Source organism: Barbus barbus, assembly GCF_936440315.1.
Source record: "Barbus barbus genome assembly, chromosome: 28".
Lineage (NCBI taxonomy): Eukaryota > Metazoa > Chordata > Actinopteri > Cypriniformes > Cyprinidae > Barbus > Barbus barbus.
In genome coordinates, this window is record NC_136756.1 from 8,342,956 (window position 1) to 8,415,044 (window position 72,089).

Genomic DNA, 72,089 nt, shown 5'->3' on the forward strand with positions numbered 1-72,089 from the left:
AACAAATGAAAGTCATGTGGGTTTGGAACAACATGAGGGTGTCACTTTAAAAAGTGCTATTAATTAGGTATTTACCTTCAAATGCAAAAAATACCAAAATAATGTGAAACAAGTCCCTTTCCAAAGCAAAACTGGTTCTGTACTACACTTCAGTATGTAGCTATTGATATTAGATATTAACCAGAATAGTCTCGGTCTTATTGAATATATGAGATAATGATTTCCAGAGATGGTATTAAGCTGGTATTTTCTGTATTCTTATTTGATTATTGCAGTTACCACGTGTTGTTGATTGAGAATATTTTAATACATTTCACAAATATATATTCAGCTATGCTCAGGCATTAAGCTTTGCCATAAATGTGTGTATAACACACACACACACACACACACACACTTATAACAATAACAGTATATAATTTAAAATGCTTGTTGAAGCTCTAAAACTGACAAAAATGTAAGTTGCATATTATTTACATATGATTTTATCTTCTTCTGCAGGATCATCCCAAGCACACAAATTTAGAGAAGCGCTTCATGGAAGAATTACTTTTTTTTAAAAAAGGGATGTTCTTCAGACTACTGTGCAAATCTTTGAGGTTGGTGAGATTTTTTTTTTAATATGTTTTTTAACAAGGCTAAATGTATTTGATAAAAAAAGCGTAATATAGTTTTCAGATGCACTCCTGTTCAAAAGTGTGGGATTTTCGAAAGAAATTCATACTTTTATTTAGCCAGGCTGCTTTAAATTGGTCAAAAGTGACCGTAAGCATATTTATAAAGTTAGAAATTATTCTGTTTTCAAATAAATGCAGAGCATGACAGTTTATTCAAAAATTATAAGCAGCACAACTGTTTTCAACATTGGTAATAATAGTAATGTTTCTTGAGCATGATTTCTGAAGGATCATGTGACACTGAAGATGAGTAATGATGCTGAAAATTCAGCTTTGCATCAGAAATAACTTGCATTTTAAAAATAGAAAACACTTATTTTAAATGCTAATAATATTTAGAACGTCTAGAACGGCCTCATATCAAGGAAAATTTTAAAAACTTTGCATAGGAAGAATATGAAACATCACCAAGCAACAATTTTCATTCAGTCTTAAAACTCTTTATTTATTCTTTTAATCGAAGTTACAACGTTGTCCATACTTGTTAGATATTCACAATGAGCTCTCGAGAGGAACTACAGCACTGCTGAATGACTCGGAGATGTTTGATGTTTTTCCACAAGGGGTTTGTTAAAAACGAAACCTCAAACAATTCCTCAAAAACACGTCTCCCCTCACTCTCATATTGGCACAGCACTGACAGTAAAGTGGAGGACTGGTAAAAAAAAAAAAAAAAATGCAAGGGTCTAAATAAACCTGCCGTGATCTTTCTCTTTGAGCCTCGGCATCTAAATGCAATCCAGATCCCACCGGTGACCCAAAGGCAAGATGATGAGAGAATGATGGCTCCCTGAAACCTAAAAATCACAGTATTAATATTCTCCACAGTTCTGAGCAGACGGGAAAAGCTGCGGTCTCAAAGTAACTTCCCACTCTTCTCACTGCAAGCCTAATATCAAGAACCGTAATATCGTCAGCCGAAGCTGCTTTCTGGATTTTAAACACGTGCCGTATAGAACACAGCAAATAAACTCGCCTCGTCAATCGATTTCAGTCCGACCTTCACTGCAGCAAATGTTCCTCAAGAAAGCAAGGCAGTCACGCTCGGTCTTGTGGAGAAAAGAAGGCAAAAACCAAGGCAAAACAGGACTGACTACAAACATCTGCACCAATGTAATGACTAGCATTGAAATGTTCAAAAGGAATGTCTTCAAAAACACTAAGAAAAGGTTCAGTCTCAAAAGCATATTTGCATGTCACAGGAATGTCACCACAGCACTTATTCAACCATGAAGTTTCCCAGGATTCCTGCACGAACAGCAATTTTAGGTGGCCGCTTTTGGGCCGTCTGCCTGCATACTCAAAATCAATTGTTTGATAAAACAAGAGCTTGAAATGGAATGAAATTAACAACAGAAAAATATCAATACGGTATGAAATATCAGAGTTGAAACACCCCCGGTCACATGATCATCACTCTTTTGGTCCGTGATTTAGGTCTTCGATGAAATACACCAGAGATTTAAATCTACGCGGGGCAAATTAATTCAGTCCGACTCTGATGAGGGAGGGGGAGATGTTGAGCGGCGTTACATGAGCTCCACGTAATTTGCCGGGAACATGCCGAAGTGGCCATCCGGACTGTATCCTCGCCACCAGCCTTCATCAATCATCTCGATGCCGGTGATGATGTCATCTGGGTCAAACGAGATCTCTGTGTCATCAGCTGAGAAGACACACGTAAAGCAGATCAGATCACATTTTAAATGAGTACAATGACATTCTAAAAGCCATCTAAAAGGCCAAAGTCTATTTCTGTTTTGACACTAAAACTTAGCGGAATTAGAAAAATCAGGTTGTGCGCTTACAGTAGGTGCATATTATTCTGATGATCGCATTTGTGTTATGCAGACTGTATGCAAACCAAAGTTTACGTGCACAAAAAGTAGGCCTTCACATGTTATCAGAAATTTCCTTCTTCCCACTTCTGTAATTATGTAATTATGAGTATGTAACTTTCAAGTGCTTTGTTGTCAGAAAGAATGGGAATCGTGGAGGTCAGCTCATTCATTAGTTCATTTTTGCCTGTTTCTGGGGAAATCCCAGGCAAAAGATATTTAGTCAATATCCAACAGGTCCAATTCACTGATAACTATATAAACATCTAGTTTTCAATATATACAATTTGCACCAAAATATAATTTACATATGTAAATATACATGACTGTGATGATGACACAAGAAAGCAATGTAGATGTCAGGCAGCCTTAAAGGGATAGTTCACCCAAAAATGTAAATTCTGTTATTAATTACTCACCCTCATGTCGTTCCAAAGCTGCAAGAGCTTCGTTCATCTTCGGAACACAAATTAAGATATTTCTAATGAAATCTGAGAGCTCTTTGACCCTCCGTAGACAGCAATGATCGAGGCACAGAAATGTTGAATAAATGATGTAATTACTGTTTTCTTTGTGCACAAAAAGTATTCTCATAGCTTCATAAAATTACGACTGAACCACTGATGGATTATTTTACCAATGTCATTACTATGTTTCTGTGCCTTGATCGTGTAAGGATCCTTGCTGTCTATGCAGGGTCAGAAAGCTCTCGGATTTCATCCCAAATACCTTAATTTGTGTTCTGAAGATGAATGAAGGTCTTACAGGTTTGGAACGACATGACGGTGAGTAATTAATGACAGAATTTACGTTTCCGGGTGAACTCTTAATTAAAATTAACCCATGATTTACTCACCCTCAAGCCATCCTAGGTGTATATTACTTTCTTCTTTCAAACGAATACAATCAGAGTTATATAAAAAAATGTTCTGGCTCTTTCAAGCTTTATAACAGCCGTGAATGTGTGTCGAGATTTTGTAGCCCAAAAAAGTGCATAAATCCATCATAAGTGCTCCACAGGGATAATAAAGCCTTCAGAAGCAAACTGATGCATTTGTGTAACATCCATATTTAAAACTTTATAAACTGTAATCTCTAGCTTCCGCTAACTGTCGTAACATGCGTTCACAAGAGAGGGGCGAACAGCCATTCACTGCCATTATAAATATTTTCAGATTTTGTCCACATTTTTAATATAGCTCAGATTGTATTGGTCTGAAAGAAGAAAGTCATACATCTGGGATGACTTGAGGGTGGGGTGATTTTCATTTTTGGGTTTCATTTAATTTCAAAATGAGTCCCAGTTTTTAAATACGACTTGAGAGGCCATTCATGTCCAATTTCTGACTAGAAAACTATTTATATTTACAATAATTCAAATAAATGAGCTGAACAAACAATATTTGCAGTGATTAGTTAAGAAAAACCTGCAGTCTTGCAATGAACTCTCAATGTACCAAGAATTTGACCTTTTCACATATTAATCTGGGGCAGTTGTAGTCTAATGGTAGTTCATGGGTTCAGTTCTCAATACCGACAGGAAATGTAGGTGGGGGAGTGAATGAAGAGCACTATCTTCCACCTTCAATACCCATGACTGAAGTAGCAGAAAAAATTGCTGCCCACTGCTCCAGATGTGTTCACCATTCACTCACTGGTGTGTGTGTGTGTGTGCACTTAAATGTAAAGAACAAATTCCAAATATGGGTTACCATACTTAGCTGCACGTCGCGTCACTTATACAAAACTTATTTTGTTTACGTATGTGATGCAAACATGTTAACCAATAACATTAATGCAGCATCCAAATCCAAGAAGAGCTGGAATATGCATCTTTTTGAGTGATTAAACAAACACACACTGGCCTAAATCTGATTTTCTTAAAAGCATGACTGAGAATTCATGCCATGTACAAATGCAGATGGCAAAGCAGAAGAGAACTGAGTGAAAGGAATGTGCATCTCTATGCATATTCAGAATGCATCGTTTATCATGTATAATCAATACACACCAGCTTGGTAGTCATACAGAGCCCTGGCGCAGACACCGCGATCATCTGTCGTCTCATACGTGTTCTGCTCCTCCGCCTGACAGACATTCACAAAACATTCAAGAAACGGCACATTCGAAAGGACAGCATGAAATAAAAAAAATGGATGTCATATGAAAATGTTGTGGCTTTTGGTTCATATATATTAGTTTGAGCTCATCTGGCACATGCTGAAATAAGTTCCAAAAAAAATATAAAAAATCTTTCACTTCTTGAAAAACAGACGAACAATAACAACGACTCAAACTGCAGAACACAGAATACTGTCCAATCAAAAGCTCTTTAGAGATGACTTTGGCTATAACTGCTGTCATTATTCAGAACTAGTTAGTTCTGGTTGTGAGTGTCATACCTGTGCTGGATCCTCATAGATGGCGTCTTGTTCCACTACTGTCTCATATTGTGGCTGCTTTTGTTCTACGGGCATTTCATAATTATCAGCGACTGCTTGTACATCTGTGACATGAAAGACAACAAGACGAGAGAAATCATTTGCTATGGGTCCTGTAGTAGCACACATTCCCCACAAGGTGGTGCTGACAATCAGTTGATTGATTGATGATGATAATATTATGAATGAGATGGGATAAAACAGCACAGAAACAAATGACAGGAGCTGATAATGTGTGTGTGTGTGAATCCCACCTTCATACTCTGGCTCGGTTTCTGGCTCTGGTTCCACAGACTGAGATTTGGGTTGTTCCTCAAAACAGGGCTCTACTCAAAACACACACACACACACACACACACACATGCGTAGAAACACACGGACACACACATGCATGGTAACAAGATTTGTATTCGGACAAACCGCAGGTGGGTAGAGTCAGAATTTGAAAGCTGCGTGACAAAAAAATATCACGCTATGTGTGATTTTATATGATAGTAACTGTCACAATATAGTTATATTTGCTGGGAATTCCACCCAAAAATATCAAATAATCAATTAAGAATATTTTTTATAATAGACCGCACGAAATACTTGACAATTTTTTTACAAAAGATCATGTCATTTGATTATTTTACTTTCGATTTGGAACTTGATTGATGAAAAACAAAAGACCAGATTATTAGTATTGTGTAAATCCACCATCAGTGCAAATGCTTCAAATTATTTATCAAAATAGCAATACATTATAAATCTAAATGGATGAGCTACATTTAAAGCCAAGTTGAATTAGAAATGTGATAGCATATAGAAATGTTCTGTGGCATATAAATTACTGTCCAAAAGTTTTGGGTTAGTTTTTTCCCCCCTGAAAGAAATCAATACTTTTACTGATCAAAGATGCATTAAATTGATCAAAAGTGACAGTAAAGACTTTTAAATTATGAAAAATGTTCAAATTAATGCTGTTCTTTTAACCTTTCTATTTATCAAAGCATTGATAAATTCAGCGCAACTGTTTTCAACTATTAGAATAACAGTAATATTTCTTAAGCATCAAATCAGCATATTAGAATGATTTCTGTAGGATCATGTGACACTGAAGACTGAAAATTCAGCTTTACATAACATGAAAATACATTACAACAGAAAACAGCCATTTTAAATTCATATAGAAAACATATATTTTAAATTGTAATTCAATTGTAGAATTACTGTTTTTATTGTATTTTTGATAAATGCAGGCTTGATCATCATAAGAGACTTAAAGGGTTACTCCACCCCAAAATGAAAATTGTCATTAATCACTTACACCCCCATGTCGTTCCAAACCCGTAAAAGCTTTGTTCGTCTTCAGAACACAATTTAAGATATTTTGGATGAATACCGGGAGGCTTGTGACTGTCCCATTGACTGCCAAGTAAATAACACTTTCAAGACCCAGAAAAGTATGAGAGACATCGTCAAAATAGTCAACAATTCGTCTCCTCTGCGTCAGCGTAGCGCCATTTTGGAGAATATCCGCTGGAAGCAAACTGCATACGCTGTTCTGTATCAGCTGCGCCACACGGATACGTCTTCTATGGATACGTCTTCTACGTGTGGCAATGGCGCTACGCTGACGCAGAGGAGAAGAATTGTTGAATAAAGTTATTTTCATTTTCTTTGCGTACAAAAGTGTTCTCGTCGCTTCATAAAGTTCAGATTGAACCACTGATGTCAGATGGATTATTTTGACAATGTCTTTCATACTTTTCTGGGTCTTGACAGTGTTAACTACTTGGAAGTCAATGGGACAGTCACAAGCCTCCCTGTTTTCATCCAAAATATCTTAAAATTGTGTTCTGAAGACGAACGTAAGTGATTAATGACAAAATTTTCATTTTGGGGTGGAGTAACCCTTTAAGAGAAAAATCTTAATCTAAAATCCCAAACTTTTGAACAGTAGTGTACCATCATAATGCTCGGGCCTTATTTTGAGCTGATTAATTCATTAAAGAGACAGTTCACCAAAAAATTCTGTTATCATTTACTCACCCTCATGTCGTCACAAACCAGTATGACTTTCTTTCTTCAATGTAACACAAAGGGAGAAATTCTAAAGAAACTTCCAGCCATTGAATGAAGACTGGGGCTTTTAAGCACCAAAATAACAAAAAAAAAAAAGCACAATAAAAACATCATCATAACAATGGTCTATAAGTAGCGATGCCAATCTCATGAACAAATGATTCTTTCAGCTGAAAGATTTGTTCATATATACATATAATTCAGCTCACTCATTCAAAAACAAGCTATCAACAGCTCACTGGAGACTAGAAATGTGATCTTAATCTTAATAATGCCAATCGGTTCCTCACACTTCAGAAAACTTTAAATTCAGTGCATAAGGATGAACTATTTGAAGTGTTTTTGAAGCTGGAATTCCTCAGTCCCACATTAAACTGAAAAGAGTGGCCTGGATAGTTTTCAAAAATTCACCTTTTGCGTTCCACAGATTTTTTTCATTTTTAGGTGGACTGCTCCTTTAAGTGCACAAAGCAAACATACAGTGTTCACACTCCCACACAGCAAACAGCATTCTGGAAATCCCGTTTATTTTGAGGTGTACGGCAGAATTTGACAGCAAGCATGAGGAACGTGTGAGTGGTTAGATGTTAGTTGAGATACATGAACACACCACACAAAGAATAGAGAGTGAAAGTGTGTGTGAGCATGGAGATGGACAACACACCAAACCTTTCCAAGTGAGCGATAAGGAAAGAATGATAAGGTGCGTGTTTGTGTACCTCTGGCTCGTAAAGGTGAGGCCTGACGCACGGGAGAGCGAAATGGCTCTGGGTCACATGACTGCTTGGACAGAAAAGGGCTGTTCAACCGCCCTGAGACACACAGAACAGAGAAGGACAAAGAGAGAAACCCAAGCTGACAGATGGCTGACGGAGTTATACACAGCAGAACAGACCACAAACATCGTTTTAGACAGAAGAACTGCAGGCTGTTTAATTTCAGACGGACGAACAGGGTTGAAATGCTCGGAGAACAATGGGAGAATGGGAAATACCACAAAACATTGAACAATCAGGAGTTAGTTACTGCATGCACAGGAAAACACCTTCTAATTCACAGACAAGGCATTCTTTAAATGTGTTTGAACACATTCACTACATGAAACGTGACCCACATAGCAAAAGGGGAAGCTAAATATAGCATGCAAATAATGTGGCATTAAATAAAACACTTCCTACAGTGTAAATTGTGCTTGTAGAGATCTCATCAGGACATCAGCATACTGCTAATTTGCACATTTGGGATCTGTATTTGTTATTTATTATCCTGATAATATATAAACCTTGATATTTATAACCACTAAATTATACTGGCAAATCATCTACATTTTCAAGTGTATACTCTATTGTTTTTATATTTGTAGAGATTTACACACTACTGTTTATATACTGTTATTCAAATAGTGTCCAAAATTTTGGGGTCAGTTTATTTATTTTTAAGATATTAAATATTTTATTCAGCAAGGATGCATTAAATTGATCAAATGTGACAGTGAAGTAATGGCTGCTAAAAATTAAGCTTTGCATCATAATAATAAATTCTATTTAAAATTGTAATATAATATTTCAATAACATTCCTAATTTGTAATAATATTTCAATGTATTTCAATAATATTTTACTATATTTCTTATCAAATAAATGCAGCTTTGGTGAACATAACATACTTAATCTTACAGACCCCAATAAATATATATATATATATATATATATATATATATATGTGTGTGTGTGTTACTATATAAAGAAACACTGATGTACTTTTATGAATCCACATAACTTATATTTATATAAATGCACTAATATCTATCTATCTATGAAGAGTTTATTTGCAAAAACAGATAACTAAAAATGATAGATAACTTTAAATTTTTCAAAAATAATGTTTTTTATGTTATCATGTTTTTATTGTGTTAGCTGTATTTTTTTGTTATTTTTTTAACCTAATCAAAATCACCCAACTGCAGTTTGATTAATTGGACCTAAAAACAGGGTTATCCGTTTTTGCAAATTAACTCTTCATAAATAAATATACATAAAACTATTATAAAATAGTACAGTATATAATAGTAAATAATTATATTTCTTAATATATTTGACTATGAATTTAAATTTACATTAAATATTATAAACATAAAATTAAAAAAAGACATATATTGTTGTTTTTCTGTTTTGACTCGTATAGTGTGTGTATGTGTGGGACACAGTATGTATAGATGAACGGTACCTGGTGTAGGACTGGACTGAGTATTGTCTGTGTTAGCAGGTTTGATGCCCATCTCTCTCTGTTTGAACATTTCTCTGGGATTAACGGAGCGCTGGGAGACAAGAGCTGCGGCTTCCTGTTACAAATATACACACACAGTAGCCATTACTACATCAAGTATCATGACTGATAACACTGATGGCAGTACAAGGAGTCTTTTCAGAATATAAGAGCTAGAGATACAAAGTAAGTGGTTATACTGAAAGAGGAAAAATAAAAGGCTGAATGTCAAATTGCATATCTGTCCTACTGTATGCATGTTTAAAATACTGACAAAAGTGCCTGGATGATGTAATGGATGTTAGCATTTTTTAGGCTAATACTGTACATAACATGTTCAATGGTTGCGACAGTTATCTGATATGCTGTATCTATATGTAACTTGATAACATTTTGCCAAGTACTACTACTTCATACTCAAAAGTACATACACCAAGGGAGTATATACTATGAACACTATTGATAAATCAGCATTCGTGACTGAAACCATTGCATTTATAAACTGGGTTTAAGTCAGTCAGAGAGAGAGAGAGAGAGAAAGCACAAGCCTGTTCAAGGCATAATGATAAAACAGACATTCATTTGAGCCACAGTTGAGAGAAGGGGAAGAGAGAGAAAAAAAAACTGAGTCAGCAGTAGAGGACACAGCCACACTGTATAAAGAAAACAGTTAGAAGGTTATAAGAAAGTTGAAAGAGCCCCGTTGTCCAAGGCCAAAAGAGACGTCTGATGCTTCCTCTCACTCACGTTGGCTTTTTCCACCGACTCTCCGCGTTTAAAGGGTTTCTGTACTGGCTGCTTCCTCTCCTCCTCCTCCTCCTCCTGATGGACATCAGCACATTTTGACTCTCACACACTTCGTTCAATTACAAAACCTAGTTAGCTGCATTTAAAGGTATAATATTTATTTTATTTTGGCCAAATTCTAGAGCAGAAGTGAAAGCTCAGAAAAATCCACCCAAGATCGCAGACGAGAGGCATGCTGAATATATAAATGTTAGTGCTGTCAAACAATTAATCGCTTCCAAAATAAAAGTTGTGTTTACATAATATATGTATGTGTGCTGTGTATATTTATTATGTATATATAAATACACACACATGCATGTATATATTTAAAAAAATGTTATGTTTATATATTAAATACATTTATTTATTTATAAATTATGTGAATATAAAATGTAAATACATGTAAATATTTTCAAAGTATATGCATGCATTTGTGTATATTTATATATACATAATAAATATACACAGAACACACACAAATTATGCAAACAAAAACGTATTTTGGATGTGATTAATCGCGATTAAAGGTGGGTTATGTCATTTTTCAAAAACGCTTTAGAAAACTGACTCGGGGGCGAGTACCAAAGCAAATTTGTAGCCAATCAGCAGTAATGTCTAGTCATGATGTGGAGAAGAGAGCGTTCAGTGCACAGGACGGACATTAGCCGAGCGACAGAAAGATAGAGATGGCGGATAAAATACAAAAGAGGAAAACGCCTGCGGAACGATAAGGCAAGAAGTAGCACCCGTGTAAATATCGGATCAGCTTTCCATCACTGGACAGAACTCAAGGAGCGGAAGGCCTGCGATCAGACACTGAGGTTGCTTTGTTTCTTCTGGATAGGTGAGTAACACCGTGTCTACACCGGACACGCCGTACCGCCGTACCGTACACTGGACACGATAAAGCGGCCGTTGAAAATAATTAGAAATTTGTGTCAGTACGCCATAAACAGAACGCGGCAGCAGTTCTCTGTCGGGGATTTGTTGCACCGCACAGCATCCAGTGTAGACAGCATCACTGATTATAATGACTTCTATAGTATTTTGTCACGGCGTTCGCGTCCGGTGTAGACACGGTGTAACATTGGTTTTGCTTTGTTTCACAGAACTAATCGTTGCCTGGGTTGAGATGAGAGCTGTGTATCAAAGCCTGATGAGATGCTAAGCCACAGAGTGGCTATCAAGCTAGGTTGGTAATCACAACCAAGGTAGGTTGGTAATTAACAACTGAATAAATCTTGGATTTAATCAGTTGTGGCCCTTGCAGATCGGACCCTGAGACCTGTGTGAACTGTATATGTGTGGCAGTGTGCCCTGTGCATATGCCCTAAATACAAAACCACAGATTGTCTTCATTTCACTTCTTTGTGTCACAGCATCTCGCTGGGCTGTCAAGAATTTATTTTGGAAATGTGGTTTAAAGATTATCTATGTGCAGATAGAAGTGTTACGATGATAATTAAAGAACAGTACAGACAACCACACTATGCTAGAAAAAGGGAAGTATTTGTTGTCACTGTACACACATTAGCATTGGCTATTGTGTTTATGCCAATGTAGATATATTAAGTGGCTACAAGTGCACCAGACTGTTTGTGAGAGTGATAAAGAAACATGGAGTAATCTGAAAATATAAATAGAGGTGAGCAAGAAACCTACAAATTTTCCTTTGTTCTCAAAATAATCATTATCTGCCATTAATATCTCAAAAAACAAAAATGCTTTACAGTCTCTTCCTGTCTAAATGGGTGATTTGTAGCCCAATAAACTGTAAAATGGATGAGATTTTATTTTAATGCTTAAGTGTTTTCAAAGGGTTTTAATTTGACCGGTAATTTTCTTGATATTTTACAAAATTTACATGCAAAAAAGAAGAAAAAATTGTTAAACATATTGTGGCTTCTCTACAGGAACTATTTCAGAACATGTCCAGAGCGGTGATATGTGGATTTAAATAACCGCACAGGTGTGTGTGTGTGTGTGTGTGTCGCTCACCCATTGCTGTTTCTGCTGGCCTCGATTTTCTGCCTCCTGCTGCTGCTGGTACTTCCTATAACACAAACACATGAGGTTTAAAATTAACACTCAGCAGGCGCTATCCAGTTGGCAGATGACCTTACATCAAATTGCAACATGGTTTAAATCTAATTTTAAAAATGACAGTTTGACCGTTGGTGATTTCATTGATAATCCACCCAAAAATGAAACATTTTTCATTTACTCATGTCATTCTGCTGAACACAAAAGAAGATATTTCAAAAAATGATGGTAACCAAACAGTTTCAGGCCAATGCAATTCAGTTTTTTGTCAATGGAAGGAACCAAAACTGTTTCCAAAAATCAAAAAGTCTTCCACAGAACAAAGAAAGTCATACAGGTTTGGACCAACAGAATTTTCATTTCTGGTTGGACTATCCATCCCTTCAAGGACACTCAAATGCACAAGATGTTTATTTGTTCAAATGTTTCTGACCTTTGACCATCTATCTGTGACGCCCTGTCTTTTGCTCTCTTTTCCCGTAACTCTGCCTCCTTGACCTCTCTGTCCTTCATCTCTTTTTCTAGCCACTGCCTCTCTTCTGCCACCCTTCTCTTCTCCTCCTGAAGACGCTTCTCCTCATCTTTCTGCAAAGAGACAAAAGCATTAAGCAAAACAAGACAGACTCAATCAATCATGACAACTCAAAAGTTTAGACATGGTAATGTATATGACAACGTTAATGTATTTGGCCTTGGTGCACTAGATCTACTAAATGCTGCTGCTGCAGAGCAAGTATGGACTTGACATTGCCAATAAATACTCAGACATGCTGCTGAAAGCACATAAGATATACTGCTACTGCTGCACAAATATGCATACATAAATCCAGTAGCAGATCTAGACAGGTGATGGTGGGGGAGGTGGAGGGTTTCAGAGTAACTCAAATAGATGCTGCAGGACCAGATTTCAGCAAATACTGAACCAGACTATTTAAATGTTGAGCAAGCAATCTAATGGGCTGCAGAATCTGCAGAGACCAATCTACTTGTACCATGTACTAAATTACGTGATTGCCATGTGAATGAGCCTGTGCAATCTAGAGTTTCATGACTGAACTAGATACCTGTATATGATTAACAATTTATCTTCTTGACATAGTATCTGTAAATTAATCTTGATTCTCTAGAATCTATAAATAAATATAATTAAACAGAATGTTAAAACAATGGTTCTCAATCAGAGGGCCTGAGCAAACTAAATTAAGGGCCTCAAGATAACCATTTAAATTAGGACACATCCACCCCCCCCAACAACTTTTTAATCTTTGAAGAAACAGGATTCACATGATCTTGAAAAAACCTGGATGAATGAGGTAGCCTAATTATAAAAAGTGTGATTTCTTTAAATTAACACCCTTATAACTACATAAGCATTTAACATTTTTTTTTTTTATGGATATAAATTTTTAGATATGCCAAGCTTGAACATATTTTAATGGGTAGAACTCGTGAGTAAATATATTTTAAGTTCTTATCCTTAATCAGAATCAAAATCTAGAAACCAGAAAGCTGAACATTGTTGTGGATCATGGGGAATCACGGAGCTAAAAGGTTTGAGAACTTCATTGAAATGCTCATTTTGTCTTAGGAAACTGCACACCATTTTGCAAATAGAAACTTTGATGCATGTATGCTGTATTACCTCTGCTTGGGCCCAGAAAGTGTCTTTGTTGGTTTTCTTGATTTCAGACATGGCATTAGTCTTCTGGTAAACAGATCCCTATATGGAAAAACAACGAGTGGTAAATTATGACTAAGCCCAGAAAGAATATTTAGACTTTGCATTTTCTGTGCTAACTTTAGCGGAAATGTTCTGTGGAATCAAACAGAACATGTTAAAATACGAAAAAAAAAAAAAAAGAGCTGAGAGTATGACACTCTTATAGCTAAAAGCATAAGCAAATTAGCCAGAATATTTAATAAACACCCATGCAAGGGGGTGGGGGATCTCCCACAGCTTTCTCTGGAGTCCTGCGGGTGCAGATTCCATGTGGGCTTGATTATACTCAAAACAAGACTTAGAAACAACTAACATACCCAGGGCTCGCAAAATTTCTAAATCCCTGGTAGCCCTTCGGGCAGGTACTCTTCAGATTTTGGTAGCCCGAAAATTTATTAAACTAGCCCAAATAAAATAAAGACCATAAATATCAATCAAAATATTTTCAATACACAAATATCAACGAATATCAAGGAAAGAGTTTTATTTTACTATTTACAAGGTATTTGCAGAATTCTTAAAAATCTATTTAAGGCAATTTGAAAAATTATTTCTTATACCATTTAGCATTTAAAACTGTCTAAGGCCTTAAAAACTCTTCAATTTAGTTGTATCAAATTTAAGGACCCGTGGGAGCAATGTTCCCTCAAATTATTTTCTTGCTGAGCAAAACTTTTCTCTATTGGGCGGACATTTCGGTCACCTGAGCAAAAGCATTCTTTATACCAGACCTGTACAGCACGCATTAACTTTTAACTTTAATGTGCTATTTATATTCGATTTGACCCTTGATGTAACTAAATGATGTATATTTTAGGTTACCTGAGAAAACATTTTACTGTACAATACACTGCAGTTCAAAAGTTTGGATCAATAAAGTTTTTTAAAGAAGTTTCTTTTGCTCATCAAGGCTGTATCTATTTGATGAAAAATACTGAATATTACTTCACAAAATAATATAATATTATTGCAATTTAAAATAAACTTTCTATTTTAATACACTTTAAAATGTAATTAATTCCTGTGAAGCAAAACAGTATTTTCAGAGTCACATGATCCTTTAGAAATCATTCTAATATGTTGATTTTGTACTGCTTTTTAATTTTTTTATATACTGTATTTTTTTGGGACCTGTGATATAAAAAAAAAAAAAGTTAAAAAGAACAGTGTTTAGTCAAAATAGAGATTTTGTGTTACAATATAAACTATTCAAAAGCCAGAATTGTACTCTATAGCGGTTTGCCCGAGCATTGCTATTCTTTCCTTTTTACTGCGGCATTCAATCAAATGGCTTCCCAACTCATTTTTGTGTGCGCGAGGCACATTATTTCTTCTGCGCGGCCGCGGTGGAAGAAGAGTGCGGTTAAATGGAACATTGCGTGGGAGCCCTGTATTTAAGGTAGCCCGTCGGGCAGGGCAGTGATACAGTTTGGTAGCCCGACTGGAAAACACAATAGCCCCGGGACGTCGGGCTAGCGATTTTGCGAGCCCTGATACCAATATATGAAAATACATCAAAATGTATTGTTGTTCAATTTATGCATTCACAGTGTACTATAGATAAATGACTCAATTGCAGTTTGTGGGTACATTTGGAGCTCAGCAGAGAAATGATTCCAAACCACCATAACAGTTTCCACATTCTGAGCATTCTGGCTCGTTCCCCGTGAAATTCCTGACGCAGCACTCTGAAAGAGTGTTTGAGATAAACAACCAGCATTATTGGCACTGACCCTGGCACCGCTGTGCCATCATAAGACCTGTCTGATGCCTTCTGCTGCTGATCACAAACTAAACTTAAAGTTTTTTTCAGAACCAATGTAAAAGCCAAACTGGATGATTATTACATCTTCTGAAGAAAACATGCATGCATGAGACCATGTGCAGTAATAGCGATTAGTGATAACTATTTTGTACCAAAAACTGCTTTAATAAATGTACTGTTACATGACTATTTCCTCTCTGACCCTTGGTATTAAACATGCTGTTTTTGCTACTGTACCTTTAAGATTTCTTTATGTAAATGACCTCTGTTATGATTATCTAACCACTGCGTGAGAATTAGGGTACATGAACATAATACATTTTGTATTCAAAGAGCAATTAACATCCTGTTGTCCAAGATGAATGCACACTACCTTTCAAAATTTGAATTTAACTTGTTTTGAGGATTTTAAAATGTTCTTATGCTCACCAAAACGAGTTATTTGACCAAAAAATAGTCAAAACAGTAATATTGTGAAATATGATTTCAATTGAAAAGTACTGTTTTCTATTTTAAAATATATCAAATGTCATTTATTTCTGTGATGCAAAGCTGAATTTTCAGCATCATGACTCCAGGGTCACATGATCCTTCAGAAATCATCCTAATATGCCGATTTGTTGCTCAAGATATGTTTCTTATTACTATCAATGTTAAAAACAGTTGTGCTACATGATCTTTTTCTGGAAATTGAAATTTATTCTGACATTATAAATGTCCTGGTAACACTTTACAATAAGGTGTCATTCATTATCATTATTTAACGTATTAATTAACATGAATGAACACACAGTATACAGCATTTATTAATCTGTGTTGATGTTAGTTAATAAAAATACAGCCGTTTATTGATTGTTCATGTTAGTTCACAGTGCATTGACTAATGTTAACAAGCACAACTTATTTTAATAATGCATTAAGAATAAATGCTGTAGAAGTATTGTTCATTCTTAGTTCACATGAACTAATATTGTTAACTAATGAACCTTATTGTTACCAATGTCCCACTTTTGATCAATTTAATGCATCCCTGCTGACTAAAAAACAGATCAAAACAAAACAAAATTTACAGACCCCAAACTTTTAAATGGAAATGTATGTTTGATCAAGGACACTGGACACTACTTTGTTGCAGTATGGGCAAGGTATGTGTGTGTGAACTGACCACAGGTCCCTGCGGCCCGCTGTCTCTGAAGCGATTGGACTCTTTGTGAAAGCTGTAGTTGGCTCCCGAGGCTTTGGCCACTTTCTGTATGATGGCTTCAGGCTCCGCGTCCTCCTCCGCCCGTGCGTTTATCGTCACGTGAGCCCCCTGCAGAAACAGCGCTGTCAGTTTTTTTTAGTCACACACATATTCACATTCTCAAAACTCAATTTAAACATGCGTACGAAACCACGAGACGGAAGCGTCAAGATTCACAGGTTTCAAGCGAAACATGCCCACGCACACACTTTCGTCAGTTTATTTAATTGCAACCTTCGGCTGTGTGTAAGCTCTTACTGAAAACAGCTAGCTTAGAAGGACTACAAAACAAACAAACACCTTGTAATGAGAAGAGGAGGCCTCCATCCATTTCCCTGTTTACACCAATGCGTCTGATACAAGCAAGTGATTGGCTCAAATAAACAGGAATCTTGATTAAAATATCTTTTCTCTTTCATCGTCTCTCAAATAACAACTTCAAGCACTTTAATGTCCAAGGGGTTGATTTTTATCTAATTCAGCATGATAAGGAAATTTCATTTCTAAATGCATCGTAAGTGTTCAATATTTTTGACCTCATACATTTTTTTTTTTTAAATCAAACTGTCGTAACTGGATGTTTTAGTGAAAACAACAGACTTCTCTCTAGTGGTCATATAGTGGTCTTCTCCAATCATTTAGTCCACTTAAAAGGTTGAGGCTTGTTGCCAAAATGCCACTAAAATTTATAAAAATGCAATGTAATATAAAAGGGCAAATAAAAAAAAAGGTTCAATAAACAGTAGGTTTGCCCAATATACCTAAGATTTGATATCTCAATATATCTTTTAAAATTGTAAGGGGGGGGGTACAATGCTGTTTCATGCATTCAGAATTGTTTACACTGTTAAAGAGTTGGATTGTCATGCTAAGCATGGACAAAGTTTCAAAAAACAATTTGGATGTATAACAGTATTTCTGTGCCAAAAATCTTATTTCCAGGTTCGTACAAGTTTCAGAGAGTTTTTTTTTCAATCGTGGCTCTTCATGATGTAAACGAGGGTGGAACTCCTTATATGGGCATTTCGCGCCCGCATCGACCAGAGCGAGAGTACGCCCATCAACGCACTTCATCCGGAAGCGCTGCACAGGACTCGCTCGGGAATAATGTCTCTAAAGAAGTGAGTTTTTGGTTGTGAGGGAAAAATAACCTTGTTCAGCTTTGTTCAAGGCCCAGTTCGACGCTGGATTCGCACAATGTTTGATACTGAAAGATTTATAGCGGTCCCAGCTATAAAAGATTCCAGTCATGATTCAGAACTGCAGACGGTAAGAGAAACAGCATCAAATATCTGTGCTTCGTTGGCAATCGGCCCTCAAGTGCTCGTCACTCTTTAGCTCTGCCCATGGCGTGCCTCCAGGAGCTCTGCTTTTTTCGGAGAGAATTGTAAAGCTGTATCTTTCTTTTATAAATATGATAAAACTAAAGACTTTTTGGAGATATGAAGGATGCAGTACTACTCTATAGGTTCTCAAGATTAATATGAGATTGGGTGAAACGGTGTGTGTTATGTCCCCTTTAACAATATTTTTGCCGTTTTCTGATTTAAGACATGTTCTGTCATGCCTTTTTGGGGAGTAATTCTTCTTCCACACCCATGTCGCTTGCCGTTGACATTTTGATAATGACAAGTTACGCATTGTACTACTCGAGAGACATAAAGGTGGAGTGAAACCGGCGATCGGTGTGGTCTTTGGCACATTAATCTTAATTTTCAACAATATTCAATAATCGTCAGGGCCGGCAGACTCTCAGTTAGTGCACCAACGTATAGCGCAACTGTGCTGGTGGTGACCTGAGTTCGATTCCCATCTTGAGGTCCTTTGCCGATCCCACTCCTCTCTCTCCGCCCAATACTTCCCAGTCATTTCTCTACTAAACCAATAAAGCATAAAAGCCCATAAAATCTAACTTTAAAAAAAGCTATATTTGATATGAATGATATTCTGTAATTTTACAGTGATTATCATGATAATATGGTTAATATTTGATGTATCTCCCAGCTCCTAATAAACAGGAAGTTATTAATTTACATTTTAGACAAAATACTGTCAGTGTTATCTGTATTTTGCCAACAGTTCCAACCGAAGCCACAGCAGAACACAGAAGTAGTTTTAAACAAAAAGGTTAGGTGAATTATTCAATGGTTCATTTGTGAAAAGTTACTTGCTTCATTTCTGAATAATCAGCTGTCTGTTTCATATTTAAAAAATGAATGCAAGTTTTTTCCCATATTTTATATTTCTACATTACCAATTTTAATTTGAAAAAAATGAATTTCATAACATTACTATTGAAAATGTAATCGCAGTGTAAATGCCTCTGAGCTGCATTAAACAAGTCTGTCTCTAGTGCAAAGATGGATTTTGTTGATAATGATTTCATTTAATTGATAGCAGCCCTATAGTGTATTATTCTGATTGATTCACTTTAAGAATTTAACATAAAAGATGCATACATTTAATTAAAAGTTAAAAACGGCATTATAAAGGTAAAAAGCTCCTAGAAATCAATTTAAGTTGGTAAATATCACCCCTTAAATGGAAAGTTAATTTCTGCTTTAAATTTGGACAGCCATAATTCTTTTTCAGACACAGTGAGAGCTTGTGGTCGGATGTTGTCACGCTCTGCATAACTACCAACAAAGCTAAACCAAATGTGTCTGGATATAGCCCATGAGGTCATATCCTGTTGTGAGCTTCTAGCCGCGCTGTGAGTCATAGTCAGAGTTCACAGACTAAATCCCACAAGCAAACACACTGTTGACAACACTCAAACACTGAAAAAAACAACAAAATAGTACAGTTACCTTAAGGAAGTTGGCTATGGAGCTCACATGGTTCGCACACTGGCCTTTTCTGGCATCTTTAACACCCTCACCGGTCTGGAAAAAAGAAATGTCAGTAAACTTGAACAAAACATGGCTGCAAACATGCATGTTAAGGGTGGCTAATGACCAGAATATTGTAATATTTATTTTATATTATGGTAATGGAATACATCACAATATAGTTATATAACAGTAAAAAAATATTTATATATCAAATAACCATTTTGAGGTAATCGTGTGAATAAATAAAATATACCATCATGCTGTTTAGTCCTGATGAATTTTTTATATCGGATTTAGTGAACAGGAGCTAATCTGATTGATATTTGACATCTGACAGAGGCACTTTACTAGGGCAATATGGTCAGTAAATCCTAAGGGCACCTCTGTGGTTCTATACAGTCAAGAAGCAAAATCAATGTGATCAGTTACAGAGGGAACGAAAAACCCACCCAGTTGATGAGGACGTATTTGGGAAGGCCGGAGTTGGGGTCTTCAACACGGCAGAAAGCGTACATCACCTTCCCGCTGTTCAGCTCCTCGACCAACTCCTCCAGACCACCATCTGAAGACACACACACAGAAAACAAAAAAATCATGATGCTATCGTACTACAATCACTAATGAACTCAAGAAGCATTTTGTTAGGTAAATGAAGTAATACAGTAATAGCATACTACCATTCAAAGCTTTGACATTTTTGTTGTTGATCCAAAACAATATGGTTTTAGTTGAATACATATATACACATACATACTAGGGGTGTAACGGTACACGTATTCGTACAGTTTTGGTACGGGTCTTTCGGTTTGGTAAGCATGTTTACCGAACGAATACAGTATTGATTTTTTTGTTTTTTTTCCAGAAAATTCAAATAATAAATGGTGTTTTGACAGTCTTTGATGTGGCATGACAGATCGCTGTATAAATGCCTTGGAGAGCCGCTTCTGGGACGGTTCAGAAAGTTCTGGTATAAACCCAACACAAGCATTGACTCTGGTTCCCATGTCTGAGCCGTGACGCGCCACAAACTTGTGCAGAGCGCAGTGCGAGTGAACGCCATCATTCCTTCCTCTGTACTACTAGCTTTAACGTGAATAAACATGACTGAACATCTCCTGCCTCGTGTAATCGCTCAATCAGTGTTTCAACCGCGGAAAGACGTCAATAAAACAGCGTGGAAATAAATGTCACGTAGCATTTCATTTACCTCAGCAAGATCATCAGTGTGCACAGCTTGTTAGTTCACTAGAGAAATGAAGTCTAAAGAGGAGCAAATATTACACCATATAGGCCTACTTATTATTTAATGCATGTTTAAATTAATCTGTTATGAAACATGCTATGACAGCCCGTGTGTAATTGAATATATTTTAACATATAGCCTAGAAATTTAATTTAAAAACTGCATTATGTGCAATTTACATGTTTGCATACTGTTTTTTTTTTTTAATTGAGAGTTGATCATCCATTTAATAATAAATAGCAATTAAATTTAAGTTTGGGTTATGTTGTTAGGCCTAATTGTAACCTTATAATGTAAAAGGGCTCCCTATAGTTTAAACCATAAGCCGAGGTAGATTTTTATCACTAAGAAAATTTAAACTATAACTGAATGTATTTAAAGAAAGAGCAACTTGTTCAGTAAACCACTGTTTATTTTTTAGTTTAGTTGTCCCCCCTGCTGTACAGAAATCATACTGAGCCTTGACGTTAAAACCGGTGTACGTACCGAACCTTCATATTTGTGTACCGACACACACACACACACACACACACACACACACACACACACACACACACACACTAAAAGCTTAGTCCAAACAGACTGGGGAATGCAAACATCATATTGCAGATTTTGCATGCATTATGAAATGAAACCAGTTAAAACCAGTCCCTTTTAATTAGGCCAGGGTTATTTAAATATTAACAGAAAATACTCTTGCAGTACTACAAATAAATATTTCATGTCAAAGGGCTTACAAGAAAAGTTTGGGAATCCCAATTTTTTACTTAATATTATATTAGAAGTATATTAATCTATAAAAAAAAGATACTATGATTAATAAATATGTTTTATTATTCATTGGAGTCTTTTATTATTTCACTGTTGCAGTGATGTGTTATTAACACAGAGGCTGTGCATTAGTGATTTTAGCACATAACATTCTTTTACCAAGGTTAAAATCAATGTTATTCTCAGTTTGCCACCTCCATTTTCTTCACACATGTAAGAAGAACTTTGAATGAATCCTTTCCTTGACAATCTGCCGATTCAGTGGACCGTTCATTTAATTAATACAAAGAACACACTGTACTGCAAAACACTCACAGCAAGCTGAAGATGGACAGACTCTGACACTGTTTGCTTTAAACACTTTCTCACACGCTACATACCACATGATACTAATATAAACAACTGTAATTCACTAAATGAGTCTCCACATGATGGAGAAAACCCACCTCCTTTCTCTGCCAGCCTGATGTCATTGGTGTTTCCCTCATAGGTAAAGAGAGCCCTGCAGAGACATCAAATGCATTACATAAGCGTTAAACAGCCAGGTCACTGAAGGCTGAGGGCAACACGGCTCTGGCATTCAAATTAAAGTCAACATGAAACACCGTTCACAAGCAATTTTACTTCCCTAATCTGATGCATTTTCAAGTAAATCAGCATTTTGAAAAAAAAAAAAAAAATAGGGTGCGTCTTCTTATCCATCAAGAACTGATTGGATCTGTCATGTCAGCCAGAAAGACATTTTCTGAGGTGGAGCAAGTTATTACATTACAACACATACATTTGAATTCATATTTTTGGCACAAGCTTTTATCTGAAGTGACTTACAGTGCATTGAAGGTATATGTTTTTATCAGTTCTTGCATTACCAGGAAATCAAACCAGTTTGGCGTCCTAAATCATATGATTTTAGTTTGTATTTCGGTTCCAATATCAAATTTCCCAAATCTGAAAGGGAAGGTTCACCAAACAAGTTATTTTCTGTCATCATTATTCACCCTCATGTCGTTCCAAACGTGTATAAGATTCTTTCTTCAACAGAACATAAAAGAAGATATTTTAAAGAACGTTGGTAATCAAGCAATATTGGAGCCCATTGACCTCATGGACAAAATGTCTCTCTCAAAATATCTTATTTTATCTTCCACATAAGAAAGAAACTCATACAGTTTTGGGGGGGGGAAAAAAATTTCCGTTAAATTTTTTTGTTAAAAATCCATTTAACTTAAGGCCTAAAAAGTAGAAATTCTGTAAAACAGCACCATCAAAGTTAATTGGGCCAAATGTTGACCAGGGTTACTAAATAAAAATCAAATCCGAAAAAAATATTTGTTACTAGAAATAAAATACAAAAAACAGCAACTTAAAACTCATTTTATGTCAGCTGCCAATGCAACATCTCATTTTTATTTATTTTATCTTGCTCTAAAACATAAAACTATATTTAAAAACTAAAAACTATACACATACTAAAAACAAAAATAAACTAAGAAAAATTATTAAATAAAAATCACTACAATTTTAGCTAAAAGTAAAATAAAAAATATATATAAAAAACTAATTCAAAATATTAATATAATAGTATACTGATTATACTAAAATACACCGTTTTTGACTCTGACATCAGCACGATGCAAACTGAAAAGCATCACAGCAAAAAAACTAAACTCAAACTAATATGAAGTAGATACTGAGGTGACACTCTGTGTGTGAACTCAGTTCTGATTCTCTCTAAACAAAGACACTTGTGCAGCAAGGAAGCTGTGCCAACTTCCTCTTCCTCAAGTCAACAGAAGTCTGAAATAGAAAGTGCTTTAATGAGGAATAAGAACTGCAGCGGTCTTATTTCTAGAAGATCTCTCAGGTCAGATCATCCTGTGACATTCATGCTCTGTTGTGGTTTGATATGGAAATGAAAGTCACAATTGTTAAGACAAAGCTGCTTCTTTAATAGATGTTAGGTCAAGCCTGTTCCTTCCGGACATTTATGATGACTCATCAAAACTGTTGATTTTGTAACATTTCATCTGTCAAAATACCCTCTTTACATACACCTTGCGGAATCTGCAAATTGGTAATTATTTTATCAAAATAAGAGGGATCATACAAAATGCATGTTATTGTTTATTTAGTACTGACCTGAATAAGAGATTTCACATAAAAGATGTTTACATATAGTCCACAAGAGCAAATAATAGTTGAATTTATAAAAATGACCCCGTTCAAAAGTTTACATCCCCTTGATTCTTAATACTGTGTTACCTGAACGAGCCAAAGCTGTGTTTTTTTTTTGTTTAGTGATAGTTGTTCATGAGTCCCTTTGTCCTGAACAGTTAAACTGCCTGCTGTTCTTCAGAAAAATCCTTCAGGTCCCACAAATTCTTTGGTTTTCCAACATTTGAACCCTTTCCAACAATGACTATGATTTTGAGATTCATCTTTTCACGCTGAGGATGACTGAGGGACTCACTCGCAACTATTACAGAAGCTTCAAACGCTCACAGATGCTCCAGAAGGAAAAAACATGCATTAAGAGCCGAATGCATTAAGAACGAAGATGAGTACATTTTTCTTGTTTTGCCTAAATATCATATTTTTTTCATTTAGTACTGCCCTTCAGAAGCTACAGTAGATACTTGTTTTCCAGAAGACAAATTAAGTTAAATTTTTGAGAGGAAGTAAGACTTCTTTTTACTGGCACATCAGCACAATATGGTGTGGTCCATGTTTAAGCAGCCAAAACAAGTACAAAATATACCAAATTACAGCATAAATCTAAAGTGACAAAAAGTGGCCATTTTTGAATGGTAATGTACATGCTATTCTCGAGTGTCTGTATTTGTGCGATTTTTCTCAAATGATGTCAGATCTCTGGGTAGGATGATAAGTGTAATTAATGTAGGTCATTTATAATCACTCTTCATTTCCGTAGCGTTCATGACCCAACTCAAACAGCCTTCCCTCAAGAGCATGCAACGAATCTCATCCTCATTTCCACTCCCACTGAAACTCACTTCCACTTCAAGGTGCAGAGCTACAGGACTGGTGTCAACCTGTCAAACATTAACATCATTTCTGAATGACGAGACAGAGGAAGTCTCTTACCGGTCTCTATACAATTGGCATTGACACTTTTGAGGTAACATTCTGACCACAAAGTGCACTTATTTTTGATTGCAAGACAATGAGATTGCATGTCAATTGAGTCACAAATAGTAGGCAGGGTTTGTCAACCCAGCAGCCATATATGGACAAAAACTACAGGAAAATAAGGAGGTAGGAGTGATTCAACATGAGCACACTTCTCAAACCCCATGTTCTCCAGAAGTTGGGATGCTTGTGATCTCATACATGCAAGCCTGCAAAGCAAAGCAACACTGCACTGAGGTCAAAGCATGTGTATAGTTTAATATAAACGTTCATCGTTGTCCAGAGAGCAACAGTGTATTACTGGGAGGAAATCATTTGTGGAAGATTCATTGTTTTTGTGCATGAGCTGTGAATGGATGAGGGCACGCGGATAAAGTGCAGTGATCTCGCTAACATCATAAACGGTCACTGCATTGATTCAAATGAGGATTTATGTTGTGATAAACCACAAGCAGGGCGACTAAAATGCCAAAGAAGCCGCTAACATGCTAAACATTAGGATGTCAGTGAGTGTAACAGAGACACAACCCTCTAGTCAATACTCACCAGTTAGTCTGTGACTTCTCATCCACCACCTCCTTATAGGCCGCGGTAAGAGCTGGGCCGTTTTTGCTCAGGTTCACAGCCATGATGGGGAAATCTGTGGGTTTTTGACCGTCCGGGGACAGACGCTGCAGAGGACTCCGGGGGTAGATGGGGATCTCTCGGCTCTACGCAGACAGGAAGCGCTCAGCGCCACATCACGTAGCTCACACTCCTCCCTGGAGCGACGTTACGAACGCTACTATGGCGACGGCGCAGCTCATGAATATTAATTACGCAAAGCTGACGCTAGTGTGTCAGCCGGCGAATGAGGACTCGGCTTATGAATATTAATGAGGTTAAGCGACTTCTGAAGCATTCGTCGTAGTAGAATTTTATAAAGCAAGCGGCAGCGACATCTTCTGGACATGAGAGTCGCACATGGACGTGATCACTTTACCTCTTTTCTGAAAAATAATTCTCTGAATGTGTGTAGTAAACGTAAACTTACAATTTAAACAACTTTACCCTTCAAATAACAAAGGTTTTAACAAAAACAGATTGTTTTATCAATTGAAAAACATCACATTTCTGCCTTTATTTCTTAAGACAATGGATTTGTCAGAATTAGAAAGATACATAATTATAATTAAAAAATGCAGCAGCATTTTTCTGCCCTTTTTTCAGGATTCTTTGATGGGAAAAGACCATTTTTCAAAAGACAAAACTTTGGAATTATTATTATGTATATTAAAATAATAATAATATTTAAAGATCACAACTATTTTCAACAATATCAGTGTTGGAATTTTTAAAAATATAAATTTTTGGAGATTTCTTTATTAATGTATATATGTATTTATTTATTTGTTTGCCCCAAAATTGTGAATGGTAGTATTTTACGCTTTAAAATATTGAGCACAACTGTATTTAACACTAACAATATTAAGAAATGTTTCTTGAGCATAAATTTGATTTCTGAAGGATTGTGTGACAATGAGTAATGATATTAAAATTTCATCATTGCATCACAGGAATAAATCATATGTTTACATTTATTGGGGAAAATAATCATGATTTTTTTTTTTTTTTACACTGAACAAAATTTTAAATGTCTCAGAACAGGATTCATATTTTATGAAAAATAAATCTTTTGATCTTGGGGTAAAATATGACTGTGTGTGAGAGATTCCTCCATTAGATAATAAAATGTAATTATTATGCGAATTAAGTCAGTGCAGTAGATTCTGTTGTCTAACAATAAATCCAAGAGAACGTATTAGACAAAAGGAGCTTTATTCACTAAAGTTGACACCTTGGAGGTTAGACTCAGCTTGTACTGAGTCTGAGGAGAGAGCTGGTTAGATGAAAGGGTTTTCTAGCACAAACAGTTAGCAGGAGAGGTCATTATGGCTCTGTGTACGTGTGTATGTGATACACTAAGTAGTACAGTACCAATCAACGGTTAAAACACAAAGTAAACAGTACAGTACAGTTGCTTATACATTGATGGTTAAGGCTAAGGTTTCATTGAGGGTCTTGAGGGAGGTGAGAAAATGGAAAAAAGATCCCTGATATCTTGCAAATAGCTGCGGAAAAAAGGTTGTAGCCTACCAGAGTGCAAAGCATGCTATACCGCCTTAGCACAATCTCAAAAAGTGTTGAAACTCGTAATTCCAGGCTGACTGCATTTGAGCTGATGACTGGAAGACGACAAATAAATAGCAAATAAATAAATAAATTAAACATTTTACTTCCAGATGCACAACCAGTGAGCCACATTTAGTTACGAAAAATTTGCTGATACAAAGACCATATCGTCGGTCTTTAAATCAAAGTTAGGAGAAGTTGGCATACAATTTTACATTCAATTCAATTTAAAAAAAAAAGAAAGAAAAATTCTATTATCATTTACACACCATCATGTTTTCCAAATCCAACCGCTGACTTTTTTCGGTAAAACACAAAAGGAGAAATTTTGAAGTATGTTCACGCTGCACTCTTCCACACTATGAAAGTGAATGGTGACCACAGCTGTCAAGCACAGTTTTCCAATAATCTCAGTTCGGAATAAACTTTTATGGCACTTTTTATTCAGAGATTGAAAGTTCATGGTTCCCATCCGCTTTCATTGCATGGAAAACAGGAGCGTTAACAACATACGTTAAAATTTCCCCTTTACTGTTTTACAGAATAAAGTGATCAATTCTGTTTGGAAAAGTGAGTAAATGATTGCAGAATTCACATTTGGGGGTAAACTATCCTTTTAAAACCATATCCAAAGCTATACCGGACACAAAATATCGATTCCCGTGGTGAAAGTACACTAAATATAATTCTGGCAATATTTAGCCCTTTTCAGGGAGTCTTGAGCCATGGGCTTGTGAAGAGCAGCACCAGGAGGTGAGAGTGAGGAGGTGTTCACACGTCCAACCCCCCCGAGCTCCAGTTCAGACGAGTGAAGAAATATTTTTTCATTCTGCTCCGTGTAAACATCTTGATCATCCACCTCTAAATAGGCAGCCACGAGTTAATGAGTGCGTTTACAAAAATTAATTTACAGTAAAAGAACTGGAGTCCAGCACCTGCGCTGGTCAAACATCAAACGTACCATCTACTCTGTCAAAAGTTAGTAATATTAGTGACTACAGGAACAAGAGTATCTAAAGATTATTAAGGATTACACTCTTGAAGACAGATTTGAAGAATAGATAAATGCTAAACAGCCGAAAAATATTGCATTCATACGCTAAGCCCACTGCTTGCAAATCTGAAAGGGGCATAATCACATTTGGCAGAAATGGTAGCATTTGTTTGTTTTTCCCACACAGTCCCACCGTTCAGTATTTTTGCTCCCTCTTTTTTCTGCAAGCAAATTGGGTGAATTTTTAAGACGAGTATAAAAATCTGCCTTGATTCCTAAAGCAACTTCACAATACTTATCAAAACAAATACTTGCACATCTGCCATATCATGCACATGCGGCTGAGGTGAATTAAATTCAGTGGCCATTCACATAAGACGGGGTTTTGCATTAAAAACAGATTGACGGAGCTTTCCGTGTACACTTGTTGGACAATGCGTTTATCCATATGTACAGTAAATATGGTTAACGTGACCCCAGAGCAATCTGAGTGGTCCATTCTTTTAAAATCAACACTGCGCATCAAACCATAAACAAAATAGTGTTTGAACAAAACGGCCGTCTAGTGCATGTTTACACAGAGCAACATTAAAAATACAGCGCGAATGGAAAGCAAGAGCATGTCCTGTGTGAACGGCCAGCTTAATTCTGAAAACAAAGAATATGTCAAAAGGAGATATGATTAGAACCAAATAAAAATTAAAACATTTTTGTCTAATAAATAAAAATAACACTGTGTCCTAATGAGATGCAATGCAACAAAATTAAAAATTAGTTTTTCATTTTGCTTTTTGTCCGAATCAACAGTGATGGCGCCAAGCGATGAGCGACAGTTGAATTTATTAATTTACAAAATATATATTTTTCGATTTCTGCTACCTTGTGGCTGACAATGATTAGACCTATCTCAGGAGCGTACGTGTTTTGTACAATATTAAAAGTTTCATTTGTGTTATTTTGGTATTTTGGTAAAAACACAAGAACGTTCAAACAAGTGTATTTCACAACAAAATTGCCTCAGTCACCGATGCATTTTAAATAACTGTTAATTTTAATGAAATGACATTTATTCGTTGCACAGCGAGAGAGCAGTGAGCTTTCAGAGAGAGCTCCGCCCACACACTCATCTGATTGGCTGTGATTTGCGATTGATTTTGTCACATCTTGCTTGTCTGTGTGTCCGAAATCGCCCCCTATACCCTTAAAAGTTCACTATTTGTAGTGGTGTACAAAACCAAAGTGGACATTATTGAGCTCACTCATTCAATCCCACGATGCACTGCTATAACTAGTGTACAACCGATGTACACTCAACAGCTAGAAAACATGTGAGGGTCGAGCCAAATTAATTCCCGCGTGTACTCAGTGTCCAAATTTGCTCCTGAAAGTGGACTGTATTAGTGAAGTAACGTAGGGAATAGTTAGTGAATGAGGGTATAAGGGCCGATTGTCGCTGAAATCTCATTGCATTGTTAGGACACGGTGTTATGTTTCGGGGTTTTTTATAGCACAAAGATATAGACTCGCGTGATTATTTTTATGACCTCCATTTGTTCAAAAATCAAATCACATTTTCTCATTAGGGACACAACCTTTTCCTAATCACATTCGTAGTGTTTTATGGGATAACACTGAAACGGCAGGTAGTTGGATGGTAGAGCCTACAATAAGGTCTTTCTGAAGCTTGATTTTTTTTACATTCTATCGCAAACTGTTAAAAATGAAAGTGCACAGACAACTACGGTTTCCACAGGGACTCCGATGGGACGGTGCGATGGTTCATTGGCCACCGTTCCATCTTCAGCCCAACGTTTCCTCATTCAGTGATGACGAGTAAGAACGCCAACAGTAACACTGAGAAAATCACAATGACAGTAATAAGAGAACTAACAGTAGTACAAGTCTAACTTCCTGGGTTGTGGTTTCCCGAGGTTTGTCCGGTTTTACAGTTTTCCTGGTGTTTTCCAGGCTAAGCCGTTGTGATGGCGGATCTGGGAGAACGGCACATGACAGCAGATTCAGGACATAGCGGCCAACGTGTACCAGCGGCTCTCACCTCCTCACCTCCGCCTTCTGCTTCCCTTTCAAGGGTCTGGTGTTTAGACGTCCCCTCCCCTCAACATTCACTTCTTTTGACTCCTCTTGTTCAAAGTAAAAACAGGTTTCTCTGTCCGTTTGATTTTGTAGTGTTTTAGTGGCAGGCACTCTCACATGGCGTACTTTTGCGTCCATTCTCTCGCTAGTCTGTTGTACCTACGAGTAAAAAAAAGAATACACTCTTATGATGTAATTCAAGCTACATTTCTATTTTATTTAGTTTTATTCATCAGAGGGCAGGAATGCTTTACATACAGTGGATTTAATGTGATGCAAAATATCCATGTTTCACATCATTAATGAGTGCTTCAATAACATAATTATGTACGTGTTACATCATTGAGTGCTTATGTTAACAAACTAATGTATCAGTATTGAATCCGTATCAAATATGAATCAGACTTCCCCATTTGCGTGAGGCTCTGGAGGTAACAATGTTTGGTTTCTTGCACAGACCAATTATTTTGCTTCATAAGACCACAATATATCCTCAGGAGGCATGGGTATTAATTCTGTGTTGCCTGATGCTTTTTTTTTTTTTACTCTCAAAGTGACAGTAGCTGTTGACTTGCATTTTTGCTAAACATTTTTCAGGATTCTTTGATGAACTGAAAGTTCAAAAGAACAGCATTTATTTCAAATAGAAATCTTTCGGAACATTATACAAGCGTTTACTGTCATTTATGATCAATTTAATGCATCCTTGCTGAATTAAAGTATTAATTTCATATATATTAAAAGATAAAAAAAATTACTTACCCAAACTTATAAATATAAGAAAAAATCCCCTATATATTGGATGGCCTTGGGGTGAGTAAATTATCAGCAAATTATCATTTTTGGTGAAACCGTCTCTTTAACCATGTTAGTAACTTGCGACAATAGTCGGCTAATGATGCTTTTTTGTCTGGAACATTTACCCGCCTCTAAACATGACGCTGAACAAAGCAAACTAATTTCACTTTATTGTACATGTCAGTCAGACGGTCTCCTATAGAGCTGAGACTTTACAGCGTCAGTCAAAGATCTGAATTACACGAGACTAACATGCTCCAAACAAGCCAAGATGAGGAAGAGCATATTATTAATGGGTGTAATATGGAGAGGAGTTTGGGTTGCAATGTCAGAACTAACCTGGCAGATTAATGCAGAATTTAACTCTCACTTGTGCATGTATTGGCTATTTTAAAACAGCTCTGAATGTGGCTCATCAAATCAGAGTGAACACTGCAGTATAACTGTTCTTTTGTAGGGAAGCACCGAAATGAAACTATTAACAACTCAGTTAACACTGAACACTTACATTATACCAACAAAGCACAATTTAACTTAAAATGAATAACTTGGTAAAATAATATTTTTTATAAAAATGAACAATTCATTTTTTTTTTAAATGTGCATGTAAGAGTCACTCACTTTTCTCTGTCTGCTTTATATGTATGTGCGATCTCAGGTACCAGCGGGTCATCTGGGTTTGGGTCACATAACAGGGAGCAGATGGACAACAAGACTTAAAAAGAAAGGGAACACATTAAAAACATATAATACCAAAACATCCTGATCGTCTCTACTGCTAGAATGAGGAGCTTCTCTCACATTGCCCTGTGTTTGTTTGTCATATACCACAAACAGATTCCCGTGGAGAGATCCAAACTAGGTCCCTGCTTAGAACAAAAAGTAATCACTGCAGTCTGACAACATCACCCAGCGCTCAGAAACACCAAGGCTATACAGTACTCAACACAAACAAGTGCTCCAGCAACATGAGAACATTATAATACCTCAATAATAACCATCATCTGTTGGTTTGAACATGTACTGAAGGTTCCACTGGCCAATGCAATTAACCTGTACACCAACAGCATGTTATAATTTGGTAATATAATTAAGTTATGTTTAAAGTCTAAATATTTAACAATAAAATAACATTTCACGGATGTAGTAATATATTAGTTAGTTACTACATTAACTAATGTTAACAAATGACACGTTACGTGAAATTTTATTACAATTTAAAATACATTTCTATTTTAATATATTTTAAAATGTTATTTATTCCTGATGCAAAGCTGAATTTTCAGCATCATTACTCCAGTGCCACATGATCCTGTTTAAAACAGTTGTGCTGCTTAATATTTTTGTAGAAACCATGATACATTTTTTTCAGGATTAATTGATGGATGTAAAGTTCAAAACAGCACTTATTTGAAACAGAAAGATACAGAAGTGTTGATTATTGGAACCAAAGTTCAGCGAGAGAAACTGACCCCTAAACTAAATATACCAGGACTGAATCCAAGCCAAGCGGCTATAAATATAGGAGTTGTCTTTGATTCAGATTTTAATTTTAAAGCTCATGTACGTAATATAACCAAAACGGCATTTTATCATCTGAAGAATATTGCGAAAGTAAGACCATTTCTCTCTCTGACCAATACAGAAAAATAATGCTTGCATTTATAACTAGCAGGCTTGACTATTGTAATGCCCTTCTTTCAGGTCTATCAAAGAATACAATTAATCAAATACAACTAATACAAAATACTGCTGCTAGAATATTGACAAAGACTAAAAAGAGAGACCACATTACATCTGTATTAAAGGGGTCATATGATGCGATTTCAAGTTTTCCTTTCTCTTTGGAATGTTACAAGCTGTTTTGCATATATAAGATCCCTGAAGTTCAAAGACTAAAGTCTCAAAACCAAAGAGATATTCTTTATAAAAGTTAAGACTCTGCCACACCCCCCTAAAACGGCTCGATCAAACATGCCCACACATGTCTATGTCATGATGTGGAAATATTTGCATAATGCTGCCCAAATGTTCACGCAAAGAAAGAAGATGTGGTTCCAGTAACCGCAGTAGTGTTGATGCAGCTATGTCAGGGAGACACTCTCTGTGTTTCTATGCGAAAGCAAAAGCACTTTATTTGGCCTTCTGAAAGTAGATGCAACAGAACAGCAACGCATTTTATGGACGACCGTTTTGTGAACCTAGGAGAGGAGGTAATTCTGACTTTGCTCTGACAATCTGACACTTTAACTGTGAGTATGTTTTGTTATTAGTTTAAGTATTTGCTATTGACTGTTCAAATGCGGAGTTTTGCACGTCGTGTATGCGTGTGTGTGTGAGAGCGAGAGAGTGTGAGTGTGAGTGTGTTTTTGTTTTTATATTCCGGTGGGGATTTAAACCTGAATACACACAGACTCATGGGGACTTGTGTCACGGTGGGGATCTAAATTGAGGTCCCCATGGGTAAACAAGCTTATAAATCACACAGAATAAAGTTTTTTGAAAATCTAAAAATGCAAAAAGTCTCCTGTGAGGGCTACGTTTAGGTGTAGGGTTAGTGTAGGGCATTAGAATATACGTTATGTACAGTAGAAAAAACATTACGGCTATGGAAGTCCCCACAAGGATAGTGAAACAAGTGTGTGTGTGTGTGTGTGTGTTCGCGTGTGTGAGAGAGGGAGACACAGTCACACAACCGCGGCTTGTGTACTACAAATACATACGAGCATCACTGTGTCTGTCACACGACTCTGTTCCCCTCTCGAGCTTGAACTGATGATAAAACTAAGGACATTATTTACTCTCTTTACATTTATTTTGAAAGCTAAAGCTCGCGATTATGTAAAGGGACATTACATTTCTGACTCGTGCTTGTGGTGTTTGGCCAATTGCAATGCACTGGGTCAGTTGGCCAATCAGAGCAGATTGTGCTTGTTGGAAGGAGGGACTTTGTAGAAAACGATGCGTTTAAGAGAGGCAGGGCATAGAGGAACTACAATAATGTACAGTATTTGAAAAATAATGTGTTTTTTTAACATTAAAGCATGTCAACATATTCTATCACACTAAATACACAAAATAATGATCTTTAAAAAAAGCATCATATAACCCCTTTAAAGTCATTACACCGGTTACCTGTGAGCTTTCGTATTGATTTTAAAAATCTTTTATTAGTTTCTAAGGCATTGCATAGAATGCACCAGACTACCTTTCAAAAATGCTTGTAGTATACAAACCCAGAAGGACTCTTAGGTCTTCAAACTCTTCTCTTTTAACTGTACCTCATAGTAGAACTAAAATATTTGGTAATGCTGAATATTGAATATTAATGGGTTATTTCTATTTTGTATTTGGTGCATTTTATTGTTTTGTATTTGTATTTACTTTTTTTGGAAAAGTGCTATATAAATAAAAGTTTGCTTGCTTGCTTTACTGTCATTTGTGATCAATTTAATGCATCCTTGCAGCAATACATTTTTTATTTCTTATTTCAAAGTGCTTATTTATCATGCATTGAGACATTGCCTGAATCTTACCTTTGGATACAGTAAGAGCAGGTGACCACTGAGATCGCAGGATGTCCAGACAAATACTTCCGTTACTGTTAATATTGGGGTGGTAGATTTTTGTTGTGAATGCGACCTGTCAATCAATGCAGAGAATATTGATTAGAGCATGACAAGCCATTACGTACATTTGCATTTGTCTAATATCACAAAGCAACTGACCTTTGGTGGTTTAAAGGGGTAATCTGTTGGGAAATGAATCGTAAGGAAGAAAACCCCTCCTTGATATGGACTGTCATTCTAAAAACCAAGAACACAGCTTTGCTAATGTATGCATGTACTGTCTGCAGCTGTCACAAAACAGGCAATATCTTAACACGTCATGCATGCATGATAAGGACAAATGAATTCAGAAATAGAACATTCAAAAACAGAACATAAAAATAGTTAGTTTCACAGTGCAGAATTTATGTACTGTGATTGCATGTGGAGATCAGCCAATCAGAACAGATGCTATTTACATATAGCAGTGTTAAAGGTACAGTAACCTGATTATTTCACTAAACTGTTTTCTGGTACAAGCAACCTTTCATTAACATTGTAAATGGACCTCTAGAAGAAAATAAAATGTTACAAAGGTGTTAAACGTCCCTTTTAAATCATTTAAAAATATTTCTTAAAGGGATAGTTCAGCCAAAAATTAAAATTACCCCATGATTTACTCAAGTCATCCTAGGTGTATAGAGAGTTATATTAAAAAATGAGCTGGCTCTTCAAAGTGTTATAACAGCTGTGAATGGGTGTCTAAATTTTGAAGCCCAAAAAAAGCATCCATCCGTCATAAAAAGTGCTTCACACTAACATTTTTGTGTGAACTATCCCTTGAACTAATTTAAGGGTTACCACACATTTTGTCCAATGAATTTCCATGATTTCCCCATGAGATTTTAAAGTGCCCCTATTATGGCTTTTTAAAAATGATCTTTCATGCAGTGTGTAACACAGCTCTAAGTGAATGAAAACATCCTGCAAAGTTTCAAATTTGAAAAAGTGCGCCGTGTATAAAGTTATTGTCTCTCAAAAGAAAGAGCTGACTCTGAATCATTGAATCCCAAACCTTTCATGTTCAACATGAAACATTAGCATATTGCCTGCCCACTTGTTGGTCTTTTCATGTTGTCTGAATGAAAATGCAAATTCATTCTTTGCCACCAGGTGCCGCTGTTGGAGCAACGCTGTACACAAAGCAGCACTCCGCTCACAAACACTGCTTTATCAGTCATTACAGGCATGATGAAATGAAAATGAGACCAATCGGATCAATCACCGCAGATTAGCGTCACGCAAAGGAGGGGTTTGGAAATATGAATCGTTGAGCGAATCTTTTTGGAGTCGTTGAGCAAGTAAGGTAAAAATAAATGCATATTATAAGACAATGAACGTGTTTTTTGACCTTGCATGCATGTCAGCCTGTTGTTGGGGACTCCCAAAACCAAAATATGAATTTTTCATTACCCATAATAGGGGCACTTTAAGATTTTTATTAGTCTTAAGTTCATTTTTTTTTCAGGACTGGAAATCACAGTTCCCTGATATTTCATGACTGTGGGAACCCTGTAATTTGAAAAGAATAAGGCAGAAAAATGGCTGCTTACCGGCCCCATTATTGTTGCCTGCCAGTGAAACACTGAAAAACATGATTCATTATATAAAATCAATGGGCAGTATTGAAGCAGAGCAAGAACTGATCCAGTGCATGCTGAGAATGGTAGTTAGTGTTGGATCACTTCTAGAGTGAATACTTATACATTTAAACAGTAATCTGACAAAAATATATCAATAGTAACTTGTTATAATTGACTCGTTCCTCATTTACTCACAGTCCTCTCCGACCGGACCTGCTGAACACTGAGCTGGTGGATCTCTCTGTAGGTCTGTCAGTTCCTGAGGGAAACAGAATGGCCTTGTCATGTAAAACAGCATTTCTTTGTGCAATAACCTCGATTATTTGATTATAAGTGTACGTCAGAGAAAATTGATAAAAGACACAAGTAACACAAAGGATTCTTGGTCTGATCAAAATGTTATCAGCACCAGGATACTTCATTTACTCAAAATGCTTTCTAAAAACAGAATTTGGCTCATGTTAGTGAAATGTGTTTGCCAACACATGCTTTGGCTCTGAGGTTTGTTTCCATATTGAGATCTTTTCAGGAGCACTGCCAGCACAACCAACGCTACGGCAGTCATCTCATAATACCTCACAAATGCGTCTGAGAATGAAATATGGCTGTATAAACAAAGGGTATCAGGGTGTACAGAAATATCAGTTGTGGAAAACAGGCTATTCGTACAAGATAATCTTTAAATTTTTTTAAACGTGAGAACAATATATCTGTGTGAATCTCCAAACGAAAAAAAAGATATACATTTCATAAAGACAAAAATAATGTGCTAATGATTTAAATCAGCAATAATTTGAGGTAGTACAACTAACATGATGTATCTCTTTATGTTTTTGAAAGAAGTCTCAACGGTCACCAAGGCATTTATTGATCAAAAAAACTGTAATTTATAAATGTAATTTATTCCTGTTATGTCAAACCTGAATTTTCAGCTTTATTAGTCTTCAGTGTCACGTGATCCTTCAGAAATAATTCCAATATGCTGATTTGATGCTCAAGAAACATTTCATATTAGCCTATTCTTTTCTTTTTTATTAAGGTGTAATAATTTACATTTAATATTTGTGCAAACTGTGTTGCTTTTTGTTTTTAAAGAATTTTTTTGATGAGTAGAACGCTTAAAAGCATTTATTTACATGATAAATAATTATAAACGATTATAAACATGTTTTCATTGTCACCTTTGATCAATTTATTGCATCCTTGCTGAATGAATTGATGCACTGAAAAAATTATTTGTTTAAAAAGACTTTTTGAACGGTAATGGATATACATTATATTTTAAACTCATTTTCTTTTAATTTTATTAATTAAGTATTTTTATTAATGCTTTATAATGTTAAATCTGTGCAGGCATTTGAACAAGTTTCTAACTTACAGCTGTCTTTCAACAATAATATAACTGTTGCTACAATTTAAATCTGAATTATAGAAACTTAATCTCCACTCCTTGTCATACAAGCGCTGGACAATATTTACAGACAGTGTCCTTTTTGTCAGTCGCACACCAGCTTCTCTACTGAGGCTTGTTAGCTCCATGCACAGATGTATTTCTGTAACTGTTCTGAATCATTCACCTGAAATATCTCATATCTCATCCTCATGGCCATGTCACCTCTGTAATTCCCCTCTGTTGGTATTGCTAGAAGTTGCTGTCTGACTCACAGCGCCTGAAAACACCTCTCTAAAGATAGACGCAGAGCAGTCAGCTGTTCACCGACAGCACTTTCAATAACTTTAACTCTCAGCACATTAAAAAAACACATAATGGCTTCAATGGATCAGTCCATCATACCTAACACTGTACACAACAACAGATCGACATTAAATGTCATTCATTGACATCAGTGCAAGAAATAAAAGAATGAACCGCCCCTCAAACTATCTGACCAAATAAAACTATATGCTGAATTTAGTGACAGTTATAAAAATATATATTGGATTGCAGGTTTATATCATGACATATATCATACCATAAGCATGCAATCCAGTGTATTGATTCATCCTCCCCAGATAAGACTGTATAGTTTAGATAAAAATCAATGTGCACAGTAAGTAAAAAAAATATATATATATTTATTCTATTTTTCTTCAATGGTGGAATCCAATGTATCAATCAACATGCAGCCTGTATTCACACCTGCTATTACAATATACGTACATGCTTAAATACACATAAACAGGTTTTAATTTCTGATATCGTTGCACAAGACTGATCCTTATAAAACGACCTCTGGCAGGAGCAGCACAACAACACACCACATACTGTGTTACATCTGTGCTGCTTTTAAAGGGGGCGGAGCTTTCACAGTCTATTGTTGACCCTTTGTTGATTCGGCACAAGTTAAATGTCTGATATCTAATATTAGTCATAGGTCTGTATGCATCTAAAAATGTGCATCCAATATTTTTTTTATGAATGGATCAACTTAAGCATTATTTCAAAGGACCTCTCAGACCTTAAAGGGATAGTTCACTCAGAAACGAAAATTCTGTTGTTCATTCACCTTCAAGTCATTACAAACCTGTACATTGTTATTTTGACTTTTTTTCCATACAAGCACAATTTATAGTGGCCATGGCTGTCAAGCTCCAAAATGTACAAATCACACCGTGAAGTATCCTAATATACTAACCAGTTGCAATGTGATATGATTCCAGGTATACATTTATCTGTCCATGTCAGATGTGAAAAAAATCAATCACAAATTACAGCCAATCAGAAGAGCGTGTCAGAAGTACATAATAAATTTATTAAAAATCAACGATTTTAATATTATTCAAAATACATACTGACTGATGCAAACCTTGTTTGTTCACCGTTTGAACATTCTTGTTTCCTTTAAGTTCAGTTTAAACATTGCTTTTTCACGATCTGAGGTGAGTTATCAGTTGTCGTGTTTATTATAGCAATTAAGTCACACACAAATTATACTCAAACTCAAAGGATTTTAATATTGTACAAAACGCAAGTACTTGAGATAATCTTTAATATAAGCTGTATTTTCAGAGTCAGTTATACGATAGCTTTTGTATTAGAAACAGACCCACATTTATGCCGTTATTTCTTCTGCTGAACACAAAAGATGTTTCAAAGAATATGGGTAAACAGAAAGTTGATGCACTCCACTGACTTCCATAATATGGAAAAAACAAACACCGTGGAAGTCAAGGGGGACCATCAAAGGTTTGGATACACACAGTCTTCAAAATATCTTCTTTTGTGTTCAGCAGAAGAAATAAATTCTTACAGGTTTGGAACAACTTGAGGATGAGCACATGATGACAATTTTCATTTTGGGTGAACTATGTCTTTAAATTTTGGGCCGTTCCTGACAAGAAGACTCTGAATATAGCACACAAGTCAATAGGGATTTTTTTTTTTTATATATTTTTTCCAATTTCTCCTCATTTAGAAAAACATGAGGGTGAGTAGAGAAGGCCAAAATTCGACTCGTTTATTATAAAACACTCAGATTATGGAATCCCTGACAGAAGTACACAGTGTTTTTTTTCTGTGATTAAAGTCGTTGGTTATGCGGACAGGGTGGAGAATCTGTTAAAAATACCCTCTGCTGTCCTAGTGCCCTATTTGCCAAGCCATATATGGATACACTGACATTGGGGTTCAGCATTTGGCAACTTGAAAGCAGTCGTCGCCCATCACGCATGCGCACCAGCGGCGCTTCGCTCATTCATGATGACCGACAACAGAAAAGATACATTATAACAATGTTTCCAGCGCCCACGCTCTTACATGCCACAAATCTGTCACAACAGCACCCGTCAACCCCAAAATCATGCGTTATTGCGCGCACAGATCCTTACGCTACAACATCAATAGCCGTTGTAGTTCACATATTGCGCAAAACCAACACTCACTATTAGCCGTCTTTAAGTGACGGTGACTGTTTATAACAGCATGTGTGAGAATCTGTAACGATCAGAAAGACACCGACGGCATGCATCCACCATTGGCCATCCGTCTTTGTCTTGACCAGACGGGGACAAAATGAGAAAAGTGCGACCGCTTTACATCACAACAACACTATAAGATGATGAGCAGGATATTGACAGAGGCTGTGAGGTTATGCGATGCACACAGACTCACCTTTTGGATTCTTTTCAACGCCATTTGCTCGCTGTATTACAGCACTGTTTGATCCAGTTCAGAGACTGTTGGCCTGTACAGTTTGGACCAGAACGCTGCCGTTTTTCTCCTCAGTGTCACACGTTATGTTTGTAATAACACCAGAGCACAGATTTGGACATTCACACCGCTGTTTGAACGGCAGTCGCTGATTTGAGAAATTCTTTCCCCCTCTAACCTCACTGACAGTTTTTAGTGCTGTACTAGACAAGAAGGTAATCTCGCGATACAACGCAAAGGATTTCAGCTAATATCGCGATACTAGAGCGTGCGCTTGGGGTGCTGGGAAATGTAGTTCTGTGAAGGTTACGCTCGTAATTTGCATAAAGAGCAAGTTAGTTGTAATAATCGAATGAAAGATGAAAATTAATTAATTTAAATTAATATGATTTTTTTAAGAATGTTTAATCTATTTTGTTTTTGTTGATATATTAATTTTATATCAGACTATTTCAAAACGTAATTGCGTTTTTCAAACAGCCTTTAAAGTTTAGAATCTGTAAAGTTAAAAAAAGCCCCAAGAACGGTCTCTGTTCAATGAATTTAACATATATTTTTGAAAGAAAGAAAGAAAAACAGACGCAAATAACACATTGTGTAAACTAAAATTGTTTGCACTATGACAGTGGTTAATTTTGATGCTGCAAATTGAACAAAGAACTGCAAACCGTTACACGGACCGTCTATGATTATGATAATGATTTAGTTTAGATCTTAAATTCTAACGCTTTTATTTAGGCTTCAAAATTCATAAAAGTTATATTATTTTGTGAGGATTATGATGGACAAAACGTGTAAATTTCATGAACTATGATTGAACACAGAGCTTATTTTTTTGTGATAATCCAAAAGCCTATTTAAAAATCCTATTGGCTTTTTATCCAGGGAACCCGTGTGATGCCAATCGGCCTACAATTTGACGTCATAGTTCCCCCACTCAACCTTACTGTTATTAAGTGCAATAAACTTATTATTCTGATTGGACTCCCCACCCCAGTGCTGACTTTCATTATGGTCTTCGGTGGCACTGGTGGCACACTTCTGGATGGGCTCGCAAAGGACCTTAAAGGTGAGATGTCGTGGCAGTTCTGTGTCCCAAATAACGCGCCCCCCTCCTGATGCCATCTTGCCCTCAGGCCATGTGGTGGGGGCTGTAACCTGGGACATTGAGGATCATGTCAGGTGAGCCCTGGCTGGAGTTGAGGTGCCTGGGGGGCAGTGTTAATTTTGGCAGGTTTTTTTTATTTAGAAAATGGTTAATAGTCTTAGTCACATTTTAGTCATTTGAGTCTTTCATAGTTTTATCAATCATCAATTCTTCTCTTTAGACCAAATCAATAAGCTTAGTTATGAGAAATTTGAATCAAGGATTGAATTTGGAAAAACTGGAATAAATTTTCATATTTTCTGGTAGAGATATAAAATAAACTCATTTTTCAGATACAGTAGGTTTACTTAACAAGTATCCATTTATTTAACATCTTTTGTTGGTTAACATTTATGACAGATACTTAGGAATGCTGTCCATTTAAGACGGAAGGTATGTATGTAATAGCCTACTGACATACATTCAGTTTTCACCCACCTGTTTAAGCTCACTTAAACCATAACGGACTGTATTTGCATGAGATGCTCTACATGAGAGACATGTGGACTGCAGTGTGTGTATTTGAGCACTGAGAACTGATCGCGCGCTGTATGAGAACTGAAGAAGTGGAGCGTGCCGCGAGAGAGACCACTTCTATCAGCGCGTTTCCAATCAGTGAAATCAGTGGTTAAGTTGTATTTTACAACACTGTTCCAGAACAGTTCAACCCAAATATTAAGCTGTGTAGAGTAGTGCTTGTTGTTTGTCGTTTTTCAGATCACAAATGCAGACATGGTAATGCTTACGTCAAAAGACAGTATAAGTCATTATAATCAGTAATAATGTCCCCACTGGATGCAACAAATGCCTCATTTATAATGGGTTTTATTGTTTTTGTGTCGTCGCGCCGGGACACGGCATCACAATACAGTGAGGGGCATAACATTTCCGTCACATGCTTGAGGATGGTGATGAGTTTTTGGCTCAAGATCTGCATATAAAGTCACGCCAGAGGTGTTCAGCTGGGATCAGGACTTGGCTTTCTGCAGACCAGTCAAGCTCTTCCACACTGACTCAATCAATCATGTCTTTTTGAACCGTGTCTTATACACAGAGGCACTGTCATGTTAGAATAGAAAAGGGTCCTGTCCAAACTGTTGTTATAAAATTAGAAGCACACAATTCCCTAGAATATCATTATATGCTTAAACATTAAGATTTGTACTCATAGAAATTACTAAAGTAGTCAAACATGTTCATTAGAAGGGGGTGACCCAATACCTTTGGCAATATAGTGTATGTCCATGCCTCACTAACTGTAACTAAAAAAAACACACTAGATGTTCATATGAGTGGATCACCATAATCATGTGTAATTGTTACACAGGGTGGTCATACACACTTTTAAAAATAAAGGTGCTTAAAAGGTTCTTCAGCGATGCCATAGAAGAACCATTTTTGGTTCCACAAAGAACCATTCAGTCAAAGGTTCTTTAAAGAACCATCTATTTCTTACCTTTTTATAATCTGAAGAACATTCTTTCGTCACAAAGAACCTTTTGTGAACCAGAAAGGTTCTTCAGATGTTAAAGGTTCTTTATGGGACCATTTAAAAAAGGTTCTTCTATGGCATCGCGAAGCACCTTTATTTTAAAGAGTGTACGCATTACATTAACCGGGTTGTGATAGATTACCAAGGTTCATATGTGCTGTGGGTAGATGTGTGAGAGAAGAGATATTAGGGAAAACACCCTGAGATGGGCTCAGCTACCAGACTGACCTTCTGAGGAGAAACATAATAAGATATCAATGATTAAAAATGTCTGCCATCTTTATGTTCATGTCACCTTAGGGATGTTTGAAATGGAAGTGGAGGAAAGCCCAGAAAATGGCCTAACTGCTGTAACCAGTGTTGTTTTCATGTAATTGTTCTGACTATAATGATTGTGTCCTGTAGGGGGAACTCTAATGTAATGGAGTGGAGAAGAGAGACTAACCCCTTCGGACCCTGCATCCATTGAAATGGACATCACATGATTTTTTGTTTAAACCAATAAAATTTTATGTTTTCTTAATATGAGCAATGCCTGCTCACTGATTGGTCCCTGATCAACCAATCACAATGAAGATATGACTCCTAACTTAATCCAAAGGAAGTCCAAATTTTACTTTTCATATGCAGATTTATGTTTATGGTAGCCTCATCAACTTGCATTTATTATGAATATATGATAATATTCAAAGTTATTTTGAAGATCTTTCAGAGTTGCAGAACACAGGATTTAAAAAAAAAATGTATGTCCATCGCAATGGACTTTAAAGATATCAACTGCACCTCAGGAACTACAGGTTGAGAAATTTTTGGAAGCTTTTCAAAGCTAAATACAGAGCTACAAATTCTAATGTTAATGTTTTATGAACACTGATGTTAATTAATGAAATTAATATTAATATGATTTAATTTATGTCATCAAAGTGACCATAGCCTGTCAATCAACTTTTCATTGGTTTTAGTGAGAAACAGCTATAGTAGATGTGAGATCAGTGAATACACAGCAACACAAACACTCGCACCCCCTCCACACACACTGATGTCTTAATGCTATAATGCACACAATCATATATTCATCAAAACAATCAGCAAGTACACAGAAACCAATTCACATACACGCAAAGATATTTATACATATACTCAGATTCACCCACTTCAACCAATAAAAAGGATCAAACAAGTTTTTTTGAGGTTTATATAGTGGATGTTACTTTTTCCTATCGAATGACGTTAGGCAATCATAACAGTGGCCTTTTACTGGAGCCCCCTTAAAAATTGATAAGGGTCAGAATGAGGGTTGAAAATAAAGCGGGTTTGTTTTTTGAACCTCAAGGAATGTAAGTTATTACAATAGTAAAAAAAAAAAAAAAATCTGAGTCATAATTTAAAAGATGCGATTCTCATCAACCAATCAACATCGCTAGAGGTGACGGGTGGGCTTCTGTGTTCAGTTTCCCACGGGATCACTGTCTTGGATGGTGATGTTGAGTGGTGTCCCTCCACACCATATCTATGGGAAGGATCAGGGCATCCAGTGGTGGGACGCTCTCACTCACCCTTGCTCAGCTGTGTCACTCTTACTGTCACTCTTAGGGCCGGCAGGGATTGTAGGTGGGGGGAGTGAATGTCCAGCGCTCTCTCCACCCTCAATACCACGACTGAGGTGCCCTTGAGCAAGGCACCGAACCCCCAACTGCTCCCCGGGCGCCGCAGCATAAATGGCTGCCCACTGCTCCGGGTGTATGTTCACGGTGTGTGTGTGTTCACTGCTGTGTGTGTGCACTTTGGATGGGTTAAATGCAGACCACAAATTCTGAGTATGGGTCACCATACTTGGCCGTATGTTACTTCACTCACTTGGAGAGAGGCAGACCATTTTTTAATATTAAATGAGAAGTTTTTGATGCGTTATCAATCCTCTGTATGACATAACATCACAGCAAGAACTCTAACAACGTTAATTTAATTAATTAGCTAATAATTAGACCTGTACTAGACCTGTAGGTCATCTTATATTTCATGCAGTTGACTGTTGACAGACGTGATGCAAGACAACAAATATGTAGTCCATAAATGCAGTTGTGTGCCTCCAAAATTCAAAATGTTGGGCCAAAAAATGCCGCTGTACGAACTTCCGTCTCATATTTATATAATACGATAAGTGATATCACACGACTGCTGTTTTTGTCCCTAATAAAACGAGTGCAAATGTGATTTCATACAGCAGTTAAGTAAATAATAAGTTAATATTGTGTAATATTTTAAACAAAATATTGTCTGTTTTTGCTCAGTTTGCCAATGTTGTGCTTCTCCAAGCACACAAAAACAAACAATTTCTTAATGAATCAGCCATTTGAACGATTTGAATGAATGAATAAATGACTCAATGACTTATTCATTAAGACATTTTACTGCCACCTACTGGCAGTTATAGTTTATTTTTTAGAGTATAATTTCATTTGAAAAAAATCATATCTACATATTATTAAAAAAAACTATATTAATAAAAAAAGTAATTAAAGGGATGGTTCACCCAAAAATTCCAAATGAAAAAAATGATTTCTAATTTTTGTAATAGCGATTTCATGCTTTTCTCATGTAAGACAATAATGGTTTTAAATGATCGTTTGTGGCTAATTTCTCAGCCAAATTTGATGTGCGATTAATATGCAATTAATTACATAAATTAATTGCCACACTATGTAATTAATTAGATTAAAAAATTTTAAGGATTCTCAGCCCTAGTAGAAATACTCCAAACTCGATAGTCTTCGGTGACTTAATAATAAGATGTATAATAATACAAAAGCAGGGCATCCTATCAGAAGTCTTTGCATTACAGGCCAACACCTCCTGTGCTGTGGTGCATAAGAAATAACAACAACAATAATAATAATACAGTATATTTTCAATTAAGATGTGATGCAGCGACTACCAGTGGGAGAAAAGAAAGTGGTCCCCACCTGATACAGCTGTATACGGACGATAAAGACAAATAAATAAGAACTAATATAGAATAAGAATAACAGATAAAACTAAAATAATAATGAAACATTTTTTATAGTAATATTAGTAAATAGTACATGTAAATAATAATTATAAATTGTATAATAATAAAATAACAAGTTGTATAATTATATGTATAATAAACAAAATAAAAAAAATAATTGACTTTTTGGAAAATATAATAATGATTCATAATAAAAAGGAATTAATATTAATATGCTTAAACTTTTATGGTTATTTATGTTAACCATAACCATGTTGAGCGTGTGGCTGTTTAACATCTCATATACTAAATGTTCACTAGCAATACAATCTCTTTTGTTGAAAAGAAGGTTTAGTTGAACCCAAAGCATATTTATTGACAGCTGGGTATATGCAGATATCGGAAATGGTACAATGGAAGGCACAGCAAGTGAATAAATCAGATAAGAAAACAACACAGTAGGTGTGGAAAATGGTGGGATGAACAGGGAAGTAATTACAGTAAGCTGATAAACTGAGGCAGGTAAACCAAAAGCTTTGAGCGTGAAGTGCTCCAATAAACAGTCCAGTGCAGTAGTGACCAGGAGAGAGACAGAGAATTCTGGAGACTCAGAGGTGAAGATCAATGGAGACTTGGAGGAGAGAAAAGGACATCACTGGAGACTCAGAGGTGAGATAGGAGATTGCTGGAGACTCAGATGTGAGTGTAAGAGATCACTGGAGATGTGATGGTGAGTATAGAAGATTGCTGGAGACTCAGAGGTGAGTATAGGAGATCACTGGAGATGTGATGGTGAGTATAGGAGATTGCTGGAGACTCAGCAGTGAGTATAGGAGATCACTGGAGATGTGATGGTGAGTATAGGAGATCACTGGAGACGTGATGGTGAGTATAGGAGATTGCTGGAGACTCAGAGGTGAGTATAGGAGATCACTGGAGATGTGATGGTGAGTATGGGAGATCACTGGAGACGTGATGGTGAGTATAGGAGATCACTGGAGATGTGATGGTGAGTATAGGAGATTGCTGGAGACTCAGAGGTGAGTGTAAGAGAACACTGGAGATGTGATGGTGAGTATAGGAGATCACTGGAGACTCAGAGGTGAGTATAGGAGATCACTGGAGATGTGATGGTGAGTATAGGAGATTGCTGGAGACTCAGCAGTGAGTATAGGAGATCACTGGAGACGTGATGGTGAGTATAGGAGATTGCTGGAGACTCAGAGGTGAGTATAGGAGATCACTGGAGATGTGATGGTGAGTATAGGAGATCACTGGAGACGTGATGGTGAGTATAGGAGATCACTGGAGACATGATGGTGAGTATAGGAGATCGCTGGAGACTCAGAGGTGAGTATAGGGGATCGCTGGAGATGATATGGTGAGTATAGGATATCGCTGGAGACTCAGAGGTGAGTATAGGAGATCGCTGGAGACTCAGAGGTGAGTATAGGGGATCGCTGGAGATGTGATGGTGAGTATAGGGGATCGCTGGAGATGTGATGGTGAGTATAGGAGATCGCTGGAGATGTGATGGTGAGTATAGGAGATCGCTGTGGACTCAGCAGTGAGTATAGGAGATCACTGGAGATGTGATGGTGAGTATAGGAGATCACTGGAGACGTGATGGTGAGTATAGGAGATCACTGGAGACGTGATGGTGAGTATAGGAGATCGCTGGAGACTCAGAGGTGAGTATAGGGGATCGCTGGAGATGTGATGGTGAGTATAGGATATCGCTGGAGACTCAGAGGTGAGTATAGGAGATCGCTGGAGACTCAGAGGTGAGTATAGGGGATCGCTGGAGATGTGATGGTGAGTATAGGGGATCGCTGGAGATGTGATGGTGGGTATAGGAGATCGCTGGAGATGTGATTGTGAGTATAGGAGATCGCTGTGGACTCATCAGTGAGTATAGGAGATCACTGGAGACGTGATGGTGAGTATAGGAGATCGCTGGAGACGTGATGGTGAGTATAGGAGATCACTGGAGACGTGATGGTGAGTATAGGAGATTGCCGGAGACATGATGGTGAGTATAGGAGATCACTGGAGACTTGAAGGTGAGTACAGGAGATCGCTGGAGATGTGATAGTGAGTATAGGAGATCGCTGGAGACTCAACAGTGAGTATAGGAGATCGCTGGAAAGTTGGAGGAGAGAATAGGAGATCACTGGAGACGTGATGGTGAGTATAGGAGATCGCTGGAGACTCAGAGGTGAATGTAGGAGATTGCTGGAGACTTGAAGATGAGTACAGGAGATCACTGGAGACTCAGAGGAGATAGGAGATTGCTTGAGACTTGAAGGTGAGTACAGGAGATCGCTGGGGACTCAGCAGTGAGTATAGGAGATCACTGGAGACTTACAGGAGATCGCTGGAGACTCAGAGGTGAGTGTAAGAGATCACTGGAGATGTGATGGTGAGTATAGAAGATTGCTGGAGACTTGAAAGTGAGTACAGGAGATCACTGGAAAGTTGGAGGAGAGAATAGGAGATCACTGGAGACGTGATGGTGAGTATAGGAGATCGCTGGGGACTCAGCAGTGAGTATAGGAGATCACTGGAGACTTATAGGAGATCACTGGAGACTCAGAGGTGAGTGTAAGAGATCACTGGAGATGTGATGGTGAGTATAGGAGATCACTGGAGATGTGATGGTGAGTATAGAAGATCACTGGAGATGTGATGGTGAGTATAGAAGATTGCTGGAGACTCAGAGGTGAGTAGGAGATCACTGGAGACTTGAAAGTGAGTACAGGAGATCACTGGAAAGTTGGAGGAGAGAATAGGAGATCACTGGAGACGTGATGGTGAGTATAGGAGATCGCTGGAGACTCAACAGTGAGTATAGGAGATTGCTGGAAAGTTGTAGGAGAGAATAGGAGATCACTGGAGACGTGATGGTGAGTATAGGAGATCGCTGGAGACTCAGAGGTGAATGTAGGAGATCGCTGGAGACTTGAAGGTGAGTACAGGAGATCGCTGGAGACTTAAAGGTGAGTATAGGAGATCGCTGGGGACTCAGCAGTGAGTATAGGAGATCACTGGGCACTTACAGGAGATCGCTGGAGACTTGAGGTGAGTAAAGGAGATCACTGGATACTCACAGGAGAGCATAGGACATCACTGGAGATTCAGTGGTGAGTATAGGAGATCTTTCACTTTCTTTCACTTTCACTTTCATAGGAAACTCAGAGGTGAGTACAGGAGATAGCTGGAGACTCAGAGGTGAGTACAGGAGATTACTGGAGACTTGAAGGTGAGTATAGGAGATTGCTGGAGGCTCAGAGGTGAGTTTAGGAGATCACTGGAGACTCCCAGTTGAGTTTAGGAGATCACTGGAGACTCCCAGTTGAGTGTAGGAGATCACTGGAGACTCCCAGTTGAGTATAGGAGATCATTGGAAACTCAGAGGTGAGTACAGGAGATTGCTGGAAAATCAGAGGTGAGTACAGGAGATTGCTGGAAACTCAGAGGTGAGATAGGAGATTGCTGGAGACGAGATGATGAGTACAGGAGATTGCTGGAGACTTGAAGGTGAGTATAGGAGATCACTGGAGACTTGCAATGGAATAGGTAAGACTTCGATGAAGGTAAAATCACTTGAGGATCCTTTACAGGCACAAGGAGCAGTCTGAGAGGCCATAAGGGTAACCAGACAATGGGTGCTTCTCAAATGGAAGGACACTTCCTTATAAGGCTGCATATCTAAGCTGCCACAACATTAAGCTCCATCAAAGGATGTCTCAGTGTCAAGGATCTTTACTATGCAGTCTAATTTACAATGAAAGCCTGTGTGGGGCAAGACTTTGTGTTGCAAAAAATGTTAAAATTCACACAGTTTTAAAAGTATAACCATAAAACATATACATAATACGTGTTAACATAACCATATGAGCAACAATATATTCATTTTTAACTGCTGTGATGATGTAAATCTGGTAATTTTCGCATGACACGTGTAGATACTAGAAATGGACTGTTTGTTTACATACAGAAAACTGTCCTTTTTACATGGACTTACTATAGCATAATAACAGTAAATAATGCATAACTGCTTGCAACTAACACTAAAAAGCCCTAATCGGATAATAAGTACATGTTGTTAATTAATATTACTCAGTACTTAAATGCACAGTTACACTTGTAACAAGGACACTAAAATAAAGTGTGACCAAAAAATCCACTACAGTAACTACAAACGTAAATACGTGTTATATTATCAGATTTTCATCCTAGATCTGCAAAATAAAGTAGTAAAAGAATTAAGGCAGCTTAAAGCTGATTATTTGATTAAATTAACTGATGACTCTAAAGGAAATAGTAAATTAATATGGACAAATATTGATAAAATTACCAAGAAGGAGAATAAAGCAGTTCATAATTGGGCTATAAAGGACCGATCAAAATTAATAGAAGATAAAGAACAAATAGATCAAATTTTTAATGAATTCTTTTTGAATTCTGCAGTGTCTGGCCAGGAAATTTGGTGCTAGATCAGGAGTACTAGAACCTATAAACAATGAAACTCCTGTCTTCACAATTGAAATTGTCTCAGAATCTACTGTAATGAAAATATTTGATCATTTAAAAGGATCTAAGTCCAAAGATGTTTATGATATCGACGCACGATTTTTTAAAACTTATAAATCATCTCTTTGCAAACCTCTAACACATCTGATAAATCTGTCAATAACAAACTCCTATTTTCCATCTTGCTGGAAGGTGGCAGTAGTGATACCTATTTTTAAAGCAGATGATAGGACTCTCCCATCAAATTATAGACCCATAAGTATCCTTCCAATAGCATTGAAAATTGCAGAAAGGGTAGTTTGTGACCAATTATTTTCTCATTTAAATGAAAGTGAAGTAAATTTACATCCGATGCAATTTGGGTTTCGAAAGAACCATTCTACAGAAACAGCTGATTGTTTTTTTGTTGAACAAATTAGAAGTCAACTTGACAAAGGTGGTGTTGTTGGTGCTGTGTTTTTAGATCTTGCAAAGGCATTTGACACCATTAATCATAACTGTTTAATTTCTAAACTTCAGAATTTTAATTTATCTGGTACTGTCTTGACCTGAATGAAATCATATCTGACTAAGAGGAAACAATGTACAAGAGTGGTTGATAAGTGTTCTTCTTTTGCTAGCTGTCCTATAGGGGTCCCTCAAGGGTCTATTTTAGGACCCATTTTATTTAGTATTTACATTAATGATCTCCCTCAAGTATGTCCAGGTGTTAATGTTCTAATGTATGCAGATCATACTGCTTTTTGTTCATGCAAGAACTAAAGAACTTGTTGCAAGCAAACTGACATCTGCAATGGTAGAAGTCTTGGATTGGTTAAATAAGTCTTGTTTGTCTCTTAATGTAAGCAAGACAGTTTGCATGTATTTCACTGCACGAAAACACAACTCTGTGAATCCAGACATCGTATTTAAAGGTGAAGCAATCAAATGTGTGACACATATCAGCAGCCATATCACCCTGCATCCCAAGACTGGTTGCCCACTGAAGCTAAACAGGGTTGAGCCTGGTCAGTACCTGGATGGGAGACCTCCTGGGAAAACTAGGTTGCTGTTGGAAGAGGTGTTAGTCAGGCCAGCAGGGGGTACTCACTCTGCAGTCTGTGGGTCCTAATGCCCCAGTATAGTGACGGGGACACTATACTGTAAAAAGCACCGTCCTTCAGATGAGACGTTAAACCGAGGTCCTGACTCTCTGTGGTCATTAAAAATCCCAGGATGTCCTTCGAAAAAGAGTAGGGGTGTAACCCAGGCATCCTGGCCAAATTTCCCCATTGGTCTCTGACCATCATGGCCTCCTAATCATCCCCATACACTGATTGGCTTCATCACTCTGTCTCCTCTCCACCAATAATCTGGTGTGTGGTGGGTGTTCTGGCGCAATATGGCTGCCGTAGCATCATCCAGATGGATGCTGCACATTGGTGGTGGTAGAGGAGATCCCCCCTTCTATGTAAAGCGCTTTGAGTACCCAGAAAAGCGCTATATAAATGTAACAAATTATTATTACATGTCAAATATCTAGGAATAATAATTGACCAACACCTGTCTTTAAAAAACAAGTAAGAAAGGATATAAATAATGTTAAATTTAATCTAAATAATTTTAAAAACATCAGGCACCAACTGTCTCAATCAGCTGCACTACTTTTTGTACATACTTTGATTCTCCCTCACTTGTCATATTGTATAACAACCTGGTCACAGGCAGGTGCGACCACACTTAAGCCTGTGTACTCTCTTCATAAACAAATTCTGAAAGTGCTAGACAAAAAACCAAGGAACTATCATTATTGTATCATATTGAAAAAGTTAAATTTTGATAATTTTGTATTTTACAGTGATGTATGTCTGATGTACAAAATGATCCATAATCTTGCTCCCCCTCCTCTTAGGGGAGGCCTGACCCATAACGGCAATGCCGGCAGGACAAGAGCATCTGCTAGGGGAGATTTAGTACCGCAGTATAGAAAAACCGCCTTTGGTCAAAAGGTTAGCGTAGTGAGGTTATGGAATTCCTTACCTACAAACATCCGAAGCATTGACAGCTTCACAGTTTTTAAAACCAATCTTAAGCACTGACTACTATCAGCACAAATCTGTAACCACTAATGACTGTGCTGTAAATTCTGTGTTTTACATATTGTTTTTATTAATCTTACATTTCTGGATATGTATTGTGATGTTTTATGTGGTGCATATGTAATATTGTATGTTATTTTATTTGTTTACCTGCCCAGGGACAGTAGATGTAAATTAGCTATTAGCTAACTCTGGTGCAATTACTTTTAATTGTGCATTGTCCCTGTAAAAATAAACAATAAAGCAAAGTAAAGAAGAGGACATAAAGGACAATTTAAAAAACACATTTTTTTGTATAGAAAAATCAGTAAAATAGTTTTAACAAAAATATGCGCTTTTAAATCTTCTGTAATCATTTACTCCATAGTTCTTTTGTAAATTAATTTCTATAAACACGTCTTTATTATTTGTCTGCTCTCTTAACAGGGACCTGAGCAGTGCTGAGATTCTCCAGGATCAGTACTTACAGTCTGCTTGGAAGACAAACAGCAGTATCCTGGTAAAATAATGTGGATTTTAAGGGTTAGCTCTCCCTAAAATGATAACTGTTTTAACACTATATGTAAAGATACTCTGAAAATGGATATGATATGTTGTTGTTATTGTGCTGGAGGAACAGTCTCCTTCACTCTTTACACGTCACACTAAGTAATTCTCATTTTGTTCATGTTTGGTTTCATGTCCCATAATAATAAATAGATATGATTATTCATTAAAAGCATGTGGTTGTTTTTCTTATAAGAAAAGGTGTTATTTTACTACTAAAAAAAGCACCAAAGTTGGCATGGATCAATAAGAAGACTAAAGTTAAACAGTGAACTCCCTTCTTTTATCCATTTATGTTCATGAATATGTAAACACCTAGACAACCTTTCAAAAGTTTGGTGTTTGGAAGATTTTTAACACTAATAATCCAGCAAGAACGCACAAAATTGATCAAAAATGACAGTAAAGACTTTTACATTGTTACAGATGTTTGGTTTTTGAAGTAAATGCTGAAAATTCAGCTCTGCTGTCAGGAATAAATTAATTTTTAATATATAAAACTGTTATTTTAAATTCTAATAACCATTTGCAGTACATCTGTTTTGCTGTATTTTCGATCAAATAGCCTTGTTGAACATAAGAGGAAAAAAAGCATAAAAAATCTTACTGACCCCAAACTTTTGAATGGTAGTGTGTGTGTGTGTGTGTGTCTAAGTACAGTAATTCATTCAGAATATCTTTGTAGGAGTTCTGAAGCATAAACCCGTTGGGTTGAAGAGGATTAGGATCTTTTTGAGAAAGGACTAGTATGATTTCTGAACACAAAGGAAACAGTGCTCTCTCTCTCTCATAAAATAAATTAAATTGTATTTTGTATTTTTATGTTTTCTAGGTGCAGTTTGGCCGCAGGTGGACAAAGATTGCCAAACTAATTGGCACTAGAACAGTTCTACAGGTGAAGAGCTTTGTTAGGCAGAACTTCAAAAATAAGGTATGACTTTAGTCCATTTCCACATTACCATAAGAAAATTCATACGCTTTGGGTTCAGATGTGTGTACTGCTTTAAAATGAATTCATTTATAAGGGAATTATTAGGGGGTATTTTTAAAATCTAAATTATGTTTTATGTTTTTTTGAATAAATAATATATTTTCTTTAGACCTTAAAAATATATATTTTTTATTTAAGCCTGATCTACAACAGTGTTGCTTACATCAACACTGAAATTATTACACGTGTATATGTCCGGGTTCAGTGATCATGGAAAGATCTGTGAGAAATGGGTTTACATCACCTTGGGTGTATCTGAGAAACTTATAACTGCAAGTAAGTTGGTAATTAGATGCTAATGAAATTACGAGCGTACGACGTCCTATTTACGTCGTCAGTTAGTAAGTCATGAAATGGCCAAAAAGTACCAAGAAGTTATGTAACTTGTAGCTACATCGTGTGTTAGCTGGGTAACAAATAGCCTTCCAGTTTGCAATATCAAACAGCATAACAGACTGTATAGATAGAATAACTGGAAGAGAATGGCACCAGAAGCCTGGCACATTCAACTTAATCCTAACAAATGGCGCTTATCTTATTTAGTCACACTACAACATGTCTTTTTTTTTCTTGCTACTTATATGCCCTTTATACCCTACAATAAGTTATATTTCAATGTATTGTATCTAAATTATATTTATAATACATGCGCATCTATTCAACAAATACAAACTTTTGCCTAAAAAATACAAATCCTTGAAAATGCCGTTGTGTCTCTATTCACAAGATGGCGATGTTTGTCCATTTAAGTTGACAGAAAATCCTAAATATTCATGTCTTTACTTTTCATGCATTACATTTCCATTATGTGACATGAAGCACATGTCAACAGTATCTGGAAGCTGAAAACATAATAAAAAGCAATGTTCGGTGAAAAAGAGTTAAAATATATATATTTTGTGTGAATTTCGTTCTCCAAACTCAAATTGAGCATCATATTTTTGCTGTAGCTTTGGGCTAACACGTGAATCCACGAGGTAGGCCTTTTAACTGAAAACTTGAACTGTATTCAAGCACAGAGAGTATTTCTCATGTTAGGTCAGATTGTTATTTTAAAGATTTTATACAATTTATTAATTATAGTATATGATGGTCATAACATGGTATCAAGAACTGTTCTGTTGTAACTATTTGTCACTAAGTAAGGCCTATAATTTTAAAGACCATTATAAGCTTTTAAATAGCTTATAATAGATGGGTTCCCCTTGTGTTTATTGAACTGTGTCTTGTTCAATAGCTGTTTTATAGCCAAGAATTTACCTACTCTGAGAAATATTCACTGGAATAAAAGTCTGCTTTCCCTCATCGCTTCACAAAAACACTGACAGAGCAATAATTTATGTGGGTAGAAATGTTATTTGCATCATATTTTGAGAATTATGTCAATTTTATAGTGGGTTATGACATTTCATACTACTCAATACCCAATGATCAGTTTCTTTATCATCTGCCACGTGCATGAGTATCAGATGGCCTTGATGAATCTAGTGTAAGATATAGTATTGTGTTGTAAAAGGCTGTATTTCGTCTCAGGTTTATCCAATATAACTGTGACACTAATGGCCTCTCTGTCAGCCTGAGGCAGGAGTCATGATCTCTCTGAGTGAATTTTATTCCAGCTGCTTAACATTGATAGCTCCTCTCCTGTAAAGGTGCACCTATTGAGTGTTTAAAGTGAGTAAGGCAGGGTTTATAGTCGCTTTAACAATGAGAAACTCTCCTAAAATTACATTACATTTCATAATTTATAAATTCTGAAATGTTTTTGAAGTCGTTTACTCACTGACCTAACAGCACCGAGCTCAACATTCGCATTCTTAAAATGTCTCCAGAGTTTAACTTTCAAATTGTTACTTTGGTTAAGTAGCAACCATTCTTAAAGTAATACAATTCTTCAGTTTCTGCTATATTGTGAATATAAAGTTATTTTTTTTCTAAGCATGTAAGCATTTTATTTTGGATACATAGTAAATTAGCTACAAAGTTATAAAATAAACTTCAGCTCTTTGTTGTGCATAATAACTTCCTTTACTGCATATTTATTGTATAATCTTAAATAAGCGAGCACCCGAGTCCACCTTTTTGCAGGTGCATATGTGTTATTTCACCCAAAAATGAAAGATTTGTCTGTTTTTTTTTTGTCGATACAATCAAATGCAAAGAGATCCGATCTTATTTTAGTCTCTGTGAATGACACGATGGTGAGTAAATGATAACAAGTTGTTTCTGGGTGAACTATCCCTTTAACAAAATCTGTTATCTATATGAATATTTCATATTGCCACATGAATTGTGTTAGCTGACGCTTATTTAGTGTCAGACATCCAGGTTGTTACTTTTAATCAATGAGATGCGGTTTCAAATTCCATCAGCAATAACTCTCTTAAAATTCCCCAGATGACTCAATTCGATTTGTAAATTCTTCGAATGACATAAGTGCGTATCTGAACAATGTTTCTCAGATCAAGTGTTGCCGATCAACAGCACAGATGCATGTATCGTCTCTCAGCCAGCGTGAATAATAGCCCGTCTTCCATTAGTTAGCGAGGCCGGCGATACTTCATTTCATTATCTGTTTAGGCTAGCGGAGGAGCGCACTGCTGCTGATAAACCGGGGAATTGTGAGGGTGATTACTTTATCATTGTGCTGCCTCTATTCATGTGTGAGTCAGCTGGCTGCTCGAGTTTCTGCGCTGCCTTGTCTCTCGGACCCTCATGAGTTTCCCTCTCTGTGTTTTAAACAAGGCGAGGACAGAAGAGTTGCCATTCTCTTCACAGGCCCGCATGAATAGCTGGCACTGTTCGGTGCTCTTAAATGACTCTTCTCAGTGTCAGGTTTAGGGATCTCTCTTCAGTGTGACACTGAGAAGGAGTATTTTCCTTTTGCAGACCTAGAGATTCCAGCTGATAATATGGTATTGTCAGGGCTCATCCCTGCTCTTTGAATAACTCCAGTGTCCTGAAGGAGTCAGATGCAGTGCAGAGCGGCCCGCCACTTCTTACGGCACGGTTAGAAGGAACAGGAAGTCCGCATGAGTCTCTGAGCATTACTGTTACTTCCACTGGAAAGGAAATCACAGATGAAATCTCTACAGTCTCAGTTGTTTCTCCTAGAAGGCAGTGCCAGAGAATCAACCCTCAGTAATCTCACGTGTGTCTTCTGCAGAGTTTTAGAGGAGATTTCTTAATGGGTCCAAAAGTCTGCGATCAAAAGCCCCATTTGAAATATTTCCACATTTTTTGGGACATGCTATTATAACTTTTGGGACTTGCAGAGGTCTGTGTGTGTCTGATTTTTAATCCGATTTTTGTGGTTATTATGTTTCAGTGTTGTTAGTTTTCAAGAAATTAGTTTGAGTAATTTTAACAGATATTATTAAACAAAAACAGTCGAATTTATGCATTATTAAAATTATAGCTGTGGGAATGCATTATGCAAAATTAAGACTGGCAAGTATTTATATACTGCCGTTCAAATAAATGCTATTCAAAAAAATAAAAATTAAGCAGCAAATCAGCATATTAGACTGATTTCTGAAGGATCATGTGACAATGAAGACTGGAGTAATGCTGCTGAAAATTCAGATTTAAGTGACCGGAATAAATTACATTTTGAAATATAGTCAAATAGAAAATAGCTATTTTGAATGAAAATAATATTTCACAATATTGCTGTTTTTACTGCATTTTTGTTCAAATAACTGCAGCCCCAGTGAGCAGTTGATGAGCTTATGAGACTTATTTTTTTCAAAAACATTTAAAAATATATATGAAGAGTTTATTTGCAAAACGATAATCATGTTTTTTATGTTATGTTAGTTAGCTGTATTTTCCAGTTATTTTTTAACCTAATCAAAATAACCCAACTGCAGTTTGATTGAGATTAATTGCAATGCACAATGACAAAGTTTTTCAAAGTTATCTGTTTTTTGCAAATGAACTCTTCATATCTTATCAACCTCAAACTTTTTAAGGGCCACCAACCCTATGTTTTGATGTCTATCAGGCGTTTGAAGCTTTAATTTGGTCACACCATCAGAAATAAATTGCACTCTGGTTATCACTTAAAATGAAGAAGAAATATTTAATATTCTGCACAATTGCTGCTGTCTAATCAAATAATTGATCACGTGACTCTTTGTACAGATGGTCAGATTCTCCAACTTCTATTGAAGCACAAGATGCTCTTTGGATAATCTTAAATCATGCTGGAGAACACGGTTAATTTAAAAAAAAATTATATTTTATAATTCAATATCTCACAAATGATGTTGATAATAAAACATGTAATGAAAAAATAATTTATGAAAATATGAAAACAGCTAAATAGAACCATTTATAGTAGTTAAATGATGTGACAGTGAAGTTGATTTGATTATTTGTTTATTGCTTAGTATTAATAACATCTTATGAATAACAGCATCCTTTTTTAGGCTGGGCAAAAATATAGACAGCCAAAAATTTAGCTGATAAAAAAGCCATTATGTAATCAATCCAGAGGGGCTGAAGCACTTGCCAGGCTTGTGTTTATCAGGGAATTCTTTGCGCTCGTGGCTGATTTCAGTAGCGCTTCAGGCCTGGGACGGGGGCAAGAGAAGTGTGAGTGTGCGCGTGTGAGCGCTCATAAAATTAGAGAGTCTCACACTCGCTCTCTGCCAGTGTTGGGTTACCCTAGACCAAACACGTTGCAGTATTTTAGAGTGTCTACTTTCACCACCCTAGTAATGATGGATGCCCCCAGGTCCTGGGGTGCTGTATGAGTTTGTGTGTGTGTGTGTGTTATAGGAGAGGCCTGACCTCTCTCACACTGAACACAATTGAAAGTGGCACTGTAATGTGAGCAGAAGGGCCCGTGGGTGATCTTGCCCCATTGGCCATATCTGAGTGAGAAAGCCCCCTTTATAACTGTCAAAGACCTTAAAGTTCAACACTCAAACGCTATAGCTGTCCTCATGTCTACTTGTTTATTGTAGTAGCATTATTGTTTGAAGATCTTTCAAAGACTTGTTATGGGATGCTTGTAATGACGGAATTGTCATTTTTGGGTTAACTAACCCTTTAATTATTTGTATTTTAGTTTTATACATGTCTCTTTTGTGAGGAACTTTTATTGTGGACAGTCTTATTCATCTTTAACCTTTGTGTAGATTTGGAACTTGTTTGGTGATTAGATGTTAAAAGAGTATACTGTTCCTTTTCCCTAAACGTAGTTTCATTAAGAGTTCACGAGTTCACAATCATTGATATAAGCTTGAACTGAGCCTCAATGATCTAGTTAAACTGACAATGTCAAATGACAAACGCTCCTTCAGTAGAAATGTCTAGACTCCAGCAATCTCTAAACTCTTGCGCTGCTTTGTTAATGCCATTACATTTGATTAAGCTAATATATCCCAAGCTTCACATAAGCAAGAAAACTTGTGGGAAAATCATATTTTGCTTGGCATGTTGTGCATTGGTTTTAATGGTGGTTTGATTAAATTGGGCCCATTGTCATGCCAGCGGAGAAGAGCAGCTACAGCGCCTTTGTTCTGCGTCCACACTGAGAGGTTTGTCCACAGCTCTTATCAGTGAGACTGATTTGATTATGAGCTCATAAGAGCGAGAGCAGTTCTCATGTTTATGGTGCGCTCAGCAGCTCACAGCACAATGTCTGCCTGTCCGTAGGGCACTTCATGAAGAGGCTTCATTCTCTGAACTGCAGTCATGCCTGCACAACCTATTTCCTTTATCTGTGATTTAATTGTGTTTGCTGGAGCTCGTGTATGTATGTCTAGACCTTTGTCCTGCTCACGACCGAGCTGAGCCATAGGAAACATAGATCAACACACTCATAGCACTCAATAGTAGTTCACCGAAAAATAAAAACGAAATGACTTTCTCTCATATGTAAAACACAGAAGTAAACGTTTTGAAGAATGTTCATGGGGCTCTTTTCAGAAAGGCATCATAACATGGCATACTGTGTCATTCACATCCAATTTGGCCTGATGTATTGAGTTTGAATGGCCATCTCACAGATGAGATTTCATTAGAAGATTATTGATAGTGCCTTGTCTCTGTATGTGTTGTATTGGAAAGAGCAGTGTGAACTATTTTTGGTGACTATGTGTTGTGTTTGCAGCAAAATGTGAGGCTTATATCGCGTGTCATAATCGCTAGAAACATCAGTATGACTGAAAACAATCCCTGTAGAGAACCAGTATCAAATTACCAGGAAACATAGTCAAACAGAATCCAATCTAACCGGATAATCTCTATTATTTTGAAGCTCCTTTCCTCATCAGACATTAGGTTTGACATCGAGTTCTTTGCCCGGATCTATGAATTGAAAAAAAAAATTAAATATGCAGTTGATGCAGTCATACATACATACCTCAAAATGTCATAATTAAGAAAAAATAATTATTAAAGAATTAATAATTAAAATGATTATTTTATAGGCTATTATTGATGTTTCATAGGTTTCAAAACTGTTAAAAACTTTGGGGTCCGTAAGAAATTTCTGCAAAAGCATTTCAGCATCATTACTCCAGTCTTCAGTGTCACATGATCCTTCAGAAATCATTCTAATATGCTGATTTAATGCTCATGAAATAATATAATGTATAACTTAATATTGTTATGAAAATCATAAATAATTTTTTCAGGATTCTCTGATGAGTAGAAAGCTCAAAAGGACATTTATTTGATTTAAAAAAAAATTATTATTTTTTTTGTAACAATATACAAGTCTTTACTAGGGGTGTAACGGTACACAAATATGACGGTTCGGTATGATTTCGGTACAGCAGGTGGGAAAACTAAACTTTTTTTTGGTTTGCTTAAATAAACAGTGGTTTACTGAACAAGTTGCTCTTTCTTTAAATACATTCAGTTATAGTTTAAATTTTCTTAGTGATAAAAATCTACCTCGGCTTATGCTTTAAACTATAGGGAGCCCTTTTACATTATAAGGTTACAATTAGGCCTAACAACATAACCCAAACTTAAATTTAATTGCTATTTATTATTAAATAGATAATCAACCCTCAACTTAAAAAAAAAACTGTATGCAAACATGTAAATTGCTCATAATGCAGTTTTTAAATTAACTTCTAAATAATAAAATTTCTAGGCTATTTGTTAAAATATATTCAATTACGCACTGGCTGTCATAGCATGTTTCATAACAGATTAATTTAAACATGCATTAAATAATAAGTAGGCCTATATGGTGTAATATTTGGCGAAATGCTCCTCTTTAGACTTCATTTCTCTAGTGAACTAACAAGCTGTGGACACTGATGATCTTGCTGAGGTAAATGAAATGCTACGTGACATTTTATTTCCACGCTGTTTTATTGATGTCTTTCCGCGGTTGAAACACTGATTGAGCGATTACACGAGGCAGGAGATGTTCAGTCATGTTTATTCACGTTAAAGCTAGTAGTATAGAGGAAGGAATGATGGCGTTCACTCGCGCTGCGCTCTGCACAAGTCTGTGGCGCGTCACGGCTTCGATATGAATACGTGTACCATTACACCCCTATTCTTTACTGTCACTTCAATGCCTCCTTGCTGAATAAGGTATTATTATTATTATTCTTTTAAGTAAAGCCGGGCTCACACTGTGCGATTTTTAAAAGTCTTTTGCGATTGTTGCTTGTCACACTGTACGAACATGATCCCCATGTCAGACTGTAGGATCTCAGTTGTCTTAATGTCAGACTGTACGACAGTCAAGACGCGATAAAAACGGACGTAATCAAGAAGACTTGTCCGGAGTTTTACGTCATCAATACGTGACCCGCGTTCTCTCGCTATAATGGTAGCTAGCAAACAACAGCAACGTGTAGCGTTAGTTTTATTAATTACATGCCTTGATGTTAAAAAAAAAAAAAAAAAAAAAACGAAAAAGACGACGTGTGTGGAGCAAGTCATGGCTGGGCAAAAGAGGACTTTATGGACTTCCAGTTCTACAGAGCGAACTTGAGGTAATTTTGTTATTCGAGTTTAAACATCCTGCCCCTTAATAAATAAACTTTAAGTAAACTTTACCTTGTACATGTATTGTTTTTACAAATAATGAATGGTTTGAAGTTGTCGCGCTAATTGCGTCATCAAGTTCAGTGCTCCTATTGGTTCTTGGTTTGACGGTCGTCGTAGGAGATGTCACACTGCAGGAAACTTGAGGAAAGTGTCTGAAATCTTCTGACACTGCCAGAATTTAATCGGAGGAAAAAATGATCGCAACGGCCATTAATCGGCTGTCGGTGAACATGTCAAACCAGCGATCTAGACAACCGATTTTAGCCTAGGATTATAGGAATCTTTTAGGATGTTAGGATTTTCAAAATTTGTCTCAGACGAACAAATCGTGGCCAAAATCGCACAGTGTGAGCCGGGCTTAAGTATATGTTCATAATGTAGTCCTGCAAGCCAGAGTGTATGTTGTGTAAATCTAATGAGTATATCATGTCCCCATATATATATATATATATATATATATATAATTATTATTATTATTTTGTTACTTGATTTGCTTTATCAAGGCCCAAAAGGAATAAAAAAAAAAAACCACAAAATAAAACTAACTTCTGCCATGTTCTTACATATAATCTAGTAGAGTTGATGAAATTTCTGCTACACTGATTTTTATGGTACATAGAGGGTATGGCCTGAGGCATGCTGGGAACTGTAGTCCTGTAGCGGTGTGAATGAGCTCCAGTGGTCCCTCACAGCATGCTGATGAGTCAAGCCAATTAAACACACGCTGCCCGGGGCGTCCTGCCCACTTAAACTACACCACTCAGCTTTAACAACCAGCACAACCAATTCCACCCACTGCTTAATTGCCTTAAGTGGTTGAGCGCTGAGAAAGGGAGCTGATTTAGTGCCGGGGGGGGGGTCGTCACTTAATAACTCCTCATTTCCTTCATTTTATACAATTAGCAAGAGCTATGTGCTCTATAAGGAGGCGACGTAGATGGCCGGCCTTGCATGAATGTCAGCACTATGCTGAAGAGCCTCGGCCAAGAATTTGACCCCTGTGTTTAATATATGACTTAGTGCGAGCTAATGATAATTGCGGAGTACTTGATTATGCGTCAGATTTTCCGACGTGCATGTGATTTAACGTACAGTAAAGCAGCGTCTTTGTGCCTGTTGTATTGTCACAGATGACCGGCCATCAATAACCCTCATTAAAGTGTCTGAGATAGTTCGCGAGCGATTGTTATGCTCTGATGGGAAACCTGCAACAGCTGGAATTTGTGAATCACTGCGCAGACAAAATAAACATGGAATAATTAAGCATGGTTTTAACATGCTGTTGACATGAGTAAGCCGTGTAAACCTTCAAATAGACTGTTGTGCACCGATCTACCCAAAACAGTGGTTTACAACTCTGTTGTACAAGAGTTGCAGGTTGCATGGAAAAAGCAAATGCTAGATGCAAATAATACAAAACAGCTAACCATATATAGTAAGCAAAAGAAGGAAATGCTGAAATCAAGAAGATTTTGGTGAAAATTCATCTGTCATTTAGTAGAAGTCAGACAAATTAGACAGCTACTAAGGTTGCTTGACATTGACAAAAAACAAAACTTAGCAAGGTAAAGGTACATTTATAACCCATATTATATTCTTCAAAATGTACAAAAAAAATCAATATTTTGCTATTTTTGATAAACTTTAGTTACGTATATTTCCTCATATGTTTTTGAGCTTGTTGATTGAAATATATTTAGACAGTTGAAGGTTTAAACAAAATATATTTTCACATTTTTGTCCAGAAAATAATTTTTTTTGTGGTATTGTCATAAATGAATTAAATAAATAAACGTTTATTTATTATCTCTCTCTCTCTCTCTCTCTCTCTCTCTCTCTCTCTCTCTCTCTATATATATATATATATATATATATATATATATATATATATAAGAGAAAAATATGACAATATAAGACAAAATATAGTGAAAATTATTCATACCCTGTAGCCTCCAACATTTATTAGGATGTGATCATCAGCTTCAATATGTTTGATAAGAACTTTCAGAGATGAATTTTGGACTGAATAAACATGTGTTTTAGTGTACATTTCTCTAAGGCGCCAGAGGTGACTGTAAAACTGTAAAAAGATGGAAGTTTATTGCGGCGTTCAGCCCAAACAGCGCTATAGGGAAAACTTTTAACACCTTACTGGCTCATACAGAGCCCTATTGTCTTGCTCTCGCTTACATAATCACTGACATCATCAAGAAGAGACTATAACAGCGGCCTGAGCCTTTTCTCGCACACGTTCTCACTCATCCAATCGCTCATTAATTTGTTCACTCCCTGCTTTACTCAGCAACTCGTGAACTGTGTGACTCAGTCTTTCTCAGAGAAGACGATCATTTGGGTTTTGGCTCTGGCTGAGGAGCAGGTATGAACATGTGAAAAAGGAAATGCAACACCCTCTAACATAAGCTTTATTACGGCTTCTTTTCAAATCCATAATGACATGTGCAGTAAACATTGCAAAGCAGAGTAAATTATCATAGCAGACATAATGAGGGAGGGTGTGATTGTTTATTTAGTTATTAGTGTGTTTGATTATGTGACGATTAGTTTGAACTCACTGCTGTACACCCTTCAAATTTATCACAGTTTCTGTCAGATTTCCTGAGTTATTGTTACTGTTAAGCAATAATACTGGAATCTTTTAGAAGAATTTATTATTTGTTTCTTTGATTCCACTGGTACTGTAGCTAATGCCATGTTTTTAAATTAAACTACAGTCACCAGTCAGTTTGGCTCAGTGTGCAGTATATACAAAGCCTAATTGTATATAATTATATTGTTTTTGAAAGAAGCCTCTTATGCTTAACACGGCTGCATTCATTTGATCAGAAATACAGTGAAAACAGTAATATTGTAACATATTGTTACAATTTAAAATACCTGTTTTCTATTCTAATGTCTTTTAAAATGTAATTTATTCCTGTGATTAAAAGCTGAATTTTCAGCATCATTACTCCAGTCTTCAGTGTTACACGATCCTTCAGATATCATTCTAATATACTGATTAGCATGCTAATATGCAGTTTAAAAGGCAGCGGTAACTATTAAATTGAATGTAATCGTACGGTATATGTATGATATCCCTTCAATAAATAGAAGAGTGATTACTTGAATTGATAAATCAGTTTCAAACTGTTTTTTGAAACAAATAAATTTGATAAAGAATCAGACTTCCCTTCTGAAAAAAAAGTTAACTTTTAAAAATAGTACTTATTACAGAGAGAATCTACTTTCATAATATACTTAAGTGTGAACTGAATGTAATGTTTTTGGATGCTTAATTACTTCCCTTACCAAAATGTAGTATACTTCGTTTATTTTATGAAGTATACTTAAGTAAAGTTCAAGTATACTTTATGTAGTAAGTATACAAATATCAGTGTACTACACTCTAAAAATGCTGGGTTAAAAAATAACCCAGCCGCTGGGTAACTATGGGACAGAACACGCACTGGGTTGTTTTGACCCAAAATGCTGGATTGTTTATTTAACCAAACCAGTGAGTCAGGTTTACTGTGTTGCTGGGTTAAGCATTACCTAAACATTTGGTTATTTGTTGTCTCATTGATTATTGCCACATGAGAATCAGTCCAAACATTTGAAGTCATAGATCCTCTTTTGGCTATTATTAATTCGTCATTGTCATTAGGATATGTCCCCGAAACCTTCAAATTGGCTGTTATTAAGCCTCTCATTAAAAAACCACAACTTGACCCCAAGGATCTAGTTAATTACAGACCGATCTCAAATCTCCCTTTTCTGTCAAAGATACTAGAAAAGGTAGTATCCTCACAATTATATTCCTTCATAGAGAAAAATGGTATCTGTGAGAAATTCCAGTCAGGATTTAGATCGTATCATAGTACTGAGACTGCTCTCATTAGAGTTACAAATGACCTGCTTCTATCATCTGATCGTGGTTGTATCTCTCTATTAGTTCTACTGGATCTTAGCACTGCGTTCGACACTATCGACCACAACATTCTTTTAAATAGACTAGAACACTTTGTTGGCATTAGTGCAAGTGCCTTAGCATGGTTCAAATCGTACTTATCTGACCGCCATCGGTTCATGGCAGGGAATGAAGAGGTATCATATCGATCACAAGTGCAATATGGAGTACCTCAAGGCTCAGTACTAGGGACGTTACTTTTCACGCTTTACATGTTACCCTTGGGAGATATTATCAGGAGACATGGTGTTAGCTTTCACTGTTATACTGATGACACTCAGCTCTATATTTCTTCACGGCCTGGTGAAACACACCAAATTGAGAAACTAATGGAATGCATAGTCGATATAAAAAACTGGATGACGAGTAACTTCTTACTGCTAAATTCTGAAAAACAGAAGTGTTAATTATCGGACCTAAAAACCCCACATGTAATAACCTAGAACACTATCTAACACTTGACGGCTTCCCTGTCAGTTCTTCTTCATTAGTCAGGAACCTAGGTGTGCTGTTTGATAGCAATCTTTCATTTGAAAGCCATGTTTCTAGCATCTGTAAAACTGCGTTTTTCCATCTCAAAAACATATCTAAATTGCGACCTATGCTCTGAACGTCAAATGCAGAAATGCTAATTCATGCATTTATGACCTCAAGGTTAGACTATTGTAATGCTTTACTGGGTGATTGTTCTGCACGCTTGATCAACAAACTACACTTGGTCCAAAATGCAGCAGCTAGAGTCCTTACTAGAACCAGGAAGTATGAACATATTAGCCCGGTTCTGTCAACACTGCACTGGCTCCCTATCAAACATCGTATCGATTTTAAAATCTTGTTAATTACTTATAAAGCCCTGAATGGCTTAGCTCCTCAGTACTTGAGCGAGCTCTTATCACATTATAGTCCTCCACGTCCGCTGCGTTCTCAAAACTCTGGCCGTTTGATAATACCTAGAATATCAAAATCAACTGCGGGAGGGGAATCTACCTAACTCTGTTTGGGAGACAGACACACTCTGTAAATTTAAATCTAGATTAAAGACACATTTCATTAACCTGGCTTACACATAACACACTACTACACTTCTATTATTCAAATCCGTTAAAGGATTGTTAGGCTGCATTAATTAGATCAACCGGAACCGGGAACACTCCTCATAACACACGATGTACTCGTTACATCGTAAGAAGAATGGAATCTACGCTAATATTTGTCTGTTTCTTTCTTATTCTGTTTCTCAGTCCGTGTCCGGATCAGATGGTGGACCGGCGCCGGGAGATGATGTCTGTTGATCGTCGGTGGAGGCCGGACACCTGGATTAGCCCCGGGGACATATCCCCAGTGAAGACCTCGACTAAAAATACAATAAAAATAAAACAAAATAACTAAAAATATAATAAAATACCTAACTACAATACTATTATTGTTATAAATTGCAACAATATAAAAATAGAAATATAATACATTTATACATTTAACATTTCTATTAAATCAATAATTAAACAATAAATAAACAATAATATCCTGGCCAGAGGAGAACTAGCCCCCCGACTGAGCCTGGTTTCTCCCAAGGTTTTTTCTCCATTCTGTCACAGAGGGAGTTTTGGTTCCCTGCCGCTGTCTCCTCTGGCTTGCTCAGTTAGGGACACTTAATTTCTAGCGATTATCGTCAATTTGATTTCACAGATACTATTTAAACTAAACTGATCTAGACAGTGACATCTCTGAACTCAATAATGAAATGCCTTTAACTGAAAATTGAGTGTTTAATCTTATTATTATACATTACTGACACTCTATCCTCCAATCTGATACTGTTAAGTGCTTTGACACAATCTGTATTGTTAAAAGCGCTATATAAATAAAGGTGATTTGACTTGACAAGAAATTAAAACATTACAAGTGGCCAAAAAAATGTTGCCCTCAAATACCTCACACACAAAGATTCATGTCCATCAATATGATATACTGCATGCTGGAAAAACTCCCAGGAAGGAAGATGTTAGCGTAGCTAACATCAAGCACAAAAAAGGACTTGAAAAAGATAAACAGCCTCAAGCAACAAGTCCATTCCAATGGCATGGCCTGAAACAATGGCGAAGGTGTCGGATGTTGTTGTCTCGTCACCAAGGCACAAAATGTGCAGGGATGCATCAACATGTTGGTCCCCACCTGTTAATTACACAACACATAGTCTTGCAACATAACTTACATTTTTACAAGTTGTAACATTTAAATTGACTTAAATAATGTTTGTGTATTTTATGGAAATCAGTGTATTTTATGGAAATCAGCCAAACCATCAGGGGTTTCCTGTGAACTGGGTCTCGTGAAGGTTGCTCAAACAAAATATTTATTGTGTTACTGATTTAGGTTTCTTTCTGCTGACTGGCACTTCTTGGTTGTCTACCTAAATTTCATCCAACCAACATGACATAATTTAAAGCCCTCAATATATATATATATATATATACAGTACTGTGCAAAAGTGTTTGGCCACTAGTATTTTATCCAGCTAAAATAAAATGGTTTTAAGTCAGTTATTTCGATCTTTTGCTGTAGTGTGTCAGTAGGAAATATCAGTTTTCATTTCCAAACATTAATTTTGCCATTAATTGTAATAATCCAGTGAGATTTTTGTTTGCACAAAGAATCTTAAAACAGCCAGTGCTCCACACAGAGATCTGATCTGATCATCATCCAGTCTGTCTGGAATGACATGAAGAAACAGAACAAACTGAGACTAAATCCAGAAGAACTGTGGCAATGTCTTCAAGATGCTTCAAGACACCTCCCTGCAAAGCTCCCTGAAAAACTCTGCTCAAGTGCAAAAGCTGCTTTAAATGCAAAGGATGCTTACACTAAATGTTGATTTAATTTACTTCATAGAAGTTAATTGATAAAGGAAATCTATTTATGACATTATTTTTGACAGCATCCTCATTTAACAGCATTTTTTCACAAGTGTCTAAAACTTTTAACAGTACTGTAGCTTTCACAAAGCATCTTGGAGATGTTGCCACAGTTCTTCTGGATTTAGTCTGTCTCCGTTTCTTCATGTCATTCCAGACGGACTGGATGATGATCAGATCAGATCTCTGTGTGGAGCACTGGCTGTTGTCAGACATTCACTGGATTATTACAATTGATGGCAAAATGAATGTTTGGAAATGTAAACTGTTATTTCCTACTGACACACTACAGCAAAAGATAAAAATAACTGACTTAAAACCTTTTTTTAACTAACGAAAATACTAGTGGCCTAAAACTTTTGCACAGTACTGTGTATAGAGTAGAAAAAGTAAAAAATAAAAAGGTTGTACGTCAAATGAATGACTTCCAGAATTCTGTGGTTGTGGGTCTGAAGACCTTTCCTCCGTTCTTGAATATTGATTGGGGAAGCAGAGTGGGCCGTTGAAAGCACTCTCCCTTTTAGCATCTAAAACATAAGAAACGACACATTGAAACACTTTTCCTGTGAAAATGTCTTCATTCCTTTAAATAGCTTGGATCGGACTGGATTGGATTTAAATAGATTGGATCAGAAACTAATGACACAAGCAGACCATGTGACAATGGCATGGCTGAAGTGTGACTTAGTCAGCCTACATAAATGACTTCCTGAGACAAACATAATGTAATTTATTAGGAATATGTAGATGTAAGTGATGTTCTGGCAGAGGTGCTGCTGCTGTGTACACTCACAGAACACAATGTGCTCAAATTTTAAAGATGTGGGGCAGCTCCTGTAATATCACCTTGACTATCAACAAAGACATCAGCTCTCAGCGATATCTCTGACTATCGTCAATACACTATACTATCATCTATCTGCACAACCCCACTAACAATTTAACCATTTCAAATTTCTGTAAACTAAACCATAAAATCTAAATTATTTCTTACATGCCAAGTTTTCTTAGAAGCCTGGGGAACTCCTAACAAGATTTCTGGGATGCTTGTAGACCCATTGCTGTGAATCCACCATTTCTTGATTTTTTTTGGGAGGCAAAACAGCTCCTGTAAAATAAGGATGAAAACTGGGTTAATAGCTAGCAAAACCATGCAGTATGCCAGCCTGGAAATCCAGTGATCTGCCTATTATTCATCAATCTCAAATACAAATTATTATTTCTAACAGTAACATATAAAGAACACTTTACATGGCCTCTCTAACTTACGGTTAACCTGGATAAACCTCTTGTGTCCTGATTAAAGAAACACAAGCATTCACTAAAACAGAGGAATAGTAAAAGGACCTCATAGAGATTAAGTCTAACTTTACATACTGTAGCTAAGACAACATTACATTTAAGTATCAATATTTAAGAATGGTATTACATACCAGTAATATTATGGTTTAATGTTAAGGGTAATGCAGCTAATGTTACCTGAGGAAAAAAAGAGTGCGAAAAGTTATTGTTGGATTTAGCACGTCACAGACATTTACTTGGGGAAAAAAAAGACCTTAAAAGATAAATTTTGTTATGAAATGATCTAATTCTGACAAAACATTGCAAAGCCATACAGAAACGTTACACAGACAGTAAATTAACTGAACTTACCCCTGTATTTCTGACCTAACTATAGTTCATACCTTTTCCATGAGGCGTTAAAATAAGTATATAAAACTTTGCATGCGCACACACATAAATATATAACTTTTATAACGATAAAGAGATTGTTGAGGCCTTTTTTGTCAACAAAAAACTACTTGATTCACAGAATAACGCTAATGTTAACTTAACCCGCACATTAACCGTGAAATCTGTGTGCTCTTACCACAGCTTATTAAAAATAGAGGTAAATAATCATATCATCATATAAATTTACCTTATAATCCTGCTAGCTGCGAGTTGCTTGACCGTCTGATGACTAGATGAGTGAAGAATTCAGAAAATTCGATGAAGATGAAAAATAACCGGTTTGGTCAAAATAACCCAACCCAGGTGTTCAGTGGTGAAAGAACCCCTGGCAGCCCATTCGACCCAGCATGAACAACCAAACTGTGTGTTTACAGTACCTCAAACAACTCAGAATTATGACCCAGCACAATTAACCCAACAATGTGTTTACAGTAATAACCCAGTACTTTTAAGAGTGTAGTAGTATACTTGTGAGTGTACTATTTCAGTACTCCTTGGGACTAAATTGGCCCACATTCTAGTAAATAAAAGTATAACAGTAGTAAACTTTGAGTACACAGCTAGTTTACATAAAAGTTTTTAGCTTGTACTGCAACTATACTAAAAGTGAACTTAGAGGTATACTGAGAGTTTACTAAGTCATTTTATACCGCAAGTATACTCGTAAGGTTTCTTTAAGTGAACTTTACATTATACATACTACTATGTCCCTATTTAGGTATTAATTTGTATTTTTTAATATGAATATCTGATTATTTTTGATTATTGTTGTTGCCTCTAGTAATTCTGTGTGTGATTTTTAATTTCCAGCCCATTTAAAGCCAGCAATATAATAATTTTTAAACAATAGTTGACTTAAATAAAACAGAGGCCACAGCAATAATCAAAAGATGAACATTTATTATTAAGCAAGAACACGCATTGACAAAATACTAGACAAACTGAATTTATCTGGGTGAATACAGCATAGTTTACAATATTACATACATTTAAACTCATTTAACAGGCATGTTAGACATTAAAAATGTAACATTTAAAAGTAGCATTTTAATTTACGTGTATTCAATCGTTCTCTGTAATTGCTTTTTACCGAAATAGCGCTAATTCTCGTGCCGGTGTGTCGCTGAAATCTGAGCCGGTGAAGAGCTGCTGTTCGCGGGGGAACTCCGAACTTTAGACCGCGGCCTCGCGTTTCACTCGTATCTGAGAGATGGCGTGCCGCGTGACTGACTCTAAAACCTGCCCAAAAACAAACAGTACTGAGATTAGAGAACATAATTTAACGTCAGATAGTTCACACAAAAAATTATTTACTTGCCCTCATGTCATTCCAAACCTATAAGACTTTTGTCTGTCTTTAGAACACAAATTAATATATTTTAAATTTTCTCATAATTATTTTGTTAGCATTGAGAGTCTAGA

At 36.6% G+C, this 72,089-nt stretch overlaps 2 protein-coding genes across 9 annotated transcripts; both read right to left on the minus strand.

Annotated features, from left to right (window-relative positions):
• Positions 1-802: 802 nt before the first annotated feature.
• Positions 803-25,642, minus strand: dbnlb (drebrin-like b). Of its 7 annotated transcripts, XR_013782228.1 has the most exons (16): positions 25,392-25,642; positions 22,142-22,197; positions 20,131-20,243; positions 19,658-19,732; positions 16,770-16,916; positions 13,762-13,839; positions 12,553-12,704; positions 12,075-12,129; positions 10,035-10,109; positions 9,249-9,363; positions 7,743-7,835; positions 5,211-5,282; positions 4,918-5,021; positions 4,527-4,602; positions 1,654-2,343; positions 1,104-1,474 (listed from the first exon to the last, which is right to left on the minus strand). XR_013782228.1 is itself a non-coding variant. In XM_079382801.1 (15 exons), the coding sequence occupies exons 1-15, from the start codon at positions 25,472-25,474 to the stop codon at positions 2,207-2,209; spliced, it is 1,431 nt and encodes a 476-aa protein (XP_079238927.1). In that variant the 5' UTR covers positions 25,475-25,642; the 3' UTR covers positions 812-2,206. The 7 variants fall into 7 exon arrangements, 4 of the variants coding, with proteins under 4 accessions (XP_079238929.1, XP_079238927.1, XP_079238928.1 ...); XM_079382801.1 differs by having other exon boundaries at positions 812-2,343; XR_013782226.1 differs by having other exon boundaries at positions 1,100-2,343; positions 5,211-5,931; positions 6,692-7,835.
• A 1,006-nt stretch (positions 25,643-26,648) lies between these two features.
• LOC306848431 (ubiquitin-conjugating enzyme E2 D4) lies at positions 26,649-40,474 on the minus strand. 2 transcript variants are annotated; one of them, XM_079382976.1, is made up of 7 exons: positions 40,206-40,474; positions 36,290-36,353; positions 36,065-36,096; positions 34,632-34,709; positions 34,440-34,545; positions 31,525-31,618; positions 26,649-30,264 (listed from the first exon to the last, which is right to left on the minus strand). In XM_079382976.1, exons 1-7 carry the CDS (start codon positions 40,227-40,229, stop codon positions 30,219-30,221), a joined length of 444 nt encoding a protein of 147 aa, XP_079239102.1. In that variant the 5' UTR covers positions 40,230-40,474; the 3' UTR covers positions 26,649-30,218. The 2 variants fall into 2 exon arrangements, with proteins under 2 accessions (XP_079239102.1, XP_079239101.1); XM_079382975.1 differs by lacking the exon at positions 40,206-40,474 and adding an exon at positions 37,672-37,746.
• Between the last annotated feature and the right edge of the window lie 31,615 nt (positions 40,475-72,089).

Coding starts and splice junctions, on each gene's coding strand:
- dbnlb (XM_079382801.1), bottom strand. CDS start 25,474: ATGGCTGTGAACCTGAGCAAAAACGGCCCAGCTCTTACCGCGGCCTAT. Junction 5,283..7,742: donor CTCACCTTTACGAGCCAGAG/GTACACAAACAC, acceptor TGTTTTGAGTAG/AGCCCTGTTTTGAGGAACAA. Junction 2,344..4,526: donor TCTGTATGACTACCAAGCTG/GTGTGTATTGAT, acceptor GTGTCTTCTCAG/CTGATGACACAGAGATCTCG.
- LOC306848431 (XM_079382975.1), bottom strand. CDS start 37,704: ATGGCCATGAGGATGAGATATGAGATATTTCAG. Junction 36,354..37,671: donor TGAGATATGAGATATTTCAG/GTGAATGATTCA, acceptor TGTTTCCCTCAG/GAACTGACAGACCTACAGAG. Junction 31,619..34,439: donor TGCTCTTACTGTATCCAAAG/GTAAGATTCAGG, acceptor TTTCTTTTTAAG/TCTTGTTGTCCATCTGCTCC.